General features: G+C 44.6%; 1 protein-coding gene across 16 annotated transcripts; it reads right to left on the bottom strand.

Annotated features, from left to right (window-relative positions):
• Nucleotides 1-14,473: 14,473 nt before the first annotated feature.
• Nucleotides 14,474-56,912, bottom strand: Sec16b (SEC16 homolog B, endoplasmic reticulum export factor). Of its 16 annotated transcripts, none has more exons than XM_076547771.1 (26): nt 56,495-56,912; nt 53,819-54,186; nt 52,646-52,758; nt 51,979-52,099; nt 51,139-51,238; nt 49,857-50,001; nt 49,064-49,215; nt 48,679-48,740; nt 46,786-46,921; nt 46,082-46,312; nt 41,406-41,503; nt 39,030-39,111; nt 33,852-33,969; nt 32,171-32,282; nt 30,441-30,546; nt 25,989-26,129; nt 24,718-24,831; nt 23,829-23,910; nt 22,382-22,684; nt 21,159-21,226; nt 18,478-18,630; nt 18,217-18,315; nt 17,490-17,601; nt 17,282-17,361; nt 16,274-16,378; nt 14,474-15,710 (listed from the first exon to the last, which is right to left on the bottom strand). In XM_076547771.1, exons 2-26 carry the CDS (start codon nt 54,124-54,126, stop codon nt 15,639-15,641), a joined length of 3,213 nt encoding a protein of 1,070 aa, XP_076403886.1. In that variant the 5' UTR covers nt 54,127-54,186; nt 56,495-56,912; the 3' UTR covers nt 14,474-15,638. The 16 variants fall into 16 exon arrangements, with proteins under 16 accessions (XP_076403886.1, XP_076403893.1, XP_076403894.1 ...); XM_076547778.1 differs by having other exon boundaries at nt 51,979-52,106; nt 56,526-56,912; XM_076547779.1 differs by having other exon boundaries at nt 51,979-52,106; nt 56,640-56,912.
• Between the last annotated feature and the right edge of the window lie 15,177 nt (nt 56,913-72,089).

Here is a 72,089-nt window from a genome sequence, read left to right as displayed (position 1 = left end):
GCTAAGCCCTGTATTCAAAATCTAAGAAGTAAGACATGAGCCATCTACTCTCCAGTGTTCCCCTAGATGGACTCACGGTTCGATTCAGTTATCCTCAAACATCTCACCATCAGAGAGACCAGTAGCTAGATGTAGACCTTAGAGAAAGGGGCCAAAGAAGCCAGATTTCAGTCTAGTCTTTGAGCATCTTCGGACATGAAGATACTGTGGCTCATGCATGGTAATGCCAACACCCTTGGACTATAGAGTACATGAAGAGGGAGTGTGCAGCTTCCTGTGGTAAGAAAAAGTATACTCTTGTATCGTCTTGCCCTCCTGTATTTCTGCTTCCAAACAAGGAGCATAAACTGTGGCTGACTGGGGGTCTAGTTTGTAGCATCCTGGTCATATCTATAGCCATCTTAGGGACATGAGGATCAATGAACTATCTGCCATCTCGGAGAAACAGACATGCATAGTAGTCAGGGAGAAGGCAGACTGTGCTCTGAAGACACAGAGGAGGAGCTCATGAGAGCTTTCAGCTGAAAGAAATCAGCAAAGATGGAGGGAGGGAAACTAATGAAAACAAAGAATAATATTTATATATGCATATATATAAATGAATGAAGCACATTACTTCATATACTAAAATAATTTTCTTAATCAGAAAAGGTTCGGCAAGCCTTGGAGAAGGAGCAGAACTCTGACAGCACAGGAAGGAAACACATCCCAGGTCAAAGGACAACGCAAGCAGAGACAGGAAAATGATGAGTGGCTAAAGTGTGGGGGGGAGGACTAGTGAGCGAGGCTGAAAGCACCATATAGAAAACCTTCCACATATCGAATGGCTTGTGCTCGTCTCTTAACAGCTAAGGGGGCACTCGGGTTACAAGCATCTACTTCTAAAGGCTCTTCCTTACCTCTCCCTTGAACTCCGGACTAGCAAACCCAACTGTATGGATTTGCCACATCTCTAGTTATAAACACACACACACACACACACACACACACACACACACACACACATACACACACACATGCACACACACATACACACACACACGCACACACACATACACACACACACACACACACACACACACACACACACACACACACACACCCCTCAAGCCTGATACATCCAAATCAAACCTGATATGCCTTGATTTTTCTTACCACCCCTGCCCCTCCCACCTTTTGCTGCTTGAGTCTATAACCTGTCAGTCAGGTTTGACTTCTTTCAAGCTCTCACATCTCACAACCGTAAGCAAATTCTAATCGCTGTAACATAAAAATACATCCAGAATCCAACCACTTGGCACCACCATTTCCATGGCTACCTCCATGATCTTTTATATGCTGGATTATTGAGAGGCCCTTGTCTCCACGTAGAGTCCACCCAAGAGTCAGAGTGACCTTGAAAACTGGAAGCTAAAACACTCAGCCACTCCTCTGCTGAAAGCCTCAAAATAGTTTTGCCGCTCACTGGGAATAAAGGCCAGATTCCTTCCCTTGACCGGAGCTTGAGTTCTCCTCCGGCTCCTGCTCCCCCACCCCACCCCCGCATCACCACCAGCATGCTGCCCCTTTACCGTCACTGTCACACCAAGCATGTTGTTCTAACTCCAGACACTTCACGCTTGCCGTTTTCTTGACCTGGTTTGTTTCTCTCCCCATGTCTACATGGCTTACCCATGTCACTCCAGTCACATGTCTACTCACTCACCTCCTGGTCACCAGCTCTATGCCTGGCCACCTTATGTTAGAGGAGGAGGAGGAGTTCTAAAAAATAGCAACCCCATGCTTCTTGTTTTATCTTTCTGATTTATTATGCTTTACCCCTTTGCTTGCTTACATATCAACTTCCTTCCACCAGACGATGCATTCCCTGGCAGTGGAGACTTAGTCTGTTTTATTCACAGATGACTCCTAATGGCTAGAGATGTAACAAGTATGAAGTACATGCCGTGCTTTTTTTAATGTCCAGCTCTAGAAGGTGAGTTTCTTGAGTCAGTAATCCTCACCAAAGACCACCAAAGAGATGTTTAGAATGGTCCAAGACACCACTGATAGAGTCCAGAGCCAGGTCAGATGCTGGACAAACACACTGTTGTGTCACAAGACGCTAGGAGTGACAGGTCACATTTCATAGCTTCAAATCACAGAAGCCCCAACTTAAGGGAACCAGAACTTTAAAGGGGCTCCTCATCTTCATAAGGAGCACAGACACAAAGGCTCTAGGGATGGTTAGTTCAGTAACCCAGCAATGACTTCAAGGGCCAAGTTTCTTTTCCATCTTCCCAGTTCACACATAAAGACAGGTTCACAGAGATCATAGAGCCGATTTCTCCTTATGTACCATCAGCAGAGCTGGATCCCATGCTCATGTCTAGCCAGTGCCTGGCAAGAGGGCTAGAACCAGAGCCTTGGATGTCGAAACAGAATCAGAATTGGGTTTTTGTTTTGGTTTGGTTTCGGTTTTTTATGTGAAAAGGGGGAGGGGTGCCGTTGCCTGTTATGAGCAGCTGAGTTCAAGTCCTGAAAGGTGGGGCTAGATAAATGGTCTCTGGGTTAAGAGTATGTACTACTCTTCCAGAAAACCAGAATCCACTTCCAAATATCCATGTCATGTAGTTCACAATCTCCTATAACTCCAACTCCACAGGGATTCACAGAGATCTGATGTCTTTTGCCTCTGTGGACAGATGTCTATATAAACAAATAAGCAAAAGTAATAAACTGAGCATGGCAGCACGTGCCTTTAATTCAGGAGGATCTCTGTGAGTTCAAGGCCAGCCTGATCTACTTAGCCAATTTCAGGCCAGCCAGAGCTACATAGTGAGACCCTGTCTCAAAAAAATAAAATAAAATCATAATAAAAACATAAAAAATTTTGTGCTTGCGTGTGTGTGTGTGTGTGTGTGTGTGTGTGTGTGTGTGTGTGTGTGATTTTTTGAGACAGGGTTTCTCTGTGTAGTTTTGTGCCTTTCCTGGTACTCACTCTGTAGACCAGGCTGACCTCGAACTCACAGAGATCTGCCTAGCTCTGCCTCCTGAGGGCTGGAGAGATGGCTCAGAGGCTAAGAGCACTGGCTGTTCTTCCAGAGGTCCTGAGTTCAATTCCCAGCAACCACATGGTGGCTCACAACCATCTGTAATGAGATCTGGTGCCCTCTTCTGGCCTGCAGGGATACATGCAAACAGAACACTGTATACATAATAAATAAATCTCTTTTTTTAATACCAGGAAGTGCTACTCTTAACTGCTGGAACCTACCAATGTGATCTTAAATGGCAAACAGGAATTCATAGATATTTTTTAATGAATGACAGTGGGCTTGGATGGAATTGGAGGAAAGCTCACCTGGAATGCACAAGGCCCTGGGTTCGAGCCTCAGTACCACATAAAACCTCACACAGTGGCACAGGCTTGGCAGGCTCCTGGGAGGTGGAAGCAGGAAAATCAGAAGCTCAAGGGAATCCTGAGCTTCATAGTGAGTTTGAGTCCAGACTGGGCTACATGAAACCCTGCCTTAAAAATAATGAACTAGTCAATTAATTAATATTGATTAAGTGAAATAAATTTAGAATTATGATGGGGAGATTATCTTGAATGGGCCAGATGAATCTGTGTAATAAGGGAGATTTGATAGAGAAGAAAGCGATACGGCGACAAAACAGGAACCAGAGTGACGGTGACTGATGGTGGATGAGGCGGGGAACACATTCTCTTCTGGGACCTCTAACAAGACGCTCCCCACTGATACCTTGATTTCAGCTCCCCAAGACCGGCTTCAGACAGCTAGCCTTCAGAACTTTAAGACAGCAAGTGCGTGCTTTGAAGTTACAAAGTTCATGGGCATTTGTTTCAGCAGCAATCAGAAACTAATACAGCTGCTGAGCCAGGGGTCCTTTTAAGATTCCAACAAGCAAATATGTGTTTTGTTTTTTAAAAATCAATATTTGCATGTATGAAATTATCAAATAATCCTTTTTTTAAAAAAAATCACTGCAGCCCCCCACCCCAACTAGAAACTTCCACGGCACAAGGTGATGAGGCCAGGGTGAACCACTCTATTCCGTGTGTCGTCTTTTGTAACAGCTGCTTTAGGAAATACTGTTTTCATATCTGACATAGGGAAATCATCTTATTTTTTTAAGAGCATTAACTTTCCTTTTTTTTTGTCCAATGGGAGGAGGAGAAAGAAAACTTCATGCCCTCGAGTCAAAATAATTACCTTCGGGACTTTAATACCGCATCCCTGCTGCTTACGCTGGTCTGATCAAAGCCAGTCATGAATTAGGAATAAACCGTAGCCCTCTATTCACTACTTCTTTAAATAATCTTTCTGCCTCTCTTCTTGATGGAAGAAAAATAACGTTAAAGCAAAGACTGGTATTAACCATAATGATAATGTTTCACATTTATATTCTCGAAGAGTGTTGGTATCATTAGACGGCTAATACATGTGCCACTCTCTCGCCGATGCAGGTCAATACTGTCATTCTCTCCTAGCAACAGGGATCCAGGTGCTGCAGGATGCAGCAGTCACTCATCAACTTGTCAACCGTCAGTTACAGAGCCAAAGCTGAAAACCCAGTGGACAGGCGGAATCGTAGTTCCTTCCAACATATGTAGAACCAGAATAGACCAATGTCCTGTGCAAAAAGAAAAGTGAAGTTTACTAACTAATGAGAGGATTCAGATGGAGTGTGCCCGTTCTTTATGGGGCATATGATCGTGACTGATAACCAGGGCACAGAAGACAATGTAAGAGCCGGGTGCTGGGCCATGCCACTGTGACAGCAAGTCCTGCAGGAATACGGGAAGAGGAGACATGTCTATATAGAGCCTTGTAGGGATTTGCGGGTGGGGTAGGGTTGTTTCTTTCCAGATTTCACACCAACTTGGGTTCTCATAGATCAGAGAAGCACTCTGGGGTACACAGTCGGAGCACATATGTGCTCTACCTAAAGACCGACAGCAACTACATGCTCAGCAGAGCAGAACACATTACGGAGAGGTAAGTCGGGCCTCTGGGCTCCTCTGGTACTGTGACTGACCCAAATTTAAGAGTGTTCTAGGCATCACTACAAACCTATGACCCAGCCTGGATCCCTGCTGCCCATAAACAACACAGACAAGCACTTGTTAGCCTTGAAGTATCGTATTTACTGAACCCAGTGAATCCATGTACGCAGTCCAGTGATTCAGTTTGGGCCAACCTGTGATTTCAGTGATATTTTTCAGAAAGGTGGACACAAGTTAATTCAGTGGTCCAGACTTTGGGATTCCAGAGGCCACTGAAAAGCCACTTGCCTCCTGAAACAGTGAAGTAGGTTTGGGAATCAACAGGATTCTAGGAATATATTCTTTTACTAAATGGAGGCACTTGAAAAAGGAAAAAGCAAGCTATTTATTGTCTTCTCAATACCTGGGACCAGTTCTTTAAAAGGAGGGCATTCAAATAAAGAGACCCAATCTCAGAATTCTCAGCTCTGCAAAAAAGTCCAATGTTTTCCTTACTTTTCTGTTATGGCAGAAAGTGAAAATGTCACTACATTCTGGCACCAACTGCAGGCCTACACTTGTGATCCCTGGGCCACAGGATTCTTACCATCTCTACCAGCAATTTGTGCACCAGATCCCGCCCTCCGTCTTACCTGCATACGCAGATGCAGGAAAGGCCATGCAACACACCTGCTCTGAGACCACACTGACTGTTTCTGAGGAACATTTCATCTGTCTCCCTCTTTACTCATTCATTCAGTCATTCATTCATTCAATATTTGAGAAGTAGTAAACACCAGAGAGCAACAAGGCATTTGCCAGCAAGCCCTACGACAGACCAAGCAGTAAACAAAGACCCAAGTTGCAGGAAGCCATGCATATTATAGCGACAGCAGCAGTGGACAGGGAATGAGCATGGGGGGGGGGGGCTGGGGGTACAGGAAGGGTGGAACTGTGTGCACAGGCTGCGCCCACCGAAACGCTCATCTTTCATTGCACATCCCCTGGTAGCGATGCTGACAGCCGGCACATCTCGGGATAAGGCAGACAATGATATATCCCACTGTTCTAATTCTGGAACTGCGATGCCACCTCATTAATATGGGGAAATGTGTTAAAAAGCTGCTGATAAACAGCTGCACAGAGGCAGAAATAGTGACTCCCATCACATTTGCGAGCTTTATTGGCTCTCCAACATGGCATAAGAGGCGAAGCTTTGCCTGCTTGTATAAACGGGGTAATTTGCTGTAATGCTCCGGTTTATTGGTAGACATTTTGCCATATCATGTCTCCCAAAGCACAGTTTAAGGACACTTCTGATTTACACAGTTCTGTAAACTGCCTCTTTCTTAGAACTGTCGTGCCGACTGGCACAATTATTCTAACATTCCAATCTCTTTATGAAACAGAAGACTAGACAGTCTTCCACCCATCCTACAAGCCCTAGTGAGTACATTTCTCCTCATTCAGAGGATATTTGATTAAGAAATTAGCTATGAGTTGTGTATAATCCACGGCAGGTTGGCTGAAGCAATGGGAAAGGACATTTTCCGCACAAGGGAAGTTAAATCTTACCCTAATCCAGCCAGGACCAGACCCGGAGTTACAAAAGAGGTTTGAACAAAACGCTGCAGCCAGGGCAGGTATTCAAACCTGGCGGGCACAAGTCCCCAGCAACAGAAGCCAAAGTCCCAATTTCCCTTCCCTGGGGATGGCTCTGCTCTGTGTTTCTCCAGCTACGTGAGGACGAGTCCCACAGAAGCTCAGTTCCAATTACCTCCCTTCTCCCCAGTCTCCCTCCTTCTGATGACAGATTGATGGCCTCCTCAGGTACCTCCTGAGTGCAATCCACGACAGGGGACAGCAACATTGAACTCACAGAATTGATTTCCACTGGGTCCCTGTTTAGGCCGGGCCTTTGGAGGCGATTTTCCTTACTGACCTCCTCTTGACCCCCTCCCCCTGAGGAGTTATAGCCCGTTGGGGAACCTTCTCTGCTAGATAAATATTAAACTGTTTTCAGTTTGGCACCAGGTGGCGGCTGCTCCCTTCCTTCTGGGCTGGGGATTATGTATTTGTGTAATTTTTTATATTATGTTTGTTTTCTTGGCAGATGGCTTATTATTGGGGTTGCATGGGAAGAGAAGAAGGCGTAACTCCAGGGGCACGTTCTGCTAAATTAGAGGCAGGTAGGGCAGAAAAGAGGGGATTTTTTTTTTAACAAATATAAGCCAAAACTGTGTAATTTAACTAAATGTGAAGAACCTTGGAGCCTACAATTATCCTAACAATGCTGTGAATGGGTGACTTAGAGACAAGATTTTCCTTGTAGGCACATTTAGGCAATTCTCCTCCTGATAGATACTTCTCCTTGGGCCTAATTTCCCGATTCTGACCTCACCCCATCTCCTAGAAGAAGGGCCAAACAAGCTCTAGGTCTGTGTCCTCATCTCCTGAAATGTGGCAGTTTCCTGGCAGCACCAGGGTATGGGGTCTTAGAACTGCCAATATAGCATCAAGTTAGAGCCCTGGGTATAAAATTTGACCTAATTAAGACACAACGGGCCAAGCATTCCAATAGCGATTACATAGGTTGTAAAGGGGTAAAGTACCTTTTAAAACCAAGAAATGCTTCTGCCAGAAATAAGTGCCCTAGAGGGTCAAATGAGGAGCTGTAAACGCAGGACATTACTTGCCTTGACCTTAAACAGGGCACTTCCATCACCTGCCATGAGAGCTGTCTGCTGGGGACTTCAAAGCCAGCACAGAGCTCCTGCATCCCAAGACGGCTCTCATCTCATGTTCCTCGGAAGCTGCAGCAATTGTTTAGTCTGTGGTCCTGGTCTCTCTTACAAAACCATTCATTCACTCATGCATTTTGTGGGAGACTTATGTCATCTTCCAAAGCTTCAGAGAAGAGTGAAAAAATGTAGTGACAAAAGGTTCCCACAAGATCATCTCTAGACTGGATATAAGTTGTAGTTATTCTCCTACAAGCATTCATAAGGTTCTAGTCTGGGGAAACCATTCATTCTTGACTGTTTTGAACACTGAGCTGGTATCAGATATAGCTGGTGTACGAGGTGCTGCATTTGTCGTATTGTCCCTACCTCTGAGAGTCACAAGAATGATGGAAAAATATGTGTCCTCATAAATACTTGAGATAATGGGCAGTGTCTCTCATCAGCCAAAGAGAAAGGGGGGTGCAGAGAATCACTCTGCCCAAGGCAGTGCAAAACTGGGGACAGAGGTCAAAGGTCCTGCTCAGATGTGCAGGACAGATAGAGACACCTACCTCAAAACAAGAGAGAAAGTATGGAGTCGGAGGGTAGGCTGCACAGGCTGACTCCCAAATCCTCCGCTTACTCTGTGACCTTGAAGAAGATACTGAAGCTTTCCATGCTCTGGTGCCTCGTCTGCAAACTGAGGCTCTAACACTGAATTGTCTTAAGGACCGAGGACAAGTATCTGCAGAGCCCCTGGCATGTGCCTGCTAGCTCCGTTGCTAGCCCTGAAATGCTGGGCAAGTTATCTGAACTATATGCCCTAGCTTCTTCAAAATGCTCACCTCGTTACATCCTTAAGAGAACTGAATGAATAAGATACATGTAAACTCCTCCAGTAATATCTAGTATAATATCTTAGTTATGATTATTGATATTTTATTACCACAAATCTACCCCCTGGGGTATAATGGAACAATCTTTGCATTTCAATTGATGCTCTCACATTCAAAGGAAAAAGTCATCAGTTAGGAAATCAAAAACTTTAATTAAGAAGATTTAGGAAAATTGATTAACCTCTCCAGGCCATGGGGCTTTTCATCAATAAAGTTACATCCTTCAGAACCTTCCTGATAAACTCCATCCCTGGCAGGTAGAGTCAGGAGTGACCATGACACATGGTCCCTGAAGCAACACACCTTGATTTGACCTTGGTCAGTGCGTCTCCAGTTTGGCTGTGAGTTCTGTGAAAACTAGGCGTGGCTCTCACCTATGTATCCACTAAGGTGTCCCACGTAAATGCCTGTTGAATAAGTAAAGTCCAAGTGTTTCCCTGAGATTCAGTTAATTCCCTGAATTTGGAAGTCATCTCATTCTTACTATACCCGCCTTAGGACTACAGAGTCAGCTTCTAGGAAGAATGAGCTTCTTTATTTTAGGGATTTAATGTCAATGACCTCCAAGTTGCAAGCTGTTGCAGTGCATTTGAAAATTAATTTGACTTGAATGACACAAGGAAACGTGTCTGCGTCCCAAATCAGGTTCTGCATTTCTGTATATTATAATGATAATTAATGCCATAATGGAGACTTGGGGGTGGGGTTTTTGTTCTTGTTCAAAAAGAGAATTTGGAAAATTACAGAAACAGATTAGGACCATAAGGCTCCAGTTGTTCTCAATTCATGGGCATTTATTCAAATACCTGAAAAGGTAGGAATGAAATCTTGATGCACAAAACTCAAATTATTTCCACTCCAGTATAGTGAGGTTTCCTTGTGATCCCAAGTCATGACTGTAGAATACAAAAGCAATACAGTATGTGATTATCTCTTAAATTCAAAAAAGGTTCCTAAAACTCAGACAGGTTTTAAAAGACAAAGCCCTTGATATCCAAGAAACCAGTTTCAGAAATATGAAAAAATTAGCTAAGATTTATTGGCCAGAATTAGAATCCTTGACACAGGACCTATTCTACCTTATTTTGGTGAGACTCTGTGAATGTTGCTTATGGAATAGATGTGGCTTGGGATATCCCCCAAGGGTTCATACATTAGAAGCTTAGTCTTCAGAATAGTGAGACAGGAAGTAATGGAGCCACTGAGAAAAAGAACCTGGTGGGGATTAATTACATCATTGTGGGTACTGCCTTTGAAAGGCATTAGGGTAGTTCTCATGAGACTTGGTTAGTTCCCACAGAAATAAGAGTTGTTATTTAATAGATAGATAGATAGATAGATAGATAGATAGATAGATAGATAGATAGATAGATAGATAGATAGATAGATAGATAGATGAATAGATAGATAGATAGATAGATAGATAGATAGATAGATAGATAGATAGATAGATAGATAGATAGATAGATAGATAGATAGATAGATAGATAACAGCTAGGAGTGGAGACAGGAAGATACTGAATTTGGATTGAGCCTGGACAATATAGCAAGTTCAAGAACAACTGAACTAAATAATTAGATCCTGTCTCAAGCATAAATAAATGGATAATGTTAAATAAATTTTACTAAGAATTCTTATGAAGGAGTAATGCTGGCCCCTCATCCAGCTGCCATGCAATTTTCACCATGTGATCTCTCATATTACATGCATTATAGCCCAAAGCCATCAGCCACACAGTGACCCAAACAAGGCCCTCACCAGAAGTTAATGGGGCCCTGACCCTTTTCTTTTCTTTGTATATTGTCCATCTTCAGTTAATTTATTACAGCAACAGAAAACAAACAAACGTAGGCATCTTCATGATAGCGTACACTTGGAAGATGCTCCAGGGAGAGGCTATCTTCTAGATGAATGTCTCTTAAAAATGAAACTTAATTATGAAGAGGGGAAATAAAGGAGGCTGGGGTGGAGGCTAGATAAAAAGAAATGCATCCTGAGAGTTGCCTCATGGGATGGCGTCCACAAATCTGTATAGACCCAAAAGTCACTGCTTGGTTTCACCCTGACAGAGGAACTCTACAGCAGAACTCATGGCCTTTCCCAGCCTCTAAATTCTGTGTAGGGCAGAGGGAAGCAAGAATAATGTCTATGGTGGCGATTCAGCAAGCCCACATCCGGTTCTCAAAGCTATCTCCATTGAGGAAAAAAGTGGAAGGCTTGACCTGCCATTGACCTAACCTCATCGACAACATCATTGAACTGGATGAATATGTGGGAAGTATCTCACATACCTCAGAGATAACATGACTAAAAGCCCAGATTCCCCACCAACCTGGATTCTAATTCTAGCTCCATCCTAACCAGCTCCATCAACTTGGACATAAGGCTTAACCTCTACCTCCGCTTTTGATTCTTCATATCTTGTATGATATCCTCAATAAATGTTATTATATTTATTATTGAAATGCAGAGTATCTGATCACTAAAGACTCCAAGAATGTAGTTGAATCCTCACTGCTGGTGAAGAAAATCCCATTTTGTAAGACACACTTTCACAAGTAGAAATGCAATCTATGGCTGTTTATGACTTAGTTCCAGCCCAGGTAAGCATCTGTTTCCTGTCTTCACTTGGGGATGTATTAATTACTTCTCTCATTATGACCAAAGATCTAACAGGGATCGACCTAACGGAAGAAGGGCTTATTTGGGCTTATAGTGTAAGAAAGGATACAGTCAGTCATGGGGAGGAAGGCATATCAGTGGGAGCATAAAGTGACTGGTCACATGGTGTCTGTAGTCAGGAAACAGAGAGTAGACAGGACATGGGGCCAAGCTATAAAACTTCACAGTTTCGCTGCAGTGGTCCACTTCCTCCAGCAAGGATCCACCTGTTAAAGGTCCTGCAACCTTGCAAAACAGCACCATCAGCTAGGAGCCACATGTTCAAGCACGTGAACCTATGGGGGACATTTCATATTCAAAGCACAGTGAAAGCTAAACAGAAGCTATGGGATTCCCCTTGTTTCTTTTTCAACTGAATAGGCACTCTCTACAATGGGCAGAGGCCAAGAAGCATCTCATGTGAAAGTAACAAGCAGTTTTCACAGGTCAGTAAAGCAGACTTAAACTGCTGTTGTCTTTATCCAAGGAAGTGCTATTACCTAGAGATGGGAATGTACAGAAAGGAAGAAAGTGTAGGAAGCAGATTCTGCCACTTAGTAAGATCGTGATGAAAACATTTGAACATGCTATTAATCTTCATTCAAAATAACTTTCAGTCTCATTAAGAAGCCATTTCTGACGGACCTGAATGAGTGATGGCCAGGTATAAGTAAATCGTGAGCATGGGCGAGCATTGAGGGCATGAGCTCAGCCAAGCACCTACATCCTACTGCTATTACTTCCAGAATCGAATCGTGCTGCTGCTTGGGCAGTTTCCAGCTGAAGACAAAAGGCAGACGACGTAGAAAAATGACTTCCACAACTCTCCTCAGGGTGGAAGGACTAGTAAAAATCCTAAGAATGGCAAGAACCAAATCGCATCTCCTTTTCAAGCAAAAAGAGTGTTTGCATTTTCCCGCTGGGTAGAAAACACTCTGATTTTTGGTAATGTCCTTTGCTCCTCTTTTTTGGTTGCTCAGAGGAGAAGCCCTCTCCCTCCAAAACGAAGCATCTTAGAGAAGTAAAATTCTAACAGAGGCTTTGATCCTGGACAGTCTGAAGCCTGCGTGGAGTTGGAAGGGGCGTGTCTGCAGGTGACAGAGGCATCAAGCTCAGTCACAGTTTCAGAGCCACGAAAGAGGACTTAGACAGAGGGTTGGAATGGTACTCCGTGATAAAGACACTTAAATGGGATTTAACGGTTTGTTCTCTTTCAAATTACTAAACATTAAGTTTAAATGTTTTCATATAAATATTAAATTATATGTATATAGCTGAATTGCAAAGCTGTACTCACCACTCAGTTTCACAAGGAAAATGAGGCTTTCTTTTCCTGCACTCATTTATCCCCCCTCCAAGGTTGCGCTCTACTGAGGAACAGGGAAAAGCAAACTTGCCAATTAATACTGTCTCAAGCTCTGCTTCTTAAACTGTGTCTTTTGGCCATTTATTCTGTTTAAAGATAGAATTCTACTTGTAGTTTCTCTCCGCAAATGGCGTGTGGTGATAGGAAAGAGGGTCTCTGACCCATGCATCTTCTCTGTGTTTTCCTCTGTTCCTGTCTAGACCTATGGTCTTCTGAACACCACTGGTCCCCTCTGGCCTTTCGGGAAACTGTAATTATTTCCTTCTAGATTATTCCCTTCTAGAGAGAGCTCTACCTCTCATTACAGACCTGGCCATCCCCAGGATCAAGCCACTATGGCCCCAACACATTGGCCACCCAAGTACCACGCCAGTCTAGCAGGCCCTCCTGGCTGCGGAGGAGGAAAGAGTCTCCACTACCATTGCTTCCCCATTCCCACCTTCCCCTCCCGGGGAAAAAATAATTTCCTGTCACAGCTGCACTCTTTTGTCTCACCACAACCGGTTTCTACCAGCTGAAGCTGTTAAATGACTGTGACCTTCGGCAACACAGCCACCGCTACACATCCAAAGCTGATAAACAATGAAGAACTTGGAGTGACCCCCGTTCGTCAGACCCTTCCTGAACCCAGCTCTCCTGATCAATGAGCAATGGACTTCTTTTAATCAAGCACATACAGACGGATGGACGCATTCTGGCTTTCCACAGTGAAAACTTTCCATCACGAATTAGCATAAGTATCATGAACCTCCCTCCTCCTTCTCTGGTGCATAAAGCATCCTGTCAGTCCCTCACGGGAAGATGTGTTCAGAGCTGTGTGTCCTGCTGTAGACTTAAGGAAGCTCAGCACACGCTTGCCTTGTTGAACACTGTAGTCATTGGTTTCCTGTGAATGCCTGAACAGAGGGGGGGGACTGGAGCATGGAGGACCCCGCCTTCTTCTTGGGTCTTCAGGGTCCTCCACTGACGTACTCTCTTTCATTGGGTAGGACATTCCCTGGGTTGTTGCTCCCAGGGGACCAATGCCTTTGGCCGAGCAAGGTGGCAGATTGGATACCGGGAAAATTGGCTTTGCAATTAAGACACATCTTGAGAAGTATTTTAAAATTATCATTCCCACCAGACACATACATCAAAAAACGACACAAAAAATCTGGCAGGCAAAAGTTGAAGTCCCGTATTTTGCTTATTAGCTATACACTAATAATTTGAAGCACAAAGTTCTTAGCATGAACCTTCCAGATTTCTAGGACTTTCATTTAATTCTAGCACTTTCCCTGTAAGGTATATATTATTATCATCACCATCATTTTATAAATGAGAAAACTGGAACACAGGACAAAGAAGCAACCTTGTCCATGGTTACAAGGTGAACTGTGCATGGGCAGGGTTCAAGTCTAGACAGTTTGGTGCCTGGGATACTCACACATGATTGCTAGGGTACTGGAGCTAGGTGTCAACATGCCCAACCTAGGAAACAGCACATAGTGAGGGTTTTCGGGGTACAAAATGGTTATGTAGATAGTTTCTAATTTCAACTAAGATGAAAAGAATAGGAAACAGAATATGCCACATTCATCTAGCAAAGTGACTAGTTGGTTAGGGGATCTTTTGTCCGTGTTCCTTAAATTGGAAAAAAAAAAAAAAAAAAAAAAACTGATAGCATTAGAGTAGACCTGAAAGTTAAGAGGACCAGTCTTTGATTCTCCATTAACAAAGGGCTCTTTCTAGCTATTCACACCTGATCACACAATGGAACCATTATTAGAAAGACTTCAGGGAAGACATCATCAGTGTATTTTTTTTCCCTCTGCAGAAACCAGCTAGAAACAAGCATTTGCTATAAAATTATCTGGATTTAATCGCTATCAACATCAGAACCATAGTACATTAAAGTACAAAACTTTTATGTACAATTACACATACAAAAAAAATGTTCTTTGTGAAGAGCAATTTTAAGCAAATCTGACAAACAGCAAGAATCATTCCTATTTGAGGTTTGAAAGGAAAAAATGGAAATTTCCAAGATTTCTCCCTCCTCCGTTAGGCCCCAGTGACCCTCAGAACATCAATTTGCAAAGGCCTGAGGTAGGAAGGCAGGTATTAACAATATGAGACACTCATTTCTCCCCTCTTATGGAAAGGATGACGTTTTTAGGAAACGTTTTCCATTATTTATTATACTGATGTTCCATCCATCTGCATCATTAGGTTCAGTAGTTACCATGACAATATGATGCCTACAGCAATCTAACTTGATAGCCAGATGTCAGAATGTGAAAAAATAGGACCAGCTAAGAAAGTGAGAGAAATATAATTAGTCTGAACCACACAGAAAATGTGCTCAAAACTAGGACCAGGAGGAAAATTGCTGAAATGTCATTGAAGAAGGAATCACTGAAGGGCAGCAATAATCAAATTCAATGTAAAAACTTTGCTAACAAGAGCCATAAACTGGTCTTTAAGCAAGTCTCAGTCAAAGCTATTCTGGGATGTTGCTCCAAGCCCCTGCTCCACAGCCCAGTGGTGTCCTTTAGGTTCTTGCCATGGGATTCTCAGAGCCCTCATCTTCCTGAGATTCTCAAGCTTCTGCCTCAAGTGCTGCTGCCATGACCCTCTACTGAGGACACTATCCCCTCCTCCTCCATCTGGTGAGATCATTCCCACCACTCTAAGGCTAAGCTGAAGACTAGATTAAGCTGTGTCTAGGGAGACCCTGCCCTTTATCTCCAGCTACCCCTTGCGCAGTGGTTCACAGCAAGTGCCTGAATACGACGAGGTGAGTGGGGTACTGAGAAGAAGGAAGCAAGAGAAAAGCTGTGCTCCTGGAGATGAACCCAGGATGGGCAGGTGGTCATTTTCATGCCCCCAGGATGGGCAGGTGGTCCTGAGCCTGGGATAGGTAGATGGTCTCTCTCATGAGACTTGGACAGACGGTCATTCTCATGAGCCCTGGATGAGTAGGTGGTCACTCTCATGAGCCTGGGACAGATGGTCACTCTCAGCATGGCTGGGTTGGATAGCGGCGCTGGGCTAGGCGGTTTGGCCGGTTCAGGCTAGTCGCTGTGGAAAGCTGGAAAAGAAGAGACACTTTCAAGCATGGCCCCACCAGGCAACTAGTATGTTGAGCAAGAGCACCCACTTCAGATGTAGGTAGCTTCCCAACACGGTATCCTAATGACCAGCCTTCACCTCTGAACAATGGTGACAGGAAGTTTGATTTCATAAAGAGCCGAGGCCAAAGAATGGATCTGCAGAGTCATCCTGGGTCACTGAGGAGCAGAGAGTATGGCTTCTCTCAAAGTTTTCAGGAATCCCCTCACCTCAAGACAGGAGAAGGCACACACACCAGAGCATCAGCACTGTGTCTCTCATATCTCAGGACCAATGACAGGTCAAGAATGATGTCCAGAGGTGTGACATTTCTTGAGCTTTTCTAGGTACTATATTACATACATATTATATCTGAGATAACTTCTGCTGGCTCCATTTTACTGATGTAGAAACAGAGACTTAGGAGAGTCTCAACAATTGCCCAGGAACTCACATTCAGTGGGTGGGAAACTGGAAGTGTATCCCACCCTCCTTACTCTATAACCTGGCCTCCTAACTCCTCCCCATAAGGATGGTCCTTACCTGAGGGACCTGAGATGGATTGTAGAGAGGAACAGCACCTTGCAAAGTGGGTGGAGGAGGCAGAGCACCTGGCTGGGAGTAGAACTCAGAAGAAACACCCTGTGGCTGCAAACAACAGAGAAGCTGATCTGTGGCTGCTTCCTGGTACGTTAAACCCTTCCACAGGAACCAATGTTGACCAACAGAAGGGTTTCCTACGAAACTCAAGTGGTCACAACCAATGCCAGGACCCGGGATGACCGTACAGAGACAGGCACTTTTAGACCCAAAAAGGATAGGAAGAAAAAGTCACAATAAATTATATCGGATCATTAAAATCACTATCAAAACTCTTCAGAAGGCCTCAGATACTACAAGAGTACTCCAACCAGGCTTCAAGAAATAGAAACATTTTCCTAGCAATAGTCATGAAATCCCTAGCTATATAGACAATTTGTGAAGAATTTATGATAGCTCTAGCCAAGTGCACATGAGTGAACTCCGCCTCTCAGGAAGGCAGGAGAAGAGGCCGGTCCCTGCACTCTGTGCGAGCTACACAGGCTGAAGTGTAACACTTCAAAACCACATACAATAGAGCCCCAGTGTCTCAGCATGAAAGAGAATCCTTAAAGAAGCTGCATAGGTTCCCCACCCACCCACCCAACATGTGCAGTGTCCTGACAAAAGGAGGAGAGTTAACACAACACATATAGAGGAAAGACCCAATGAAGACACAGGTGGAAAGCCTGCAAGACACAGAGAAAGCCCTAGAAGACATCAGAGCAGCCAGCAGCACCTTGGCCATGCACTTCTGTGCCCCAGACTTGTGAGAAACTATCCTGCCATTGTCTCGACCCTCCAGCTGAGGTACTACGTAGGCAGCTGGAGCAAAGTCAAACAGAAGTTGTCTCCATATCCTGTGAAGTCATCCTTTACCGGGGTGCTCCTCCAGGCTGCTGAAGACATTCAGTCCTCACCCATACACAGGTGTCATCTGGAGTCCTAGGCCCCAACCCATAGCCTGCTCACCTGTGGCCCAGAGAAGCCTCCACCCCCAATGCCTTCAGATGTTCCGCAGCTGTTTGAGGCTCCAAGCAGATTGCTCCCACCTAGGAAGCAAGGAGTCAAAGCTGTTTCACATACTCAGAACCAAGGGGTCCCCACACCCAAGAGAGTACCCTCCATCTAGGAGCACCAACAGCACCAGAGATGACCCAAAAGATGGGGCTGGCAGTACCTATGCCTCTGGAGGAGGAGCTGGCATCCGATACAGATGGAAATGTGAGTGGAGGTGTTGGTGAGAGGCCCAGGCCGCTATGGTGAGGAGGTGATGTGCCAGGAGACTCCTGCTTGGTGGAAAAGAGGCGGGAAAGATGGCATCACTGCTCAGTAAATCCATGCCAACCTACATGTGTTCTGGCATCCAGAGGGATGATCTCCACATGGGCAACTCCCCACAAACACCATTTCCTTCTGTGAAGCCTCCGCTAAGCATGTGGGTTGGCTTCCTGTTGCCGGGGCTCTGAAGTAAAAATTCTCCATCTTAATTTTCTAATGTTTCTGCTCACTTTCTCTCTCTCTCTCTCTCTCTCTCTCTCTCTCTCTCTCTCTCTCTCTCTCTCTCTCTCTCTCTCTCTCCAGTGTGCATGTGTATGTATGTATGTATGTATGTGTGTATGTGTTGCTTTTTTTTTAAATGGGGTCAAATTATATAGCCCAAGCTGGCCTACAACTCACAGCAGTCCTCCTGTCTCAGCATCCCAAATGCTGTGATTACAGGCACGAGACACCATGTCTGACTTCCAAGGCTTGTCTCACTCTGCCTTTTGCTTTTAAACACAGATTTGTTTCCTGTGGTCTCCTTTCTTTCAGCCCAAGGTAGAGTGTGATGCCAGGGCTGTGATGTGTTTGGCTTTCCTCTGGGGTCCACGGGAAGGGGCTGCCAGCCCATCTGCGGAGGTTACCTCTGAGTCTGAGCTGTCCGAGGAGTCTTCATCTCCAGAGGGGGACTCACTGTTGGCAGGCTTTGATCGAAACCAGCTGAACCAGCCAAATCCAGAGCTCTGAAGGGCAAGGGGAATTGTTAAGGCCAGTGGACTTGTTTCTCTCACCAACTGTGAGAGCTGCCAGCCGGGCATGAGATGAGTGTGAGGGGCCCCGGGGCTCTGATCCACTGTTTGAAACAGGGATGAAGGGGGAGATATAGAAAAGAACAAGTCCTCCACCTTTGTATTCTCTTTCCCATCCCCTGGCTTTCCTCTCTGCGAAGCATCTTGGTGAGATGGTTCGTCCGACCCATCCGAAGACCCGCCCTCGTCTTCCTTGGCTGAAACGGTGGAATCTTCAGAAAACCTTCGGGGCCCGGGAGCCAGTGGTGCCTGAGATAAAATAAAACAACAGCAGAGATTCACATGGGGCTTAACAGATTGCAGAGCACATTTCCATATGACTTCTCACTCCGAACCCAGGGCGAGGCTCGGGAGATGCTTCCTGCTGGGGAGAGAGCAGGCTTACCCATGGAAATGCCTCATCACAGGTGAGAGGACAAGCCAGGACCCACCTAGTCTTCAACTCCTCCCTAACACTGGGGGTTCTTAGTCTCCAGAACTGGAAGCTACTGCTGAAGATGAAAAGGTTCTGGCAGCACCTCTGAGAGACGCTCCAACTCCAAAGCCAGAGAACTTAGCAGCCAGTGCATCTAACCTTGGAGCTTATATCCTAACAGGCTCTCCCAAGAATAGCTGAACATATATACCAGAAGGGAGCCAAATACACCCACACCCCCTGCCTACTAACTTTCCCTTATCGTGGTAAAATATGCATAGCCCATACAGCTCACTTTAACCACTTCTAACACGGTGGCATTAAGTATATCCACAGTGCTGTCCATCCCCAGCATTTCTCATCGTCCCACCAGAGACACTACCTCCCTACTCCCCTTTCCCATACCCCGGTCACCTTTGCCCCGTTCTCTTCTGTCTCATTGAGTTTGCCTACACTGGGTACCTCGCTTGAGTGTAAGAATGCAACATATTGCTCTTGATACTGTGTGTTTTCATTTTGTACTCTCAATAGAACATAAGTAACAAAAGAAAAACTTTACAAAATACTACAGCAAAATAGAGGAAAGGCTTCATTTTTTAAATTGGGGGGGGGGGTATAAGTCTTCAGTATACCAGACACTGTTCTAAGTGCTTTCCATATCATGACCCACTGAATCCTCACAACGGTACGGTGAAAAATGCACTAATACGATCATCTAGTTTCAAATATGAGAAAGCCAGTGTGTGGCAAGGCCCCAAGACACACAGCTAGTAAAATGCAGGGAAGGAACTCTAACCTGGTTTTCTCCTCCTAAGAATCTCTTCTGATTCGGGAAGTCAAAACACAGGCAAGAGCCCATATTCTAGGGTGGCGACGATCTGTGTTATATAAAAGTGAAATAAAGGAGGCGGGGGACAGGAAAAGTACAGGAGAAAAGGAGGGGTTGGGAAGGGGAAGACAGAAAAGGAAGGATTTCCCCTCCCTTGTGCAAATCCAAGTGTGTCCGTGCAGGGCTTCCTCTACAGTGACACTTGTGCCCTAGTGCCTGGCTCATTTCCACTTTGCACCCTGATCTCTGCTCAAAAACTTCCTCAGAGGCACGGCCCTGAGCCATCTACGCTACCCATTGCATAGTGGTGTTCATCTCTAGTTACCCCCACCAGACGGCAGAGCATCAGGCTGGCTGCATCCGGCCACTGGTGCATGCCCAGCCCCACCACAGTGCCTGGCACACTTAAGAGTCTGGCAGACATTTGCAAAGGAATGGAATACTTTCACACAATGGATCTTGCCATACCCTTTCTGAGACTATACTTATGAATGATAGAAAAAAATCTTATACAGTGTTAAGAACAAGTAGGAAAAAAATACACCTGTTTTAACCATTAAAAAGCATGTGTGTATATATATTTATTAATATACATATATGTACATATATACACATACATGGGAAAATAATAGAAGAACCTAAACATTTACTGCAGAATTCTGAGTAGTATTTATTTGGTTCTTCATTTTAATTTTTCTATAACAGTAGTGTACTATTTTTTCTGCAAAAGACGAGTAAAGTATAATTTTTTAAAGATTCATAGCCCTGGGGCTAGAGAGATTGCTCAGTGGTTAAGAGCACTGGCTGGTCTTCCAAAAGTCCTGGGTTCAATTCCCAGTACCTACATGGCGGCTCACAATCATCTATAACTCCAGTTCCAGGATATCTGGCTCTTTCTTCTGGCTTCTGAGAGCAGGGCACACACATGGTACACAGACATACATGCAGGCAAAACACACATACACACACACACACACACACACACACACACAAATAAATACATCTAAATTTAAATAACAAAAGATCCGTAGTCCATTACTTCATAAGAAAACTACATAATGTCATCATTTAACCAATGCAAAGTGGCAAAACATCTCATTTGGCACCCGCATTGAGTACTGTGCAGTCTGTCAGCAACTAGGTAGAATGACTGGGCAGCTAGGAGAAAAGAGATAAGCAAGTGCTCTCACTACTACCATAGAAATCTGACACAAACCAAGGTGCATGTTAAAATAAACACCAATAGTGTTTCCTCAACACAGAAGAGGGGTGCAAAAAAACAGAGATCCACCCATCAGCCATCTCTACTGCTCTATCCCCCAGTGACCCTGGTTGGGGGACAGGTGGGACTAAGCATACACAAGAATAAGTCTCCTTTCCAACTCTCAGAAACAAGAAATGATTTGCACAGGGTAGAAGAAAGAGTTCCCAACGCCAGAGAGGAGCCTGTGTGCGGCTGAGGAACCAGGGGCCAGCAGCAAAAGGCAGATGCATCAGAGTAGTCAGCAGCAGCTCTGCTCCCTGTCTGCTCACCTGAGGACTGGAAACTACTTCTAGATCATCAGGAACTTGCAGGGGTTCTTGAGGCGCTGTGGTCTCTCCTGGAGCACCAAAGAAAAATGAAGACGAGGACCTCAATTTGTGCTCTCCCTGCCCATTTTGAAGAAAGGAAATGGGGACCCAGTGGCCTAAGTGCCAAAAGTTTATACCACAAGCCGGTCGCCGGAAATGCAAAATCTACTTGTTCAGTGCCACTCGATTCAAGACACTTCATGACACACTGCTCAACCCAACACCACCTGCTGAACACCAAGGTTGTTCCTTAGGTGTGGAAGGAATCACAGCAGCGTGGAGGTAGATCTCGGGGACTGTCCCCTACCTCCCTTCCATGTGGGTCTCTATCTTGACCAAAGCTTTATGTTGAAGAGCTGAGACCTGATCCTCCTCTGTGATCCCCAGAACCTCCCTTGCATCACTCAAATCCGTTCCCCCCACATGTAGCCTTCTTCTCCCCAAGGTCTGGTAGGCCCGAAGAAATGTGGAACCAGACTAGAAATATGGTCCTGTTAATAAGCTCTTGGGTAGAGAGTGACATCAGAAAGAAGCCCTTTGACCACTGTGCATGGGACACAGGTGGCATTTTGTCACTCTGCTCTGCAGCCTCTGCATTTCAAACTACATACTCCAAGGAAAAGACAGAGTAGTGATGTCTGTCCTGTAGTGGGTAGCCATTCCAGCTTGGATCTGGAAGTTCCAACCCCCATTGAGACTTTGGCAACTGTCACGCCTACGAGGCGGGGCGAGGGGAGGTGCTAGAAACCCGAGAGCTGGATGGGCGAGTGCTCTCTCTGGGCGCGCTCTCTGCGCCTGGACCCTGGATGGTGGAGATTGACTGTGCAGAGCTCCAGAGAACACCGCTGGATTGCGATACAGCTTCCCCAGACCCCCGCCACCTATCCATTCCTTCATTTGTAAGTCATCCACTAAATAAATCTTCCTTTTAACTACGTGGAGTGGCCTTTATAATTTTCTCCAATACTGTCCTATTCCGCTCTGCTTGTCCCAATAGAGAGGTATATGGACTAGAAGAGAACACGCTCCTTGGGGCTAACAAGAGCAGACCAAGAGTGTATCCCCATGTGCCTTTATCAGTTCCAAGCCCCCTTGCCCCAGGAGGTCCCTGTGCCTCCCTCACTTGCTTCTTTACCACCAAGACTCCACCCTCCAAGGTGCCCAGCCTGGCTGGCAGGTCTTACCAAGGGAAGGATGCATCCGCAGCATTTCCTCCCCAACTCTTCCTCCAGGAGCCCCTGGTACTGCCACACTGCCGCCGCCACTGGTCGCTGGCAAGTGGGTTGCAGGAACCGAGTAAAGAGGCACTGGGGTCCCCGTGTACCTTGAACCATCTCTCTCTGGGTAGGCATCTCGCTGCAGAGGGAAAGGCTGCTGTGGGATGGGCTGGGTCAGGCCTGTCTGCTCAGGTGTTGGCCATGGAGATGAGCGATACCCAGGGTCTCCTGAGTAGCTTTGATATCCCGAAAGATCCTGGTAGGGAATGTCTAAGGAAGAAGATGTAGGAGTTACAGACAAATCATTCTTAAGCATTCCTGCTCTTGTCTTCTCTAGAAAGCAATCACACGGACTGGGCTGCTCCGTGTGGCTTCCTAACGACAGCAAGCAAAGTGCTGATGAGCAGTAACACCTCTCCCTGCTGTCTTCAGAATGATGCCCTCAGTTCTTGGATGACCTCTGAGCCTTTCTCCTATGGGTCGAGAGGCCAGAAATAACATCCAATTGAACACTAACCCTTTTAATGTTTGGATGTTTACATGCTTTCCGGAAAGGGGGCCTCATTAGACTTTAAAGGCTAACAGTTAAAAAAAAAAAAATCAAATGACGCTCTAGAAATGATGGCTTTACTTGTAAAGATTCAGAGTCTGTTTGCCCTGGAAGGGGCCTTGCTGATATGATTGACTATGGTGTGGCTGTGAGAAGCACTTGATCCAAGAGCACAGGGATGCTGTGAGCTACCAGCCTTCATGCTCCAGGGCGGCAAGAACGTCATCATGTAGAGACACTCAGCCACGTTCTCACAAAGCCAAGAAACAGAAGCCAAAGCCTCCCTACATTCCACCCATCCAGGAAGGAAGTACAAAAGCCTGGAAGGCAAGAGACAAGGGCCCTTGTCTGAACTTGGCCACCAGGGGGATGACTTCAGGGAAATGTATGGAGTTAATTTGGAATATAACTTCTGCTGACCAGACACTTAGAGGCATTCTGAGGGAGGAATAAAGAGGCTGAGAAAACACTTTGAAACGTATATGGCCAAATGATAGCTCAAAATCGTCACACTTCCAATGTCTAGAACACTATTATAAAATATTAATAATGTATCCTCTCTGGCCTTAAGAAATGTATCTAGCGGGGAGCAAGATATTCACACAGGTGAAACAATTAGCTAGCAATAAAAAAAACATGAGATAGTCAAGTATTTGAAAACCTAGCCTGCAAAGCAGAAACTCTCATGCTACAGGAATTCAGATGTGTCCAGGTCTGTGAGGCCAGCAAGGGCCAATCAAAATGGGCAGTCTGGATCAATGGGCATCAATGGGTGCAATTTCCAGACAAAGAAGACACCAAGGAAGGGGAAGTGTGGGTGTGGCTGAAAGTGTTTTAATCACATTAGGGTAGTCAGGTCTTCACCTCGAGTACCTGTTGTTCCTCTGGTTCCATGAATATCTGGGTGGGTAGCATCGGGATCTCCAGGGTCTCCTGTTTTATTTTGCTGTTTAAAATGAAGTAAAAATCCTTTTAAACAGTATAAAGGAAAATAAGAGCCGAAGACAAGGCAATGGGGACATTTAGTCAATAAGAAATGTCCCGAGGCAATGACCAGCCAAGGGAACTCCACTGAACTGCCCAGCGCCCAGAGACCATGTTTCTCAGGTCTCCCTGCTCTGCTCAGGGCAGGCCAGGAGGGCCCCAGCCAGTGTCCCCAGCCCGCCCAGAGCACGGGGCCAAAGGAAAGAACTATGCTGTGGGCTTCAGAGTTTGCTACCCGGGGAAGGTGAAAAGGCAGTGTACATTTAAAAATCCACTTTGTCCTGTCTTCAGAGCAGAGTGGAAGAAAGAAAACGGGGGAAGGCCCTGCTCCAATTACTCTTCTGATTATGGCCAGCAGCTTTTGCAATTGTCAGAACAAAAAGGAAAGGCCCGGAAGTCTTTTAAGCAATTGCCCTACATTACATGAAAGTGACACGGGTCCACTGTGATCCATTGTCCCTAACAGAGATGGGGAAGCTTTGATGGTGGCGAAACGTTCCTCTGGGACCTCAGAGAAAGGGTGGCGAGAGTGGTTGGGAAGAGCGCCCCCCTGTGGCCCTAGGCAGGCACAGGAAAATGTTTGCATGTGGCCAAAGAGCTGTGAACAGAATGCTCTGAATGCCAGCATTGGGGACTCTGACCATGCCTCGGAAGTGATGGGAGAAGCCCAGGATGGGGGGGGGGGGGGGGGCGGGGCTGAGCACTTCTACGTCCACTCTACGTCTGAGAAACACGGGGTACCCAGTGCCCCTGGTACCACCGTACTCACCTCCAGTGCCTTGTGCTGCCTCCGCAGTTGCACTAGCCAATCTGGTTCCAGGTCCCTGTCCCCATGGCGTCTTTCTAAAACCAGAGGATCTGACAGCTTCAGTTTCTCTGCAAGCTGAGCCGAGTTTCCAGGCGGGTCAGGGGTAGACAGGGAGAGAGGACAAGAAGAGAGAGAAATGGGGCACGTGGAAAGACAGCAGGGAAAGAGGCGGTAAGACGGAGGGAGACGGAGTCGTAATTCACTCGCACACCACATTAAAAAGAAAAATCGAGAAATAACAAATTCAGCCCCATCTCCTCCCAAAATTGCAGCATAAATAAATAAGCAACCCATTTTGGCATTATTTCCCCCAAATATGAGGGGGAAAAATAGCTCTTCAGCTTTTGTGGCTCTGCAAAGCTGTCGTCTTCTCTGCAAGAAGCTTCTAGAATAGGCATGGGGGGGGGGGGGACACGACACCGGGACCTTGTTCACGCTAATTCTGATTCCTATCTGTGTGGGGGCTCAGATCTACATGGCTAACAACCTGATGCTGCTTTCTGATTCAAGGTGTCATTATGTTCTGTATCTGGAAACTTCTAATCACCCATCCTGGACCATCAACCCTCCAACAGAAATGTCAGAGTATTGGGGGGGGCAGTGGAGGGGGGGGTCTCTGCTGCACAGATTTTATTGGTTGTAGAATCCAAACACTTGGGCCTCGGGTAAGGCGACACACAAATTGAAGTTCACACTGTCTTTCGCTCTCTAGCTAATGGAGTTTTTTTCCTTGAGTTAATTGAAACAACTATTATTTGCTTGATTGTTGTTTTCTTCCCAAGGAACTACGGGTTGGTATGTTTTTGTTTTCTTTTTTAAATGTGTCCCACACGTGATAAAATATTCTATGCATTTAAAAGTATTTTAATAAGGATCATTTCCTGTTTTAATCACGAAAATCTATTTTCAAAGGCCCGCTTTTGTAATTAGAACAGCTCGCCACAGCTTGCTGTTGAACTGTACCAGGGAAGCAGACACATGGAACTTCTCAAGCAAAGCAACGCCCGCTTTCCAGCCCCCCAACCCCACTGCCCCCACCCAGCCAGTTGTTCTTTGTGGAGCCAGGCCTCCGCTTATCACATCGGGGCATGCAAACACCGTCAAAGACAGCTGTGCGCTCCAATTCTGCAGCGTGTTCAAAGAAGATGAAACGTGGAGTCTAAGCCCCTCTACAATGTCTTCTCTGAACACTGAAGATAAAACTCCTGCAGAGACCCCTTTGAGACACTCACCTTGATGAGCTCCGCTAATAGCACAGGGTGACTGCCCCCTCCCTGGCTCAGGACAGCCTCACCAATGGCTTCACAGTAATGCAAAGCCTGGGATGCCAGGCCATAATCTGCCAGCCGGGAAGCATAAAGGAGCTTATACACCTGTGAAGAGGAACGGGGCCAGTGATGAGTCCATCCAGGCAGGAGAGAGGGAGAGAAATGTAGATAAGACTTCTTGGAAGTCAGCTGACTGCCAGCTTCCGCTCACTCTGGCATCCAAATAGCAAGGGCCCTGTGCCATTTGGGGCAATTTATCTGTGCATGGGCACAACTCCAAATCCAGCCTACATACAGTTCCTGCATTATGGAAAAAAGGATGGGTGGGGGGGATCACATCAACTCATCTTCCCAGGCTCCATTGGAAAGGCAGCCCTTTTATCCAACAGACCATCATATCAGGGAGTCTGGGCACGTGAAGTGCAACCCCAGGCACAAGGGTCCACATGAAGATACAACCTAGACCCTTTGAAGTCCAGAGGGAAGCACAGACAAGCTCAGGGGTGGGAAGGGGCTTTCACAGAAAGAGCTATAGGATGAGATCAAGTGTGATGGCTCTGGTGTCAAACAAAACCAATCCAATCCAAGCTCACACTAGGTGTGGAACATTTAATCTAGTTCCTTCGCCTCTCTGTGCCTCGGTTTCCCCATTATAGCATGGATAATACTACCTATTCCATTGGAGGCTATAAAGATAAAATGAGATGATTCACACAGCGTACTTAGAATAAATGGTGGGCACAAATGAGCTGGTAACATATAACCAAACCCTCTGAGCCTCAGTTACTTTTTTTGCGAAAGGGGAACCCCATAGGATTAGAAGCAATATTCAAGAAGCATAGTAGTACAATGTTGAGTGTGTGAAACAGTCAATAAAAATAGCTATGCTATGACTATCAGCCCAGAACAGTGCCAACACAGCATGTGGGTGGGATGAATAAAGAAGGAGAAGAAAAGAAACCAAAGTGCCTATGCAGGAGCTATGGAGAAGAGCAGTTAGGCAAGGAAAAACTCTCAAAGACGAGAGATTAAATGGGTTATTTATAGTACAGTGATTCATTCCCAAGGTTGCATGTGTTTTGTGTTGTATGTGTTGTTTATGTTGCTATCATACCTGAGTGCATTCTCAACACCAGGCACTGAAGGACATCCAGACATTAGAAAAGGTCCCTAGTGTTGCAAGATATTTGATTACACTGTGTAAGGATGTGTCACTGTGCTTGATTTAATAAAGAGCTAAATGACCAGTAGTCAGGCAGGGAGTCTAGGTGGGACTTCCGGGCAAAAAGGAACTGGGGATGAATCTGGGCATTCAAAGGAGATGCCAGGAGACACAGAACAAGTCAGAGGTACAGAATGAAAGAAAGGTAAAAAGCTATATGGTAGAATATAGATTTTAAAATATGGGTTAATTTAAGATATACGACCTAGTTGGGAACAAGTCTAAGCTACAGGCCGAACTTTCAGAATTAATAAGATGTCTCCATGTCATTATGTGGGAGGTGGCTGACAGGACAGAAAGACTCGTTGCTTATGGTGCCCAACATGGGGTATGTATTTCCACTTGAGAAAGAAAAGCTCCAAACACACAAACACAGAATCAGACTCGGCTTCCTAGTCCCACAGTCTCTCAGGCAGGCCATGACATACAAAGATGCGGCTCCCAGCTGCTGCTTGCAGGCTGGAGCCAGTTGCCAGTGCCATGCGCTAAGCTGAGCCCATGCAGCGACTGACATGGCAGTTTAAGGTTTGTCTCGCATGGTCAGAGAACACTGCAGGCACTTAGTAAAGCCAGGTCCAGACACAGAAAACCTCTAGAAAGGTAAAGTATGTTTAAAAATGTGCTTAGATGTTAAAGAAAGAAATGAAAATGGGAATAGACAGTCATTAAAAATAAACAATTTAAAAATAATAAAAGAAAGAAGTCTTTAAAGAAAAATAAAGTAACATAAAAAGAACAAGCCACGTAAAGATGGGAAATACACAAGGTGTCTGGATCCTGTATGGTGCTTTGTTAACTTTGAATTTTTAACTGCTAATGAACAAAAAACAGTAGCTGCTTAGAGACATGAGTTATGGCAACTGCTAAATTAAACCAACCTATGTATTTTAAGAATGTCTTAACTTCAAAATGGAAATCAAAAACTATGTTGTGCTAAGGAAGAAGTTTTGCTTTTGTTTCCATAGTAAAAAAGAAAAAAAGTTATGGTTCTCTTCAAAATTAATGAAATCAGATTTGATTGGGGGAAACCTCCTGAAAATCTTGGCTACAGACATAAAAAAAGAAACCAAGAAAGATTATAGGACAGGTGATATATATGCTGATCTCTCTACTATGGGAACAGCTCTGAGACTGGATGAAACATGATAAATCTTGTTGGCTACAGAGACAGAGTCCTCATGACTTACTATTATATGCCATCCTTTCATATGGCATGGATAGAGGTTTGGTTATACAATCCAAACAAACTTATAAAGTTGACAGATGTCTTTTAACTGCTCAAACAAAAAAGAATATCATCTTCGGCTGGCTTGTATACAACACACAGCCCATACTTTTGTTAATGTAAATAAGTATGTCACCTTTGAAAGTTTGTGTGTTTTCAGAGCAAGGGGACCAGACACAGGTGAAAATGGGTGGCCCAGGTGATCCAGCCTCTCAGATGCCTCTGTTGCAGTTTTCTGCAGAATCCTCAGAATTCTGCATTCAAAACAACTTTAAGGCTGCTGGCTGAGATGGTCCAGCCTCACAGACTATTCCGACCAGGACTTCAGATAAAGCTTTGCACTTTCCCATTGCACAGAGACTAAACAAGAAATGTTATAACTACTTTTCTTAGGACTTGACCATTATCTTAATTTTCTCAGGGTCCCCTGGTGATTCTGCTGGCCCCGGAAAACAGGAGACAGTCTAGAAGACACAATGTCCACATTCCCAAGAGGTGAGGTGAGTTGTTTTAGGTCATTCAGTGGGTTATGGATGTTTGTCATTATTTAGGGGGGTTGGTTACAAGTTGTTATTGGTCATGGTCAGGAGAAAAGTTGAGCAAAGAAGATTATTAGATTCAGGGATCTGTTTCTGAAGGGAAAAAGGGGGCGGATATAGTATAGAAATGATGGGATAAAAGGGTGAATTGTTCTTATTGTTTATAGTTTTACTGTGTTAGAGTTAAAATCTTTTCTTTTTATTTAGACAAAATGGGGGAAATGTTGCAAGATATTTGATTACACTGTGTAAAGATGTGTCACTGTGATTGGTTTAATGAAAAGCTAAATGGTCAATAGCCAGGCAGGGAGACTAGGTGGGACTTCTGGGCAAAGAGAGGAACTGGAATTGAATTTAGGCACACAAAGGAAATTCCAGGAGATGCCAGGAGATGCAAAACAAGTCGGAGGTACAGAATGAAAGAAAGGTAAAAAGCCATGTGGTAGAAATCAGATTTTAAAATGTGGATTAATTTAAGATATAAGAGCTCGTTGGGAACCAGCCTAAGCTATGGGCCAAGCTTTCAGAATCAGTAAGAAGTCTCGGTGTCATTATGTGGGAGCTGGCTGGTAGGACAGAGAAAGAGTCATTACCCTGGGCTGAAGGGGATACTCAAGGCAGAGAAGAAAGGGATCTGCCCATAAAAGGGAAAGAAAATACAGAATAGTGTCAAGTCAATGTGAGCTGGGGGCCTTGGAGCCAGTGCTGTGCCTGAAAGAGTCGGTTCCGAGCACAGAGACAAACAGCCTCAGTTTTAGGCCGCTTTACAGCACGGGCTCCACCCAAGGTCACCCTCCACACCAGCAAGAGAGATGAGAAAAGGCCACTAGGTGCCGGGTCCCAAACCATGGGGGATTAGCCTGGGTACCGATGCAACGCCTGCATCAGTCACTACGGACATGAGGAAGCAATGAGCTGCCCGGCAGAGGCTAAGAAAGAGAGCAGAGCCTCGCAGTGTGCTGCCGCTTTCTCAGCTTAAGCCCTGAGAGGGAAGAGAGAGTGGACCGGCCTAGGACAGAGCAGGAGGGAGGCTCCCAGGAAAAGAGGCTTAGCTGCCGGTTGCACAGGATGGCTGTGAGAGCTGAGGAGATGAAGGGAACTGTGGGAGAGAAGAGCCCAAGGCAGCAGAAGCAACCGGAAGGCAGGGGCAAAACTGTAGCAAGATTTCCATGTGCCCGGAGTGAGGCAAGAGCCCCCAGCAGAGAGCTCCGAAGGGTTTTGTTTCCATATTGTAAAACTCCGACCTTCCAGGTTCTCGGAGGTGGGGGGTGAAGGGTAAGGTGGGGTGGGGGTGGGGGTCCTAAGCCTTCCCACACTAATGCGGGAAAAATGTGGGAGATGACTTGGCCCGAGGTATCAGGTACCAAACGGCAAAGCTGAAAACCTGACTGCCCACAACTAAGCTGACGGTCCCCTCCGGGTTCAGTTACCTGGAAAGAAGGGATGAAGGACTTGGGGCGGCCCAGCATCTGGCAGTACTCGAAGATTTCTGTCCTCTGGATCGCCTCGATTGTAGCAAACTTCAAAAACTCCTGACTAAAACCGGGGAATAACAGTAACAGAGGTGAGATGGGAACGCCTCTCGCAAGCAGCTCCAAGAGAGGAAAGAGACTGGGGGCCCAAGGTGGATACACTTCCTCCTCGGCCTCCTTCCTCTTGGGTTTGGGGAACATTTGGAATGAGGAGCCTGCCTGTGGGAAGGAGGTTCTGCGCCTTCCTTAATAGAAGGCAGAACACTGCGATTCTCCCACTTCGACATCCTGAAAGCTAGCTAGCCTTCAGCCCTAAGCCTGCCGCACCCCCAAAAAAGGCAGATCAGCCCGAGCGCACCAGTGCGAAAGAGAAAGCCACAGGGTCCAGGAGCACCACAGACGGCCTGGCAGAGAATGGGGAAGACCACTGAGCCAGAAAAAAAAAAAAAAATGGCAGGTCTTGCACAGGAAGTTCATGTCGGCCAGTGAGGGTGAGAACTAGGGTGAATGCCATCTGAGGGGAAACATACACACACCCTCCCAGACTCCCCTCCACAGCTTACTAGGTGCCCGACATCTCAGTCACCAGAAATATTTTCAGAAGCTAACATATGTCCAGAAGCTTCCTCAGGACTCACAGACATAGAAGAGGAGACATATTGACTCCGGTACCTTTATGGTTCTATTTGGCCCAGATAGGCTTCCTTGAGAAGCTGACTGTGCTTTCTGAGACTAGGCTCTCAAGAGAAGGGTCTATGAAGTAGGCACATTGCTACAGTGAGTGGCAGAGGGCTGGGGACATCAATCACAAGTCTGGCTCCCGTAGCCCGTCAAGTTCAACCTCCTGGTGCACCAGTGATGCTACCTTAGATGGGGCTTTCCATTCCTCTGTCCCTTGCTGCATTTACCTTTCTTTTATATAGGGTAAATCTGTAACAAAGGAAACAGCGCAGAGGAGCTGATGGTGCCAGACGTGTTTCCTTTTTCTCTGTTGAGATAGCCCTGGCTGGCTGGCTAGCCTAGAACTCCCTGTTAGCCCAGGCTAGCACTGATCTTGCTACAATCCTCCTATCTATATCTCTCAACTACTGGAATTCCAGGAGCATAATACCATGACTGCTCAGAAATCCTAACTATTGAGGAGAAGGGGGTAGAAAGATCCAGAACAGTGAGGGCCACCCAGGGCAAGCGTGTCTGTTTCAGCTCATGCCTTCTCTAGGCCTCTGGGATTCTCTCAGCATAAAATCCTGAGGTATGGCTCCCATAAAACAGGTGACCAATGGGACAGGCTCCAAGGAGCTTGTGCCCCCACATTAATGTATTGAAGTAGTATGGAGGCCCCCAAAGAAAAGGCTCTCAGAACAGGCCCAGGGCTGCCCAAAAGAGACTGCTTGTAAACTTCTTTTCATTTTTCTTCCTGTACAATCTCTGGTTGTGGAGCTAGGCTGCCGCCCAGTGGCCAGAAGGGTACAATACACACCAGAGGCACCCGTTCAGGCCCTCTGGTGGTGTGCTGTGGCACCCTCTGGTCACCTTGCCTAGACCCCTGCTGAAGATCTAGAGGAGGAGCCAGCAGTCGCTGAAATTTACACAAGAAAATGAATAGCGATGCCATGAAAGCCAGCGAGGGCTGAAACAGCCCATGGAAAACATCTTTGCCATTTCCTTTCCCTTCAGAAGTCACACACCTGTGGTTACTGCCCAGCAAGGCCAGATGGTCTGTCTTCGAGGTGTAGTGGCCAAAGGGCACGCGAGCCATGATATAGCAGAAGTGGGCCGCCTCGACAAGCCCCTTCCCAGCTGCAGGAAGAGAACAAGAGCCCCGTCATGAAACGCACCCTGTGGGGCCCACCACCTGAGCAGGACAGAGAGCGATAACGAGTGAACTCCAGGGGCACAGTGCAGAGACCTCAGGAGGACAAGCCGGGGCAGTTCTCACAGCATAAGTCACAGACACTTCCATCTCACTCCCTCCCACATCAGCTTTTCTGGACCAAAGATACTGCGTTTCAGGTCTCATCGGGTGCTATTTCACATTCCCCTGATGGGGTTTTTTTTTTTCTTTAGGAATTTTCTAAGAGTCATGGTCCTTCCTGAGGCTGAGAAGTGAGAAGAGATGCCTATACCTAAGTAACGTGGAACATTAGAAATGGGTTTAATGCATCCTCGTGGGGCGTGACTTCTTCCTCTGCTGAAGTCAGACAGTGGAAGGCTTTTCCTGTGCTCAGAAAAATCCCGTCAATCACCAAGCTGTTCCTGATCTTTTTAATGTTCTTTGTACATTTCCCACTGCCTTAAAATTGAATTAAGTGGGTGTGACTGTTAATCTTCGTTGTCAACTTGAATAGAATTGGAATAACTTAGGAGACCCACCCTCTGGGCGTGCCCTTGTGGGTGTTCCCTGAGAGGTTTAACTGAGTAGGGAAGGCCCATTGGGAGTGTGGGAGGAGCCATCCTCTGAGCTAGGATCCCAGGGCTGAATGAAAAGAGAGGGAAGGAGGGAGCAGGCTGAACCCTGTCACTCATCTCTGCTTCCTGACAGTGAGCACTAGGCCTCTAGCCACAGCACACTCTGGCCACGAGAGGCTGTCTTCCCTATGACTGTGAACCAAAGTCATCCCGTCTTTGCTAAAGGTTGGGTGGGCTGTTTTGTCACAGCAATTACACATAGATGTAACTAATGCCATGGGTAGAGTACCCAACTCAGAGTCTGATATCCAGGAGACATGGATTGCCTTTTAGTCAGGCAGCTGGGTGATGGCCATCACTTGTCACAACCTTAGACATGGCTGCTTCCAATTCAGCAAAGCAATTGTTCACAGTGTTCCTCAAAGAACAACCATGATTTCTAAAAGATCTGCCCAGACCAAATTTTCGAAGTAGTGATCTGGAATGTGCTACAGCCATTAAGTGCTTGTAAGGCCATGTTCACAGGCAGATAATAGAAATAAAGGCAGAGTCACCAAGGGAGTTTAGACATTTCCCATCCAATGGCCTTGGGCCACTGACGGTCATGAGGCCACGGGAAGTGGCATGCCCCTGTGTTAGTTCCAGGTAAAGGAGTCTCACCTGTGACTAGAACATGCAGAGGGGCTGTACAGCAAAAGACAAAAGAAAGCTGCCAGTGGGAATTCTGGGAAACAGATGTGGAAAAACAAACCAAGCTGGCAAAGGGAATTCTGGGGAACAGAATTACACATAGATTTTTTTTTAACCTGCAGTTTCTTAACCAGGAGAACAGAGGCTCCAACAGAGCCTGAGAAGGCCGAGCCATGGACTCTGGCTCCCACAGAGTTAAGACTCTAGTGTCGTTGTTGGAAGCTGGCCTGGAGACGCCCTAGAGAAGGGGTGATGCTGGCTTCGGCTTACCCAGGGTATCCCCCATGCTGACAATCGCTCGCTGGTACAGCTCTGTGTCCCCAGCCTGATTTGACAGGATCACGGCCAAGTGGGGCCGCCAGTCTCCCCACAGCTTGTCTCCACAACACTGAAAAATAATAGTGATTTACAGTCATTTAGCACAGCCCAGGATGTAGGTAAAGAAGACTGCTGTTTGTATTTTGGTATGGAGTTCAGAGAGTGTCTGTTACACTGTCTGTGATGCTATTACTCATTGATGAAGAGTTCACTCTGTGTGAAATGGCAGGTGTGTAGCCCAGAACAAGTCGGTGGCACACACCTACAACCCAGCACTCAGGAGACTGAGAGGACATCGTGACTTTGAGACGTGCCTGGGCCACAGTGTGAGACCCTGTCTCCAAATAAAAATTTAAAAAGGGAAAATCATATATGTGTGTGTGTGTGTGTGTATGCACATACACACTTACACACACATACAGAGACACATAAACATACAAACACAGACTCACCCACAGACACAGAGACACACACACGCATACACAAACACACACAAACAATACACACTCACACAGACACACATATTCACACAGAGACACACACACAGATATATACACATACCCATACACACATAGACACACATATACAAAAACACACAGACACACATACCCACATACACATGTACACACAGAGAGAGACAGATACAAACATACTCATACACACACACACACACACACACACACACACACACACATATATATCACACACACATATATGTATATATGTGTATGTGTGTGTGTGTGTGTGTGTGTGTGTGTGTGTGTGTGTGTGTGTATAATTTATAAGGCTCTTGGGTGATAAATAAAATGACATCTTAACTAACTTTCAAGTTTTTTTCACTGTGCCTTCACTTAAAATATCTAGAAACAAACTCCTCCCTCACCCCCCAAAAAAATTTTCTCTAGTGCTTCAATGAGAAAAGGAAAAGTGAAAGATTGATCGCCCTTGTCTCATGAATAGAGAAGGCTAACCTGGCACATAAGTCTTGGACTCTGGGTTGCTCACTGTCTTAAGTGGCTAGTATTGCTTGGTCTTACAAGGCCCTCACACATGGCAACTTTTACAACACTGCTGTGAAATGTACTTTCTATTACCACTCAAGGAAGGAGGGAATCAAGCAAGCTTTCAATGTCCATTTATTTCCTCATCACCCATTCCCTAGTGATAATGCGGTGGCTAGGGACTCCACCAGGGGGCAAGAGAGAGCCAGCAGACCCATAGAACTCTCAAGAAGCCCCGCCATACATGGTGCTTTCCTTGTGTTCAGATTTCTCAGTTATCTCTTTGGTCTATTTATGGAGTTAGTTTTTATGTAAGGTGATAGACACTGGTCTAATTTCATTCTTCTGCATGTGGATAAATCAGTTTTCCCGGCATCATTTGTTGAAGATGCTTTCTTTCTTCCAGCTTATGTTTTTGGCATTTGCACTGAATATTAAGTGACTCTAGTTACAGGTCCTCATGTTTGGGCCTTGGACTTTGCTCCTTTGGTCGACAGGTCTGTTTTAGTAGCACTGTCGTTTTCTTTTTATTACTGTGGCTCTGTAATATATCTTAAGATCTGGAATGATAATCCCTCCAACCTTGTCCTTTTTGCTCAGACAGTTTTGGCTATCCAGGGTCTTCTGTGGTTCCATATGAATCTTAGGATTCTATTTATTTATTATTTATTTATTTATTTATTTTCTATTTTTGCAAAGAATGAGGTAGGGATTTTGATGGGGATTGAATTAAATATGTAAATAGCTTTTGATTTCACAATATTCTGTTAATCCATGGAGTGTATTCTTGTTTTTAATGTCTTTTTCTATCTCTTTCTTTGGAGGTTTAAAGTTTTTATTATACAGGTCCTTCACCTCCTCTGCCAGAATTATTCCTAGATATTTTATTTTCTTTGAGGCGATTATGAATGGAAGTATGTGATCGCTTCCCTTGTATGCTTGTTGGTGGTGTGTGAAAAAGCTATTGATTCATGAAAGTTGATCCTGTATCCTGCCACATTGCTGAACTTGTCATTTCTAGAAGCTTTCTGGTAGAATCTTTGGGATCTCTTATGTATAATATCATGTCATCTGCAAATATGGATAGATTCTCTCCATATAGGATGATGTTGGCTGTGAGTTTCTCACATATATCTTTTATTATGTTGAGATATGTTCTCTCTAGTCCCACTCTCTGAGACTTTTATCATGAAGGCATAATGGAGTTTGTCAAAAGCTTTTTGTGCATCTATTGAGATGACCCTGTGATTTTTGTCTTTAAGCAGATTTATGCAGTTTATTACATTAATTGACTTGCATACACTGAACCTTACCCTAGTCCACCCTCCTTGGAAAAGAACTTCAGGGGAGAAAGAATCAATGAAGGATCAACATAATGTGATAAATTCTACACAGGCCCTGAATTCAACCCAAGTCCTGACTCACACAAGTGGTGTGAACTTGAGCCAGTCTTTAATTTTATTGAACCTTTGTTTTCCTCATCTCTAGAATGGGGAACATCATTTCTAACTAACAGTATTACTGATGACAATAAGAATAAGACAGTTATATAAAGCCTAGGACACAGTGCTTCACACTGGATTGGCACTTTATAAATTTCACAATAGGCATGAGCACACATATGCATATGTACACTTACAAACACACACACACACACACACACACACACACACACACACACACACACAAACTCGGTAGAGGAAAGAGGTAATTTACAAACCAGTCTAAATCAATCCTGCTCCATAGCTAGAGAGAGAAGAGAATTGACAGTAATTGCTAACACTCATAGTTCAAAACTATTGTAATTATTTAGTGTTTAAAATCATCATAAGGGATAGAGGATGCTTTATCCAACTCCATGTGATACTTGTTCCCTGTCTATTTCAACAGCACAGCACAAATGGACATCATAATGGTGATCATAAGAAGTCATCATAGTAATAAGCAGTATTTAATTTAAATACAACAATGGTTTAGACCATGAACCACACCCTGAGCTAAACATTTCTCCTGCCAACAATCGCATACCCCAGGGACATTGCTACTCTCACTTAAACATATAAGCCAGGCCTCCTCTTATAAGAAGGAAGAAAAACTCCTACAAAAAGAAAATAATCTTGGAAGCCATCCTCTGCCTCCTCCCTGGTTTGGAGCAAGGGAGGATAGTATAAATCAGAGAGAGAGACAGACACACAGACACACAGACACACAGACACACAGACACACAGAAAATGAGAATTCATTAACATTTCTTAATGGGATAGACATGCAAGCATGGTGGCTAACAGGTTCAGACATTCTTGTTCCTTTAACTTCACAATAATTCTGGTGGCTGACCATCAAAATCTCCACTAAAAGAAAAACAATGACATTAAATAGTAGCTAAGTCTGCCTAGTAGTAATGAGCAAAGTCAAGCTTAAACCTGGCATGAAACCCACATCTGTGTGTCCAATAGACACTCCTCTTCCATGACACCATCCATGTAGCAGAAAGGTATCTTTGTATTCAATGTGAGGGCTAGGAAGTTCTCACACTCTAAGATCAAATACTGCAATGGCACATCACCTGTGGAGCCTTGGCTCCCTTATCTAAAAGCAGGAAAATGAGCTAACACTTCTTCGTCACTGAGGCCCAATGGACCACAGGCTAATTATATCACTTTCTCCATTAGGCGCCTCGTGACATGGTGCAATTTTATTGCAGTGCTAAAGCTTCCATTCAACTGAGTTGTGAAGCATACCCCATATTCCAAAATAGCCCATTGGTTTAATGATGGGGGACAAAAAGCGTCATTTCTTTTTGCTTTACTTTGCTTAGAATTATCCACAGAAAGAAGAATGGGGAGAGAGAGAGAGAGAGAGAGAGAGAGAGAGAGAGAGGTAAAATTCATTTTCATTAAAACCCATTGCTAGCAAAAACTCAAGCTTCAAATATAAGATATGGCTGCCATAAGTAATGGAGACTGAATGGCAATGCACTGGGCAGGAACAGAGGTGATGAAATACTATTTCTATGCAGCAAGAACATAAAGCGAACATAAAGGAGCTCAGGAAGGAGTTGGTACCTCACGGGAAGAGCTCAGGCAAGGAATGGAGGAAATATTAAAGAAACAAAGACGAAAAGGTTAGAACAAACGAGCAAGAGACACTGAGAAAAACAGTGAAGGGCCAAGGGCAGAGGCAAGAAAAGAGAAGAAGGAAAGACAGGAGTAGACAAAGGAAAAACGGAGGAGGGAAAGAAAAAATAGTCTCAATTTAAGGAAAAAAGTAAAAGTCAGGTAGGTGGCACGTGTTTGGAATCCTAACACTTGGGAGATGGTGACAGGAACACCAGGAGTTCAAGATCATCCTTAGCTACATACTGAGTTTGAAGCCAGCACGGGTCTCAAAAAGGAGATAAACATATTTCTATAATTCACATGTTTACATATAGTTTATGCATGTGAAACAGACATGGAATTCCTAGAAATGAAGTCAAAATAAATATTGAAAAATATAATCCAAGAAAATGTTTCTGAATTCTAAGATATGAATGCGTACATTCAAAGGGCAGGCTATGCAGTACTGCCAGAAAAAAAAAAAAAAAAAAAAAAAAAAAAACAGACCCAGACAGTCAATGCCAAGATATGTGTAAAGCTATTGGATAAGAAAAGAACACATTGGCTCAAAAAGATCAACTCTCCTGTAGTGGAGATGCTCTTGAGCAGGCCTCCACCTTCTCCTCAGCCATGTTCAATTCCAAACCACAAAGCCCAACACGCCCAGCTCTGGAGGATCGATGAACAACAGCTCTTGTCCAGTCAGGGAGAGGGAAGGTCTTTAGAACCAGACAAACCTGAGCCAGTCAGGACCCCACTCCTCACTACCCCCATAACGGGGCCATTTTACACCTTTCTGCGCCTCTGTTTCTGTGTCCACAAAAGCGGGCATAAATAACTCCTATCTCCATGCATGAAATCAGCTACTATGTATCAAATCATATATGGGCCAAGCACGTTGTAGATAACTAATAAACTATAATTCATGCCTCATCTTGAAAGGTATTGCTACATTCCCAAGGAGCCCCCAACAGCCAACTCCCAACCCTTAGGACTCCGGGGTATAGAAGGAAGACTGTCACAGAGAGTACCGTGGCTGCTTGTGGAATCCTTCCCGACATGAGCTGGAAGAGGGTCTGCAGGGGGTCGTTGAGTGCCAGTGTACTGGTGAAGCTGTGAGAAGAAAGGAAAGTCAGTGGGGAATCGAGCCCAGAGGGAACCCCTCAGCAGCACGCAGGCCCGAACATTCCCCTTGACAGGAGCTGCTGTTTTGGGATGCTTCTCTCTGCTCCGCTGTGCCTTTGTGGCCTTTTAGGGAAGATCAACGGCATCTTCACCACATCACACTCCTCCCCCGAGGAGACTTCACTGTTCAAGGATATTTTTTGCATTTTCGCCCTAACGTCCTAATTCTTGAGTAGTCACTTCTAAATGCCTTCTATTGGTGAGCTGGCCTCCCACATCTCCAGTTCATCTGGGTAGCCCGGCAGTAAACCTGGAAGCTCTTCTTCATGGGCCTCTCCTCCCCAGCCACCCTCAGTTCCTCCTCCCCAAACCCATCCCACTAAGCATCATTTTTCCGGCTCATCTCAAGCCTGGGTCTGTAGAGCTTTGACTCACAAGCACTAAATAGCCATTTTCAATAACCAAAGAGGCGTGGAAGAGGGACCAGAAATGATCCTGCTGATGACAAACTGTGGGATATGCTTAACAAGGATATAATAAGCTCGACAGCTGATTTGAGATTTAAGCACACTCAGTAAGAGATATTTTTCACAATTCACTGGGCCCCATCAAAAATCAATGGCCCAAGGCAAAACTCTGTAGCAGAAATGTATGCTACAACGTGGGGATATGGGATGTTCATTTCCAAAACCCAAAGGGAAAATCGTCCCTCAGATCACCATCTTTTGCTTAATAGCACCCTTGCCACAGGAGCTCAGCACACTCAGCATTACAGACAGAAAAGAGTGCCCATCACTCCAGCCTGGGGCCATAATGGAGAGAGGGTGGCATTGCTTATGCCTGGGAAGATAGAGTTGAAGTAATAAAGAGTCTCACTGAGACCATCATGAAGAACAAACCACCAGGCAGTGTGGCAGCCAATAGGAACCCAGAACTTAAAGCCAAGTGTATGTCCCATCATCCAACTCTCTGTCCAACAGGATTTATGGCCAATCCAACCTAGGTTAAGCTAAGAGGGTTTGACTTCACAACCTCAGCCAGCCCTTGAAGATAAACATGCATGCCTGACATCTTTCTCACACTCTGACCCAAACCTGCTCCTACAGGAGGCCCCTCCCCCCCACTCCAGCCACCCACAGTGTGCACAGGAGTGTGGAGGACGCATAGGGAAATTCTTCCACAATGTCCACCTAGACCCAACACCACCTCTTCACACTGAGTCTCCACTGCTAGATTTCACCCCACCTACTCCAGGCGGTGTGCTTTGCTCCTGTCCGTACCTCATATTGACTTGGTCATTTTCCCTGGTCCATCATGGCCCTTGGTTCACTGTCAGCTGTGATCCTAAGTACACCTCTTCGCTCCACATTCCCAGTCCAATTAATGTCTATTCTACCATGGTTCATGGTTCTACCAGCTCATATTCCTACCAGCCCCTCAGAAGCCACAGCCTCAGGGCAACACCAGGCCCTGAACACTTTTTTAAATCAAAACCCCTTTACCTGCAGGCTCCACCAGCTACACTTTAATGATCCCTCCACACTTCCTTCCATAATGGAACTGTCTAAACCAACCCCTCCTAAAAAGGACAACTACAGTGTAGACTATTCTGAACTCTTGGAAACTCTGGCCCCTGGGGAGTTTTGTCAAAATGTTTCATTCCATTTCAATGGATTAAAAGAATGCTTCTTTGTCTAAGTTATAAGAATCCAGGGCCAGTGAGATTGCTTAGCCAGTAAAGCCTCCCGCTGCCAAGATTGATGACCTAAGTTTAGATGCCCTGGATCTACACGATAGAAGAAGAGAACTGACTCCCACAAATTGTTCTCTGGCTTCCACACATACTCCATGACACATGTGCACCCACATGTCAAGAGATATACATAATAAATAAATAAATGTTTAAAAATGAAGAATCTTGATAACTGAACATGAAGGTGGTATACTTATAATCCTAGTACTCGGGAGGTTGAGGACAAGGAGAATGAGAGGGGAGAGGAGGGGAGGGGAGGGAAGGGAAAGGGAGGGGAGGGAAGGGAAAGGGAGGGGAGGGAAGGGAAAGGGAGGGGAGGGGAGGGGAGGGGAGGGGAGGGGATGGAAGGGAAAGGGAGAGAAGACAAAGGGAGAGGACAGGAGAGGAAAGGAAAGGAGAAGAGAAGAGAGGAGAGGAGAGGAGAGAGGAGAGGAGAATCAGGAAATGAAAAATGCTACACACACACACACACACACCACCTTTGGAAGAGACGTTTTCTACTCTTCTGGTCTTTGTAAGCTAGACTTACCCACTCATGACCCAATTGTAGGTCCTTGGGTCCATCTTACTGGCTAGGAACAAAGCATGGCCCCACAAGTGGTTCTTCATAGCCCATTCCAAAGCCTCCTGAAAAGCAAAGCATGACATGCAATAGTACCTTGCCCGTCTTCCTCCAATAAAAACAACAAATGTCCATACATAAAGCATTTCTATACTCCAAGCAGCAGAAAATCCCAGGGAAACTTAGGAAAGGAAGAAGGGAGAGCAGGAAGGTGGGTGTCACTCAGCATGGCACTAGTCTCTAACTTGTCCACGCCCCCAGCCATCATCCACTAGGACATAGCATCAGCATCTTCTCAAACATGGTCACCAAGCAGTCTCATCTCTTTAGCTACAAAATACTTCTAAGAACCTAACTACCAAAAATAAGGGCAAGAGTTCACTCCAAAGACTGGATCTCAAAATATGAGTAGCAAAACTGTATTCCTGTGGCCCTACTGAAGAACAGTGGCCATTTTTTAGCAGCTGTGGCAAAGGTGACGTCTTCCTTCCTAGGCACAAAGGTGGACATTCCCCCACCTCACTGCCTCCTGAGTGTGGCTGAGCATGGCATGGCAATGACAGTGTCACTTCTAGGTTTGGCCCATAAAATCATCCACCTTCATTTCTAATATGCCTCATCCCATCAGGTAGCTGAATGAAGAAAAGGACTTCTCGGGAACCTTGGGAATTCTAAGCTGATGATGGTGAGGGCCGCAGCATCCTGAGTCTGACAACATGGAGGAGGGTTAACCTACTGGTATTCTGATGAGAAGTTATAATGGCTGCCGTGCTTACGCCTGTGTACCTGGGGGCTAGCCTGCAAAGACTAACTGCTTGTTAACTCTCAGATGCTTTCTCGGGATTTATTGGTATGGTAGCGACATTGAGCAAGATGGGCTAAAGCTGCAAACTTTAAAACCACACACACACACACACACACACACACACACACACACACACACACACACACACTTCCTTTTTTGATTCAGCTTATAGTTGACGTTTCCTTGGTAGGAAAAAAAACATGATTTCTGGCAGGAAGTCACTAAAGAAGTAATTCTACCTCCATGTAATAAGTATCATTATTATCCCAACATATCTCCATGTAATCTTATTACCTAGGGGAGACAAATTTAATAGTCACAATTGAGAACTTTAGCCTCAGGTCCAGAGCAAGTGAAAAAAAAAAATGGCATTAAGACAACGACATTTTTTTAGCATGCTTTAAATATTTCATAATTCTTTTTAATTTGTTTTTAAAAGAAGTGGCCAAATGATTGGTTGGGAATTACTGGTTGACTCAAAATTCTGCCCATCCCAAAAATATAACTTACGAATAAGTAAAGAAGTTGAGAACTTATATCAAGGTTGTCAAGATTATTAAATCCCAGAAATAATGCCTGAGTCAACTATGAATAAAGGTATCTTGCTAACCAGTCCTCATTCATCATTCTGCAGTGACGCTCACGGCTCCCTCCACCGCTCACCCACATCTATCGCTCAGTGTGGTGAGGTACCCAGAAGCCTGTGTTCAAGCTCACACTACCCAGATCCAAGCCCCACATCTAAATCTAACTGCCCAACCTGTAAATCTGTAAAAACAAAAATAGAACCTAGCACACAGGTTTCTATGGAGATAAATCAGATAAGGCATAGAAGATATAGAGCTAGTGCCTGACAGGAAAAAAATCATTATTTTAATCTCTGCTTTGTTATTGTTGTTATTATAGATATCATTCATCTTTCTTGAAGGAAAAGTTCAAGACTGATTTATCTCTGTATGCCTCACTGGGTGAGAAGCAGTACTGCAGATAGACTTTTTTTGTTTTGCTTTGTTTTAATAGAATAAATGGATCACTGGGAAAACCACAATTCCCTGGTATATAATGAATGTATATAAAATAGCTGTAATTTGATACCACTTGTTTTTATAAGTTATGTTAAATGCTCACATAAAAGAAAACATCATCTTTAAAAAACTCAAGAGGTAAAGTATTAAAATTTCAAAGTTGGGGCTGAAGAGATGGCTCAGCAGTTACGAGCACTTGTTGCTCTTACAGAGGACACAAGTTCAATTCCCAGCACTCACCTCATGGCTCACAACCACCTGTAACTCCAATTCTAGGGATCTGACACCCTCTTCTGGCCTTCCTAGGCACCAGGCATGCCCATGGTACACAACAATACATGCAGGCACTCACACATACATATACAATAAAAATAAACAATTTTTAATGTCAAAGTTACAAAAGTTACTCAATTTCATTTTTATAAATTAATTTGAAAGTGGGGAAAGCCAACTAAATATGACACACACCCCAAAAAGAAAGATTTGTGGTTTAGACCTGAACATCTTAAAGATCTAAAGAACACAAGCAGTTCAGCCTGCACAGATAAAAGGCTCACAGGAGAAGGTGGAAAAGCCTGTGACAAGAATCGTCACAGGTGAAAAGCTAATTTCATTCATAATAACAGAAGTGCCAATGTATACACTGAATTGTATTTTTTCACCTCTCAGATGGGCATAGATCACAAGTGTGAGGGCACTTTGATGAGGACGCAAAGTAATGGTTTCGCCCTTTGCTCATGGAGCTAATTGATACATCCTGAGAGGCAATTTTTAATATCTATCAAAATTATAAACTGCATACCCTTTGACCCAACACTTCTGCTGCTAGAAATCTATCTTACATATATTCTCTCATAGTGGACAAAATGACAGTGATGTCCTGATGTGAGTTTGAAGTGTTCCCCACAAAAATCCCATGTGTTGAAGGCTTGGTCTCCAGCTATTGGGAGGTAAATGGATGGATCATAAGGACTCTAATTTCACAAGATGGAAGGCATTGTATATGTTGTAATATAGTAAATATTATAAAGAGCAGGTACCGCAAAATATTCCTAAGGCCAAATCCAGAATACTGCCAGTTTGGGTATGGTCCACAAGTTCACAACACTTTGTACCTCCTTAGTAATTAGAAAAAATAAAAATAAAAATAATATTTTATTACATATACAGTTTTAATCCATGTACCCTGTCCATAAGAAAAGTTTGAAACACAGCCATACTCCTTCATCCTGCATTTCCTGTGACCGCCCTCTACATCAAGGGCAAAGTTGGCAAGACCTAAAACAGACTCCTACTTTTTTAGAGAAAAGTTTTGCCAACTCCAAAGTTTATCATCTAGGATATCTTGTTAAATTGAAAAATGTGAAGTCCAATAAGGATACATAGAATGGTACCATGAGAAAATAATTATACATCCAAAAAGTATCTCCAGATATTTTTTTAAAGATTTTATTTTTAACTGTGTGTGTATGCCTGTGTGAATGGATGCCATGTGTACGGGCACCTATGGAAGCCAGAGGCATCTAATCCCCCAGACATTGGGTTACAGCACTTATGGGCTGTCTAACATGTGTGCTGGGAATCGAACCCAGGTCCTTTGGAAGAACAATACACATTCTTAACCACTGAGCCATCTCTCCAACCCCTCCAGATATTATAAAGAGATTAATTTTTTAACTAAGTTAATTTGATTTTAATCATATTTTAAATATTCAGATTTACTGTATGACTTCTATAAAACATGAGCACAACTCCAAAATTAAATAAGGCAACTCTCTCCACGCATTACATGAAAGCATTCAGAGCTGGTAGGAATGCCTGAGATCCAGTGGCAGGGATAGTATTCATAAACAATCTCTCCATAAACTAAGTTGTTGTATATGTGAATAAACCTTTAGAAATGCATAGCCTTTAATCTACTAATTCCTAGTAAAATTTGCAGTTGCATAATTTGCAATAACAAAATTGTAAATTGTCTTAGTGTCCAAAATAGTGAATTTAATTTCATTATTTTTAAATTATGTGTATGGGAGGGGGGACATTCACATGAGTTGAGGTGCCCACCTCGGATGGAGGTATTGGATCCCCACGGAACTGGAGTTGTAGGTTATTGTGAGCTGCCCAACATGGGTGCTGGGAGCTGAATGCGGGTCCTCTAGGAGAACAGTAAACATGAGCCGTCTCTCCAGCCCCTAGAATGTTTGTTTGTAAAGTACTTGTTAAGAATGTACAAGGTTCCCAGGAAAGGCGCAAAGCTACACAGAGAAACCCTGTCTCGAAAAACCAAAAAAAAAAAAAAAAAAAAGAATGTACAAGGCATAGAGTTGAATTTTTGGCACTACAAAAATATTAAAACTGTTCTATTCGGACATATTTAATGTTATTTGGGTATTTTACTGTGTGATATTAAATGTAAAAAGAAATAAACAATTGTATATGGACTTTGGGGGGGTTGTTTATTTGTTTTAAGACAGGGTCTCCCTTTATGGTTCAGGCTGGCCTCCTACTCAGCCAAGTGAGTGCACCACCATGCCTGGCTCGTCTATGTGACTTAAATTGATTTTTAACATGGAAATGCTAGGAGTAAATATATAAAATGTGAGCAGATGTTGTCTTTTAACAGTAGGAAAACATGAACACTGCAGGTGTGAATGGCAAACGCCTATGTATTTTTTTTTTCTCCCTGTAACTTTCTGGACGTCTCGCGTGCTCTAAAAGAAATGTGTTCCAGCCTTAGCACTAGAGGAGGGAGAGATGGGGCCAGGGGTGGTGGTCGCTCATCTGAAGGAAGTCTGAGAGAAAGACTTTCTCACCTTCTTCCTTCCATAGTAGAGTAGCTTGGTGAATTTCTCCACGATCTGCGCAGGCGTCTCCACGCTGGGGGGAATCTCCCCAGTGAGCAGGTTGCGAGTCCCGGAGTTCACCACCGGCCAGTCCTCATCCGTCAGGTTGATGAGGTTGGCCACTGCGGGCTGCCTCTTGTACTTCTCCAGCTTCCTACAGTCCTGCATCAGCAGCTCAGCAATGTCAGACCCCACCATGGACTGCAAGGTAAAGAGAGTTATTCCGCCGGATGATTCTCCTGGTCCCCAGGCTGGGCGCCCAGGCTGAAGAAGGAAGTCAGCAGGGTCTCCTGCCTTCTTCCTGAGACAGCCATGCAAATATACCGTAGACCATTTGTGAATGAATTTCAAACATCAGCTTCACTACCGCGGTTACTTCCTGCCTGTGGGCAGCCGCAAAACCCATTGGAACCACTCACGATTCTACAAGTGTATTATCTGGCTGGGGCAATAATCCAGGAGCTGTACAACAAACCCAGGCAGCGGGAAGGTGCTCTCCAGGAAAGGTCAGCCTTGGCACACTGGCGCTGGCATCCCAGCAGCGCTTCCCCTCTGGGCAACGGTGCTGCTTAGAGACTGCCTTTTATGATTGTGCCAGCCACCAACTCCCATGAAGACTGAGACTTCAGTCCAGGCTCCCTCTGCCCCCTGTATCAACCAAAGCAGTGACTTACCCCGTTCTGTCGACAAAGGAGAACCAGCAGTTGCCAGAGGAGGGCTGAGTCCCGGCTCCCCGGTGTCTCAGATTTGAGACACTGAGCTGCTTTCTGCTGGCAGAACGTCATGATATCTACCTTGTGGATGTCCTCCCTGTGGGACGATTCAGAAAGCAAGGCTGAGCAGACCTCCCTGTTTAGGACCCCAGGCTCCCTGTACAGTAAGCTAGTTTATGAGGTAGAAGCCTGCCAGCGCAGGACTGGAAGTCTGGAACCACAACATTGGTTTTTCCCTACAGGACTGGAAGGAGTTTCAGGGATTCTCTTTGTGCATCCTTCCATCATCCAGATGAGGACCATGAAACCCAGAGACCTTCAGTGACTTCTCAGAATGGCGTATAAGAGTTCTGTTTAAAATCAGACAAGACTGGGTCCATGTCTGGCCTACCCCCGCTCAGTTTATACAAACATCTCTGAGCCTCAGTGTCTTCCCCTCCTTAAGACAGGACTAATAAAAGAAACTGCCTTCACACAAAAAGGAACAAGCAAACTGTGTGGCATCCATCACATAAATGCTCATTAAGTGGACATTATTATATGCTTCAGAACATTCAACAAATCAGGCCAAGTAGGGCCAGCAGCATACTATTTAATACACAACTCAGTTCTCTGCATTCCCGTGATTAAGACATGGAGATAAAGTGGTGGGGGGTGACATTTAACACTTAAGGAATGACCCTTGAGGTCGTCCTCGGGCCTCTACATTTGTGCACACATAAATGCACACACACACACACACACACACACACACATACACCATAACACTCATTTTTACTTGAAGGAGCCTTCAGTTGTACTATGGGACTTTCTTGAGGCCAAGCTTCAGGATAGGTTATGTATATATAGCAGTGGTGACATTTAATGAGTTTCCATAGGAATAGAGTCTCATGGCCACCACCTTTGGAGCAGGCAGAGTGAGTGCTGTATAATTTCTCAAGGGAAAAAACTTAGGGTGAGCTGATGAACCACCAGTCAGTAGGGTACCTGGGATGCTGGCCCTCTGACACCCACCCAGGACTCAGCACAACTAAAGGCCACCACCAAGTATCAGAAATGTGGCTGGCAATGCTAACGCAGTTCCAGTTCATTCCTGCAGAGGGCAGACGTTCACAATGTCAGGGAACTGGAAAGCAGGGTTACAGCTCAAAGGGGCAGTTTCAATCAATTACACAGGACACTAAAGCTTTTCCCACCAAGTAACCTCTACGAAATGAAACTGTTTTTAGGTGTTCACCTTATTAAGCTAACTTTTCTTTCTTCCCTCCAAATACGAAGCAGCTTATCAAAATTACCTAGCCATCTCCTTTTCTCTCTCCTGGCATAGAGAAATCTGTCCCAAATAAGATAAATAGTTTCTTGCACGGAAACCAAGCCCCAGGTTGGAAGATGCCACAGCTTTCAAAAGCCCTTACTTAAGAGTTGGGGAATATAGCTTAGTGGGTAAGAGCAGTAGCTGTGAAATCAGGAGGACATCAGTTTAAATCCCAAGCACCTACATAAAAGCCAGGTATGTGCCTGTAACGCCAAAGTGTGGGGCATAGAGTCAGGCACTTCCTGAGAGCTCACTGGCTGGACAGCCTAGCCAAAACAGCAAACTTCAGGTTCAGTGAGGGACCCTATCTCAAAAAAAGAGAGAGCAAGAGGAAGATGAGAGAGCAAAAGAGGAAAATAACAGACATCTTCCTCTGACTTCTGTGTACGTGTGCATGCATACATGCACTTACACATGTATGCATACACCTCTCTCTCTCTCTCTCTCTCTCTCTCTCTCTCTCTCTCTCTCTCTCTCCCTCCCTCCCTCCCTCCTTCCCATCCTCCCTCCTTCCCTTAGCAGCTCTTGCGGTACTTTACCTGATGAGCGGTCCTGGGAAACCTCTCATCTCCTCTTGATCCTCAGAATCATTAAGGATAACCTGGAGCAGAAAATAAATTAGGCCCCCAAGACTTGCACCCAGTACCCAGCAGTCAAGTCCAGCATCAGATCCAGGACTGAGGTCCTATGGTGTGGCTCAGTGCCTTGTGGAGACAGTTATCTTGATGAAGATGAGCCACTGGCCTCTCAGGGAACATGTAAGTCTAGTATCACTTCTTTCTAAGAAAAGCCTGCCCATTCCTGCCACAATTGTGGTTCAAGTCCCCCTCCTGGAGATACCCAGCCTCCAGCAAAGTGGAGACCTGAGGAGAGCAATGGCTTGAGCAGAGTACTTGCACCCCCAAGACCCAAGACCTGGATTACCTCCATGCTGTGCACTTCAACAAGGGCCGTTTGTCCATCAGCAGGAGAGTTGGGGGACACACACACTAGCTGGCCTCCTGGCCCAAAACTCACAGACACGTGGGGAACATAAAACTTCGTGGGTGCCTTGGGAACAATCGCCAAGGCATCATCTGGCCAACAGACACATGTGGACATTGTTAGGTTTACGTTCACTGCTCTCAAGTTAAGAAAGACATCACAAATACATTTCTGTTCAAATTCCACCTGGGCCAAGCTGAGACTCTGGGTGGGATCTTAGTTAGAAAAGGTCATGCTCTAGTCTGATTTAAACCCCTAAGAATATGTCAGATTAAAATGTGAGGATTTTGATCATTTGGTCCAATGATAATGTACTCATCTCAGCTTCTCGACGATGGTCAGAGGACAAGCGGCCTCTACTGCCAGTGTTTCTACACGTGTGGCAAGCCTCCAGACTAGCATTTATACTTTGTGGCCTCACTTCATTTCACTCAGTCCTCCCTGGTCTTTATTTTCCTCACTTGTTGCTTAAAAGCATCCCAGAGGGCCTCCTGGCCCAACATAATGATGACTAGGAGCAGTGTTCTCATCTAAGAGTCATCTCGGATGCAAGTTCCATTACTAGAGAAGATGAGGAAAAGGGATCCAAAGTTGGCTCCTCTGCCTAGGAGACCTGCATAATCCAGTAAGGTGAACAAAGACCCATTCCGAGAAGTACACAAGGGTAACTTTCCACATGACCCAACCTTCTCTTACAGGAATCAACCAGCTCCCATGGCCACTTGGTACCCACCAGCCTGAACAGGTCTCCAAGTTGCTGATACCATAGGTTCATACGGCTCGGGGACATCTGTCATGTACTGACTGAGTTCATAGCTGCTAGAGCTGAGGCCAGACTCATGCTGTTGGAGAAGGTTGGACCTGCCGACCAGTGATGGCTGGGGGGAGAAAAGAAAAACAGTGGAATTATCTAGAAAGGAGTTCCAGAGAGCTTGTCCTTCCACTTCTCACATTTCTTCCTTCAAAGAAACAAAACTCAAACTTTCCACGAAACACAGTGAATGGGGATTCATGGAAAGAAGACAGTGTCATTCCACTGAGTATGGCCCAGTGGGGTCAAGTGACTTAGAATTCAAATTCAGTTTCTGTTGCCATGTTGCTATGACCTTAAACAGGTGACCTGGGCTTTCCCAGCTCAATACCTTCATCTGCAATATAAATTTAGGAAATCTTCCTATACACATTACTAATACACCAGTCATTTGTGTCTGGATAATGTACATTCCCTGCAGACAAGTGTACAGGAATTTATACTCCAGGAGAGAATAATAAAACAGTAGATTCAAAGGCTCTTTGTACACTGTAAAGTGCTGTTCACATATTGGGGTTTTATATCAGTCACCTATGTGACTATCCTAGTAAGCACTAGGAACAGAAAAAATTTGTCTACAAAATAAAAAAAAAAATCACACAAATCTAATCAAGGAGTAAAAAACTAACCAGAGCCTGCCAAAAATTAAGAGCTTGTCTCTACAATAGTTTTGTAATTTGTCTATAAATCTAAAATTATCCTATAATAAAATATTTATCTCAATGCTATTAAGAGCTCTATTTTGTGACCTAGATGGCACATGTATTAAGATTTTAGAGAAAAGACATTAACAAGTCAGGAAAGATTTCAAGGTTGCTTTTCAAACCTAAACTAAAAGAGTCTAACAATTTCTCACTTCCTAAACCTCTAGTACCCTGGGGTGCCAAACACCCAACTTGCAAAGGTGCTCTCTCGCTCTATCTTGCTCTCTCTCTCTCTCTCTCTCTCTCTCTCTCTCTCTCTCTCTCTCTCTCTCTCTCTCTTTCCAAGCACCTCATGGTGAATTAAGTACTCCCCACTTGACAAAACAGGACTAGATCAAATCAGGCCCTTGGACTGATAGGACTGAAATGGGAAGGCTGGGAAATGTAGGGTGAGTGGGGACCCTCCTGGCAGTGGCAGACCCCCACCCCCACCTGCCATTGCCAACCAGGTGGCTTCATGCATGGCCACAGGCCTCTAGTCCCCTGTCACTTTACGTTACCTGCTGTTTCTGGGCCTCACTCTCTGGAAAGAACTCCCCAGGCGGCTCCTGTCCAGAGATAGAAGCAAGACTGTCTTCATACGGATTCTTGCTGGTAGATCTGCAGCAGAATGACAGCAGTGTTGAGACAGGTCCTGAGCAAGCCACCAAAGCTGGCATACTCTCTGCTGGAGGCTGGCCTGGTGCTGAGTGTGGGCAGGTGTCAGGCCAGTATCGGCGGTACAGTGAAAAGCATTTCCTGTCTTTCCACACCTCAATGTATTAGAAAGATGGAATGTTTGGGTTCCACATACAGTGATTAGAAGTGGCCCAGACCTTACAGAGAATGGCTAGTGGCTGCAGCCTGTCCTCCTGGAAGAGCTTAAGTCAGAGCCCTTGGATTGGGATAGGTGAATTCCAAGGCTAAAGGCACCAGGACAAATGCTTCAGTAAAGTATCTTCCCTGCTAGGCCATATGCCAGGAGGATGTTCCACACTTAGGACCAGGAAGAGGGAACAGAGAAGCACCCCAGGCCCAGTAAGGCCTCAGCCATAACAATTATTGCAAGACCACATTGTTTCTGGGGCCAGAATAGGATTTGGTCTTTAGAGGCGCCACAAGTAATCTTATAAGATGTAGACTAGTCCTGAATGGACAACAGCTCTTGGAGATAAAAATCTCTTCTCCCAGGATTATGCCAACAGTTGGCCTGGGCCACCTTGGATTATTATCCTCATGTCCCTGTGGCTGGAACAAAAGCAGACTGTCTTCCATGGGTCAGGGACCACTGCCAGATACCCTAAGATTGTCCTAACGGAGTCTAACTAAATCCTGTCAGAGTGACTCGTCCCTTCACTTACTGGAATTGGGTCTCACTACTTGTTCCAAGGGGACTATTGCACTTTTCACGATGACGCTCATTGAAGTACTTTTGATCTCCATAATCTTCATTCCAGATATAAGGGCTCCCTTGCCTTGCCGCTGCACCCTCAGAGAAAGCAAAACAAAGACAGGTCACTTGCTGCTTCTGAAAGTCCTTTGAGAAAGATACTGGGGAGCCATGAAGCTGAGGTATTGTGATACATACAGTAAATATGAAAACATATTTACCAAATTGAGTCAACTGATGAGTGAGAGCTCATAACACACTCCGAAACAGTTTGCATGGCTTTATGTAGTTGCACATAGTACAACACCCTATTATATAAGGTATGAAACTCCCATTGGTGTGCATCTGCTGTCCCCAGGATGAAGCGATTGTGGAACTCATATTACAGCTCAGCATACCAGGTGGGCTTAAGAGCTGATTTTACTGTTACTTCATCAGTAAATATAACCTTTGCTACAAGAAGGAATAAGAGAATAATGTGGATGAAGTACACACTATCCACAGAACTAGTAACCTAAGAGTAGTCTCAGTATTATTAAAGGGTAGGGTCTCCGAACATGGCACAGATGCTCTCTGGCCCTGGCAATAGGCCACCCGCGCATCTCTAGTCCCCAAAGGCTCTGGAGATTACTTCATACCTCTTTCTTCTTGCAGCAGCTGTGGATGTCCACGGTAGTAATAATTTCCATAAGCATACTCTTCCCTTGGTGTTGGAGTGTGGTATCTCTGATAGGGGTCCTCATAGCCTGACCTGAGACATCACAAAGATAGCCAGTCATCCATTAAGGGCAGTAAAGGGAGAAACCAAAACAAGACTGGATGGACCAGACAACTTCAGAAGACAGAATGATTGCCCAGTCCAGAATCTGCCTGATTCACATTAGGTCAGAAAATCCAGAGTCAGAACAAGGGAGGGCCTTTGCTTCACAAGAAGGCTGGAGTGTTTATAATAAAGCTCTTTTTTTACTTTAAAATGTTCTTACTAAAAGAAATTTACTTACAATTCTTTTTTTATTTTATAGCAATATTCTTACTCCTCAAATATACACATCCAAAAGCACAAAAGCTGTTATCTTGGAAACCCCAGCCCTGGCACTATCTGAGAAAAGCCTCTTCCTAAGGAGATTGTATAAGAACACAATGTCCCACTGGAATTCCCATGCATATTACAGACAGAAACGAGACTATCGCCAGCATGATTGCTGTTATTGTCTCTGTCCTTGACATACTCAATTGCTCTTGAGAACTTAACAGCCCAAAAGGATTGGGGAAAGGAACATTATGCTGTTAGTGTTTCCGTCTATTAATAATAACCACAGAGGCAAAATCCTTTACAATAAATTCTGTAACTTCAGCCTTCATCTGTAAAACAGGTAGATATAATCCCAACCAGAAGAGATAGAGGAAAGTGTGGTGGCTTCCAATATTCTGTGAAATATTTAGTTCAATGCTATGGGCTTGGTCGAGCAGGAGCTCCAGGAACTCCGGGTTCTCCAACACAGAATTACCTCTGTGGTTGCTGTCTCCTTACTTTACAGCCTGAAAAAAATCTGCATTTGCCTTCTCTCAGGTGAGTTTTTCTTAAAGTTCTTATGTATTAAGTACTGATCTTTGTTTGCCTGTCACCCTCCAGGTATAGTTCGGACACTGGGGCTTTTGGTTGTTGGTATAGGGCTGTTCTATGTGGCAAGTCCCAGGGAATGGAGACGAGGTGGGGAGGCAGAAGGAAGTAAACAGGAAACAGGAATGATTAATAATCTATTCATGGGTCCTTAGGAGGGACAGGTCCACTGCAGCCCTCGAAGTCATACCTTGAGTACAACTGATTAGGATAAGATCCTTCCAGGTAGTCCGCTCCAGACGCAGGCTGAGACCATTCCCCAGGCCTGGGTACATAGTGGGACTGTTGGTAGGCAACCCTGGGGTCCTGCGCCCTGGAGTCCTGCTGCGGCTTTGAGCTCCTGTGGGCATCTTGCCATTGGTGGTACTTTTCTCCACTGTACTGAGGGTGAGGATGGGGTCTGTAATGTCCACTCCGAAGCCCTCGGTTTGCATCCTTTGATGGTGCCATGGGCCTCCCTTGTGGCTGAGATGACCACTGGGGAACCCAAGGTTCCATCTCTGGCTCTTTGATTTTTGTTCTTGGGTCTTGAGGATGCTAGGTAGTTAGTTTAATTTCCTGCACACAAAAAGAAAACAAATCATCATTCTGGAAAACTGGGGACATAGCTCAGTCAGTAAAAGGTTTGCCTTTCAAGCACCAATGCGTAAGTTTAATCCTGATCAGTTATGTAAAATGCCAGACAGACAAGGTAGTGCACACTTGTAATCCCAGTGCTGGGCAGGTAGAAAGAGGAAGACCCCAGGGGTCACTGGACAGCCAATCGAGCCTACCAGTGAACCGTAGCTCCCAATGAAAGGCCTTGTCTCAAAAAATAAGGTGCATGGCTCCTGAGGAATGATACTCAAGGTCAACCTCTGGCCTATAAACACACACACATACACACACACACACACACACACACACACACACACACACACTCACAAACACACATGCACACACAGGCACACAGCATTTTAAACCTTTATCCAAACACCATAGTCGATTAGATTCAGTAAAATGAGCAGCTCTGGTTCTCAAAACTGTCTAAAACTATCCATATGAGCACCAACATAGAGGAATACAAAAGAAATCTCAAACAGATACATTAAATAAATAACAGGCTAGACAATTCGATTGATGCTGACTAAAAAATTAAGGAAGTCCATACGGAACAACAGATGTAGGTGGCATGGGAGGCAGATAACAGTACTTGATGCAGCTACAAAATGCTATCAAGGAATTCCAATTAATGTTTCCTCATTTATCCCAACAGCAAATATTTATACAACACTTGAAACGGATTCCTGAGCTATCAGAAATAGAGTAAGCCTTGTGGGGAGCCAGTCAGGGTTCAAATCTTGACTCTATCTCTTGTCAGCTGGATTATTTTCTTAAGCTTCAGTTTCCTTACGCACGGAGACACTAGCTGACACTACAGACTAGCCTTGCAGAGTTAGTGTCCAAGTTAGACATGACATAGGGAAAGTGCCTAGAACTGCCTAGTGCATAGTAATTATTCAATACATCATAGTAAGTGTCTTCAGGAACCAAGGTTAGGGCAGTGTGACTAAAGACTGTGTAGGTCTAGGGAGATGTGTCACTGACATAACTGTTGGTTGCATAAACATGAGAACCTGAGTTTGAATCACACACACACACACACACACACACACACACACACACACACACGGAAAGCCAAACTTGGTGTTCCTGTGAGACAGTGAGCTTCAGATTCAGAGAGAGACCCTGTTTCAAAAAATACCATGGAGTGCAAGACAGGAAAACACTCAATATGGACCTCTGTCTAATCTATGCACACAAAAACAGATACACACACACACACACACCCCTGTTTAAACTGATCCCATGAAAGACTTACCCTTCCTCTGAGAACCAACAGACACAAGTTTGGGGCTGCTGATACTGGAAAATGGAGAGCCAGGTCTCCCAATTCTTTCTGACTGGAGACATTTAGACCTAGAAGTTTCTCTCACATCAGACTAGTTTCCCTACTCATTCCTCCAGCTGAGAACTAGCTCCATGGACTGGTGTCCTTTCCCAATGCCTCTGCTTGCATAGCAGAGGGACGTGTGGCTGAGGGAAGGCCCAGCCAAGCCCTGCTCCTGTTCCAGAGCCTGCTGGGTCACCAGCACACACAGGCAAGGACAGCCCCCGTTCCCTTCCCCGTGGGAATGTTGATGGCAACATGATTCTGAATGAACCTGTTAGCTGCCCTCAGTCTGAAAGCTCCCACATTCATCTGAAAACACTTATCAGAGGAAAAGGTCAAAGGGTCATGTGGTGAAACCAAGATGACCCAGTTTGAATATGACAGAGCCAGGGTCCAGGGCAGTGAGCCAGGAGCTATGAACCAGCAGGATGTGCAGGAAGAGGAGGCCAGAGAGGGCCCTTCTGCTTCCAGGTCAGTCATAACACAGGACCTCGGGCCTTCCTCTCGCTTCCTCGAAAACCTCAGTTGTAATGATAACTTTGCCAGCACATTCCAGGAAGGGCCCAATACAAGGATCCTTTGCTAAGAACCCATAAACACAATGGCATTTGGACACAAGGAAGAAGAACTTGAAAAGTAATTTATTCACTTGTCCCAGACTTTGCACTAAGCATCCTGGCCCCAGCTACAAAGGCACAATACCCAATCTTTTCTTTGATAGTACATCATTCTGTCACCAAGAGTCACCAACTCCAGTAGGTTAGATCTCAGGTTATAATTCAGGGCACTTACTTTCAAACCTCCAAGAGTCTTAAAATGAAGGAATTCTGTCTATCATAACAACCACAGCTTTGTATCCACAGACGTGACCCCTTGGCTCAACAAGGACAATAGCGCCCTTTTGACTCAGACAGCCCAGCAAGTCCAACTCACGGGAGAGGAGGGTGCCAGTGCCCCCACGCACCTGCTCTGCCGGCCTCCCACCTTCCTTCCGAGCGGCTCCAGGGACCTGGTGAAGAGAGCCTTCCCCTCTCGTCAAGACTGACAAAGTCCAGATGCCACATCTACCAAGACTCACCTGCCTTTCAAATCTACAGCCGATTAGTTACCTCTGCAACTGCCCGGCCTCCATGGAGCTGATTCATTAGGGCAAAGTACAGGGTCGCTCCCGCAGGCTGGGACAGTCCTGACTTGGCGAATTTGCTCAGAACCTGGTAGGGGCTGGTGCTTCTGTTTGCCTGGTCATGGACTGAACCAGCTGCACTCCAATGAGAAGACATCCAAACCCCCGACACACAGGAAATACGGAAGAGGGTCGGACGCTAGGAAAAGGGAGCTCAGAACGGCCTGAGGCAGCCTGGTCTGAGAGGCAGAGCACCACCTTCTGGGTGTGGACTTGTGGCCGGCTCTGCCAGGGGCTGGCTCTGTCCCTCAACCTCTCTGAGTCTCAGTTTCTTTTTCTAATGCTTAGCTGATGAGGATCATCAAGACGGGCCGGTGTAGCACAAATCATGAGCTACAAGCAAGTACACACTAAGAGTGAGCACAGTCTTTCCAGGTAGGAGCTGAGTGCCCGCCCTGAGACAGGTGGAGGTAAATACCTGGATCCCCCAGCCTGGATTTCCCTCACCCACACTTTTCCCCAGGGAGTTTTTTGTGTGCTGTCAACTCTGTTTTCTAGCTGAAGGGACAATTTAAGTCCCAGTATTGAACGGAAGGCACTGAAAAGTTTTCCATCACAAGAAAGGAATTTCTCGCATTTGAAAAGCATATTTCTTCATGCTACTAAAGTAAGCATAGAGTACGTCATATCTCCTTTGGAATGTACATTTAAAATTTTCAGTCTTGCTACATATCGAGAGGCCCAATTTTTATTCTTTCAACAAACTTGTTTGTTTTGTCATATTACATATTAAATTGAGCACTCACACATGCTAAAAGAGAGCCCTACCACCGAGCTACATCCTCAGCCCTGTTTTTGAGAAGAAAGTCCCACTAAGTTGCCCAGGCTGGCCTTGAACTCACTCCACAAACAAGGTAGACCTTGAAGTTTCTATTCCCTATCTCACCTTCCTGAGGAACTAGGATTAGAGGCCTTCACCACCAGGCCCAAATCAAAAAAAAAAAAAAAAATTCTTAACCGAGTTCCTGTTATTTGCCAGCATTTGCCATATATAAATATAAAAAGACACTGTCCTTGTTTTCAAGCTGCTTAGATCAAATTAGCTTTTCATGTACTTGCTGGTCTGGGGAAAAACACTATTGTCAGGTCAGGTAGGTAATGTATCTAAGCCATAAGACTTTTTTTCACCACTAACCTGAATCCTAGCATCTAACAAGAGAGCCCAAACCCCTCAGAGTGTAGACAGTGGTTCCTTACCATGCTAGGCCATGAGGTCCAGCTCCCCAGTGGCTGCATCGATACTTTTGATCTCTCTGGGAAGAGGCACTGGAGAAGGACACACACAGTGACAGCAGGAATCAGAACCCTGTTAATTATCAAACAGGCTCTGTATCAAATTATGTTTTTATATATCACCACGCCAGTCATAAAACTCTGACATAATTCTTTTTGCTTTCGAGATGGCATGAGATTTCACCCTATAACACCAGCTACATTCCCGGGGTGCTGGCACCCAAAAGAATCTGAGAGATCATTTGAGCAACTTCACTTTTTGACAAAAAGAAATGATAAAACTAAAAACTACAGAAGAGTGATCTACCCAAGATTTTACGAAGCTGAATAGAAGACCGGTGAGAAGTGTGTTGGTATGCTGGAGCTAGCTGCCTTACACAGGGCTTCCCAGAGCTGATTATGAAATATTGAAGAGTTATGTGAACTGGTCATTAAATCAGAGGTAATTCAAGATTCACTATGCTGTGGCTGTTCACACCACAGAAACTGGTGAATGCTGTGCTAAAAGATGGTTTGTCTGTCTGTCTGTCTGTTTGTTTTTCAGTGAGCCAGTTTACCAGCATACCGAGTTCAAGCCCAGACTCTTAGTTCCTAATTCCCTGTTCCTTGGGTTACTGAACTGTCGTGTGGTTGCTAGCCTTAGCTGCATTTTCTAGTTTAAACATCTAGCTCTGTTACTCTAAACGCTCCTTTTGTGGCATCCCAAAGCATCTCTAATTATCTCAAGAGTTATTATGAAACTCTTCAAACACTCACCAACCAAAATTAATTTTAATTAGCTTTAATTATTTTGTATAGACATATGGCATACAACAGTTAAATGGGTCACAGAAGGAAATAGATTGTGGTGGGATCTCACCACTCCAGAGCATTTGGGATTTCTCAATCCCCGATTTCTCCAGCCCCAAATAGTACAGTTACCAAGTCTTTCTTTCTACCTGGCAGCTAAATTCTTCCTGGCTTCCAGACAAAATTTATCCAGCTTGACAATGTTTTAAGAGTTCAGTCTCTTAGTAGGAGGAGATTTAAATTAGTCCTGACACTCTAGTCTCTGGTTGCAATGCCCCTGCATGAACCCGCAGATTCCCTCACGCCCAGACAGCTACTGTCTTTACACTCCCCTTACCCTGATGTCCTGCCCTTGTACCTGATCCTTGTCCTGCACCCCAATTATTCACCAAGGGGCACCTTAGGAGATTGCTACTCTGTGTAAATTTCACAGAGTCTCTGGCTTCCTTTCCACATGCCAGGCTACTCTGTAGGGTCTTGATTCAAAGAGCTACCCAGTATATAGGCTGAATGTGATTTTCTACAAATATTTGCAAGCTGAACCCCTAAATCCTAGTGTGATAGGATTGGGAAGTGAGGACTTCAGAAGATAAGCAATTGTATTAGTGGAGCCCTTGTGAATGGGGTTAGCGCCCTTAGGCAAAGGCCCAAGGGAGCTTTCCTCCTCTCTGCTATCATGGAAAGACACAACTAGAAAACAGTTATCAGCAAACCCAAAAGCAGGTCCTCATCAGACAGCAGATCTGCCCACACATCAATCTTGGACTTCCTGGGCTCTAGACGTGTGGGAAATAAAGTTCTGTCATTGAAGCCATCAAGTCTGTAGGATTCTGTGGCAGCAGCTCAAGCTGATGAAGAGCTGTCCTGGTGTGAACCACGTCTGACAAAGAGGCCATCATGGCTAACAGTGCCACTGAATCTCTGGCCATCAGATAGAGCTGGCAGATGTGAACACCCACCCAGCTCCAGGCCAGGTTTGCCATGAGTCCCTCAGTCCTGTGACCTCAGGACTGTTAGCATTACAAAGAACAGCCCAGCAGATGAGAATGTCCCCCAGCCTTGGCCTTTTTTTATTACCGAAATTTAAAATGTAGAGAGCAAATTAAGAGGTTCTGTGTCAACACGTTATCAGTATTTATTATCTACTTCCAGGTAACAGACTTTTATATGATTTTATTTTCTTCTTCTTGCTTATTCACAGTATCTAACTTTTCTGTGATAGATAGATAGATAGATAGATAGATAGATAGATAGATAGATAGATAGATAGATAGATGATAGATAGATATCATTTAAAATGATAAAAAAATAAAATTGCTTTTAATATTATATCCAAATGTGTTGTCACAGTAGTAACGAATTGGGTACCCACTAAGTAGGGCAATCATACCCCAAGATTGATTAACTGTGGTGAGTCTGCTATTGTGAGGATAATTTGAACCATTCATTTATAAAGCAAGTATTTGTGGACTAACTATTGTATACCCAACCGTATCATGTGCATTTGAAGCACATAGAAAAACAGCATATGGTCCTTGGTCTAAAGATGCTTTGAATTCAGTGAAGTATCAGACAGTGTACACAAGAATTATTCTAACACTGATTTTTCTGGGGAAAGGACACCCAGAGGAAAGTATGGGACAAAATGAGAGTGGGGGGGTGCGTTACTTAAGGCTATTTGAGAAGGAGCAAGTAGAACATATACATGCATTTATATATTTATATGTACATTATACAAGAAGAAAGAATATATATGAATGGAAGGCAAATACCACGTGTTTTATAGAGTAGAGTCAACATTAGTTGGTGCTCTGTTAGCCAGAAAAGATTGGGAAAGAAGTCAAGGACATTTTCCAGAGCTGAGAGCATGTATTTTTTTTTTAATATACAGTAATCTTGGGAGAGGATTCCATTGGTTAGGAAAGATGATGGAGTCAGTTTAAGACATGCTAGGTGTGAGGGACCTCAAGGACCTCTATATATACCAGGCCCAAGAAGGAAAACTCACTGGAGTAGACTGGCCAGGTCTACTGGCTGCCTCTAGGGTGAGCATTTGGAAGGGGGCTTGAGAGACATCATAGGGTATAAAATGACCAGTGTGGAAAACGGGAGGGAGCTACAACTGGAGTCATGCCCTCAAGTAGAAATTGGACTGGAAATGCCCAGATAATGATCAGAGAGTCTGGCTTTACCCTCCAGAAGGGCATGGACTTCCTGTGCTTGGTCCCATGCCCTGTGCCTGGTATGTGGTAACAGCTCAGTTGAGTTTTATTTATTAAGGTCTCAAATGTAGAGCAGTCACAACTTCATAGTGATTTCTATACAATTGCTTTCACAACAAATACCGAATTACATTTTTAAAAAGAGAGTCCAAGCAAGTAAAGGAGACTGTTGAGGCTGTGAATGAAGGGATTTGGCCAACGAGTGAATAAACTGTATCCTATGGACACAAATAAGCAAAGACAGACACATGTTGTGTGTATGTCTTATTCAACTGAGATCACTAGCTATAACTGAAAGGCACATTCCAACACATAAGTGAAAGAAAACCATTAAATTTCAATGCAATTTTTTAAAACTGAGTCCAGGTGCAGAAGACTGTATAGTTTCTATGCGTGTCTGGGGACATTCATTTTCAGCAGTGTCTGGGGACATTGTGGCTCTTTCTTTTCAGTGAGTGAACATCTCACAGTCTCTTACTCCAAGAATGAATCAAAGGGTCCAGGATTCATGGCGAGTAGCCTCCTGAAGTCCAGCAAGGCCACCCCTGAAGCCAATCTTACAAATAAGTATCTTGTAGCCTTAGCCACTTACTGGCCACCAAAGTTTTCATCCTTCCTTTAGGTGAAACTGGTGACAAGAAAGACACAGAAGGATGCTCTGGTCAAGAATTCCAATTATGGAAAGGTAGAGTGCCAACAAAAAATGGTGCCTGTGCCAGAGTCAATTAGCCTGGCATAGACACTGTGAGTCACCAGTGCCAGTCCTGGGACTTACTGAAGGCTTAGAAACAAAGCTTGGCACAGTCTATACTTCCATTAGCCCAAAGAACCCTGCAGATGAACCCTGACAATGGATTCCTTTTATTGTCACTTATCTGGCCTCCCACAAACCTGTTCTTCCTGCATCCAGCTCTGCCACCGAGAGCTAGAGAAACAGCCCATCATCATCCAAGAAGGACTCCAAGCTTCCTTGGCAGCCCTGCGCTGGCAGAGGGGTCCTACTTCTCGTCCATTTACCCTCCCATTTTATTGGTATCCTCTGGGTCAGTACCAGTGCACTGGCAGAGGGATGTTACTGTGACTCCAGGCCCTGTGTCAAGTGCCAAGGAGCAGAGAAGACTCACACAGCAGCTAAGTGAGACAAAAGTCTGTAATACTCTCAGAGTGTTCTCCCTGCTGAGGATCAATAGCTGTGAAATCCTCAGAAGAGGAGCACAACTCAGCCCTGGAATAAGAATGTCTAACGTGAATTCCTGTTCTACCATGTGCTGGCCACATAAACCTGTTAGTCATAACTATAGCTCCTTTTCTTCATCTGTAGAGATGATCACAGAACCCTACCTTGCAGAATTATAATAAGGATAAAATCAGATCTAAAACCTGCAAATAATTTATATATAGTAAACATTCAAAAGGTGTTAATAATTGCTGCTTCCCTAGATGTGCTAGAAAATGCACTTCAAAGTATTCTCCTCACATTACCAGTAAGAGACCTGAATATCTATTACTACTGTGAAATCAACAAATCCTCCTTGACACTTAATGCAGTGCCTGCATTGATCCAGGACTTAGAGGAAATAGAGAAACAGTGTCATTTGACTACACAGGAAAAAAAAAGTGAATGAATTAAGGTAAGAATGTCAGCATTAGCAACTTTAAGGAAGTGTGGTCCAATGCTTCCTGCACAGGAGGTTGATTTGCTACAGGAACAGGGAAGGATGCCATAGGATGAAGCATGAACTTGCTTTTTATAAGCTATTTTAAATAGAATTTTAATTTAGCATCAACAAAAACATTCTGGAGGGAAGTTTAAATTTGCATTCATTTTTAAGACAAGCATGAATGTCAAAAAAATTCCACATTGGCTATGAGACAGATAAACAGACACACATCCTACACCCCCAGAAGTCATTCCTTGCCACTTAGTGGAGAAGTTTGAGAGACATATTCTGAACAAGAGCAGACATTCAGACACACAGAGCCAATGAGCTGGAAAGAGCCTCTGGAAGAAATCCATCCCTGCAGGTGAAGCCATGACTATGCCGGCGAGGCTCAAGCCAAGGCCCCTGCTGATGTGCCCTCCTTTCATGTACAGACCTAAGGCACTCTGTACTGATGGGTAAAATCCTGTATTACATAAGACCTTGAGTGTTCAACCACTGCACCGCACCAACTCACTGTTTATAGAGTCCTAAAAGTCTAGTACTGCCTTGGTTTTCCTGGGACACATGGTGTTTCTTCCCTGGGGAAAGTAGGTCCTTGGGGTCCTCATAGAAATACATCATAATATTTAAAGCTCACATGCCCTTCCTGATGATGGATGGATGACACACAGATGTGTGTCTCAGAATCCCAGCTCAATCGTTTGAAGACTGGGAATACCCGTCATGCAGCTCAGCCGTCTTTTCCTCTCCAGGTTACACAGCCCCAACCTCATTCATCAAGTCTCCATCTTAATCTTTCTAAGGAATACCAAAGTTCCAAATGACTGGGGACTGATGGGACTAGAGAGATGGTCCAGTGGCTCAGGCCACTTGCTGCTTGCAGAAGACTGGGATTTCGTTGTCAGCACCCATGTTGAGCAGCTCACAATCACCTCTAACTCCAGGATATCCAACATCCTCTTCCAGACTCCCCAGGCACCTGTACCCATGGGTGCATGCATGCATGCACACACAGAGACAAACACATATGCTTGCACGCACATAAAATAAATCTTTTTTTAAAAAAAAATGGGAATTGAAACTGAGCTTTAATTTTTTTACTCAGTTATTTCCCAGCCATGTACATTGAAAAAAAAAATCACTCAATTGTTATACTGTTCCAGATTCTTCATCTTTAAAATGAAATCTTAAAAGTGTTTTTTTTTTAAGGGCTGTGATGTGGATGAAATGAAATAACACATGGAAAAGGCCACAAAGAAAGTGCCTGTTAAATAGGGGGGTGGGTTTGCCTTTCAACCAGATTCCTTCCATACTGTATGACAACCTAAGCTACACATGCAGGTGATGATTGATCGATTGATTGGATGCAGTAATGGAGAGCCCTTTGCACTTGAAATTAGATTTTCATTCCAACACCTCCATTGATTAGCTGTGTAGTAAAGAAGTTACTTAACATCTCAGGCAAAGTATCCTCCACGGTTAAAGGAGTGCATGATAATAGATGCCTTTGTAAGACAATGGTAGAATAAGTGAGGTTAAGTACTGTTTGTAGCATATACCCAATGTTTTAATTATTATTTTAAGAATAAACAAATACATGGGCTAACAGGTGTGGCCAAGCTGTTGGCCACAGGCCACATGAGTCCAAGAGTGGTGATTAATGTCGGCCAAAACATTTGGAGATCACATTGTGTAGCAATGTTAAAAAGTTAGACAACCCTTGCTAGACACACTTAGAAAAGTACCTATATATTGATAGTGTTCAACAAAGGTTGCTATTAAAAGAGCAAGCACAGCAGCCAACCGTTGACATATGAGACTTCATGAAGTTAAAAAGCTTCTGCACAAGTGAGACATGGCTGAGTGAGTTAGGGTGCATACTGTAAAGCATAATCTGAGTTCAATCCTCAGCCCCACAAGAAAGGAAAGAACTGACCCCCCACAAGTTGTCCTCTGGCCTCCATATAACCACTGTGGTGTATACATACATACATACACAAACTAAAAAAATGTAACTTCTAAAGGCTTAAAACTTCTGTACAGCAAAAGAAACCATAAGCAAGTGAAGAGGCAGCCTCACAAAGTGGGAGAACATCCTGGCCAGCTGGACCTCCAATGGCCGACTGAGGTCCAGAATAAGAGAAGAACTTAAAAAAACTAAACAACAGGAAGACAAACAACATCATTGAAAAACGGACCAGAGTTGTAAACAGAGAATTTTTAAAAAAGAAATGCAGCTGGCTAGAAAGACTTTAATAAGTCATTAGCCACAAGGGGAAAAATATAAAAATGAGGAAATTCCATCTCATCCCAGTCACAATGGCTGTCATGCTGAAATCAAACGACAACAAATGCTGGAAAGCACGTGGAGAAACAGAAACCATCTTCCACTGTTGGTGGGAGTGTACACTGGCACAGCAACTGTGCCAATCAGTCTGGAGGGTCCTCAAAAAGGCAGAAACAGAACAACATGACCCAGCTATACCAGTTAGAGTCCTCTACATCCTACTACAGAAATACTCATTCAAACGTGGTTGTTGCTTATCTACTCAGAACAGCCAGGAAATGGAGTCAGCCTAGATACCTGTCAACAGATGAATGGATAATGCAAATGTGATACATTTACACAGTGGAATTTTATTAGCTGTAAATAAAAAATGAAATTGCAAGTAAATGGATGGTACTGGAAAATAATTATACTGTGTAAGGTAACCCAGGACCCAGAAAACTCTACATGTTCTCCCTTATATGTGGATCCTATCTTTAGGGTCTGTGTGCTTAACTTGGAGTAGTTAAAGAGGCCAAGAAACCAGAAAAGAGTCATTGGGTCAGGGGTTACCTCAATGATGGTGAGCAGCAGAACATAGGGAACAGGCAAACAAAGAGAGGGGATAATGGAGGGGTTGCTAAAGCAGAGATGGAGCAGAAGAAGAGGAAGGGAGAGGAAGAAGGAAGGGAGGATTGACCAAACTGAAGAGTATATGGAAAAGCCACATGGTTTATAATTTGTAAACCAATTTTAATATATATATATTTTGGTTTTTCGATACAGGGTTTCTCTGTGTAGCTTTGCGCCTTTCCCGGGACTCACTTGGTAGCCCAGGCTGGCCTCGAACTCACAGAGATCCACCTGGCTCTGCCTCCCGAGTGCTGGGATTAAAGGCGTGCGCCACCACCGCCCGGCTTAATATATATTTTTTAAACATACTTGGAAAGCAGTTAGCCTGAAAGCTAGATACTGCCCCTCATAGCTATAGTTATTCAACGAAATCCTAATGCCTGATGTACCTCCTTATGAGTTCCCCCAAAACAACACAAGCCCTTGCCATTCCTCTTGGTTGCCCACCAGAACTAACGGAGAAGACTCTATTGCTGAAGACACCATACATCTCGGTTGTAATATGTAAAGATCCGAGCTAGAACTAGTCTGGAAGCTTCCTCCATGCTGGTTAGTTTTCATCGCACAGGAAGTTACTATGCAGGCTGAAAGGGTTGGGGCAAGAAGAGGAAACAGTGGCCTTACCCAGCTGAGACCTCGGTGAACTACAATACCAGTAGGCCAGGCAAGATGAGTCTACGTGCACAGTGGGGAACACAACTGTTATGGGGGTCACCATCCACTCAACTTGTTTTTGAGGGCCACTCTGAAGAGGGAATTCATGCCTCCTACTCTAAACCTGGTTTAAAAATCCGTGGCTGGGGAGGTCTTGGACACTGGGGAGAGGGACTTTGCCACTGTTGTTTAGCGAAATTGACATGGTGCCTCACTGCTTTCTAAATATTTATGTTCATGCTCATAGACAAGTGCTATTTTCAGCCTTAATCAGAGAAGCTGCTCTTCGTAATCAATGGGTGGTAAATACAGAAACTCACGGCCACTCAAGGTGCTGAGAATACATGATGGTCGAGTGCTCAGCTCTAAAGAGGACGTTTACACCACCCACCCCCTCTAAGGCTCAGAGAACAATGAAGAGGGATGGAAAAACTAAAAGAGCCAAAAGATAGGGGGAAGAGCAGAGTAATGTTTTCTTCTGGGCATAACCTAGCCAATGCAATCTGGATCTCACCGTATCCACAGCTACCTGTAAAGGTCCTGCGTAAGACTGGTCCTGTCAACAGTCAATCATGGATCTGGATCTGGGAGGGGCCCTTAAGGTTCTGTGCCTCCCTGCTAAACAATTGCCTGTAGTGGGTAGCCATTCCAGCTTGGATCTGGAAGTTCCAACCCCCATTGAGACTCTGGCAACTGTCACGCCTACGAGGCGGGGTGAGGGGAGGCGCCTGGGGACCCGAGAGCTGGATGGGCCAGCGCTCTCTCTGTGCCGGGACGCTGAACGGTGAAAGGTGGACTGTGCAGAGCTCCGGAGAACACCGCTGGATTGCAATACACCTTCCCCAGACCCTGCGACCTACCCATTACTTAATTTGTGAGTTACGCCATTAAATAAATATCCTTTTAACTACATGGAGTGGCCAAAATAATTTCCCCAATAATTAATTGCCCACTGATGGATTCTGAAGGAAGGGCAATGTAGCATGAATCTTAAAAGGTCTTACTAATAAAAACAAACCTGGAGCCAGGTACTGGGGTCAACACTGGAAGATCAGAGAAGCAGAACAAGCCACAGCTACCTCACCTTGCCAATTCCTCAGCTGATCCTGTTTCCTCAGACTGGAAGCTTCTGAGTCCTCGTCCAGAATGAATCTCAGCTGAACTGCTGCTCAGAAGCCTAAAAGCTTAACCAGCTAAAAGCTTCTAGTTTCTGGTCTTCACACCTTATATACCTTTTTGCTTTCTGCCATTACTTCCTGGGATTAAAGGTTCTTGTTACCATGCCTAGCTGTTTCCAGTGTGGCATTGAACTCACAGAGATCTGGATGGATCTCTGCCTCTGGAATGCTAGGATTAAAGGCATGTGTGCCACCATTTTCTGGCCTCTGTATCTAGTGGCTGTTCTGTCCTCTGGCCCTAGGTAAGTTTATTAGGGTGCACAATATTTTGGGGCACACAATATCACCACAGGGCAATCATGGTCTTCAGTTATGTACCTAGTAATAATGATCCCATCAGACTCCAGTCAATAATTCCAAACATGTAGTCATACATATGGCCCTGGCTAACCTCACTGGATAAGAAAACAAAACAAAAAGACAAGAATGTGGGAAGGAAACTTGTAGAGGGGAGGGGAGCATTGGAGAAGGAAGAGAGACAGAAGAAAAAGTGGGGGTGGCAGGAATTAGAATTGTGTGTGGATACACACATATATATGAAACTGTCAAAGAGCAAATTCAATAAAAGATTTTTTTAAAATTAGTTTATCATTCAGCACCAGTGGAAGAATGACTTGTGAGCTGGCAGTATGACACTCAAATCTCATTTTTTAAAAAAATGAGTGCACTTTTAAAGTTCAAGTCTTACTCAGTGATGTCTTAGGATAAATAATGATCTTCAAGGTTTTCCTGAATACAAATTCTTACTATTACTTTATACACACACACACACACACACACACACACACACACACACACACACACATGCAAAATAAGTAAGTAAATAAATACAAGAGTTGCTTTTCAACTGTTCAGGGTATGTTGTTTTAGTAGCTTTCACCCTTCATTCACAATGAACTTTTCACTTCATTATACTTTATTATTCCTTTGTAATCTAACTGGAGTTGCTATTTCTAATATTCTGCCCTTTCTCTCTTCCTAATGACCCACTGCTACTATATCCCGTCTTCCCCAGAAGTGCTTGTCCATGCCTTTTTATTGTGATATGTAGTGAAATGAGTGGGATTCATTTTAGAAACAATAAGGAAGCCCAAAAAGGGTCAGAGATCTTGCCAGCTCACCCAGGGCATCTGTATTAGTCACCAAATGAAGGGCTTTACAGGAAATCAATCAAAGAACTTCTAGCCCAATGCTTTTGTTAAAAAAGAAAGAAAAAAGAAAAAGCACAGTGCTTAGCAATAGGCATGGAATATATTTAACACAAAAATGCAATTATGTAAAAATCCATTTCACGTGAATACAATGATTACAACCTTCAAAGTCATCAGCCTGTATAAATAGATTCATTCAGCCTAATGATAGATTGGTAGGTAGGTAGACAACTATTTAATGATAAAAATAAGAGCTCAAAGATTCATTTCTGTATTTTCTCCTCATCTCGTTTGTCAGCCAACAAAGTTTCATTCCACTTTCTGCTGTTCTACTCCTCTGCCCACTGTTCAAGTACAGAAATAGTTGGTGTGTGTGCAGTGTGAATACACGTGTCTTAATGGCACTTGCATCCCTTGTTCGCTCGGTCTGGAATTAGTGCCTGCAGATAGAGCCACTCCCCAGGAGTGCTGTTCTGCTGCTGAATTTAGCACATCAGGGCAGTTTCTGTAGGAGCCACGGATGAAGCCAGAAGACGAAGTTCAAGCTCCAGTTCTGGAGGACACTGAAGGGCATGACAAGATGATGGAGAAGTTTCTTTTCTGAGCGTGCCTGTCTGCAGTCATCACAGCACAGTTGCCAAAGTCTGCTGTTTTCTGGGGACAACCTATAAATGACGGCTGCAGATTCTCTGTGCGCCGAGCAAGCACTGCCCTTCCTGACATTGCTCCTGGGGTGCAGTTTCTCTACAAGTTGCTACCACTGTTTTCTTTAACACTAAGGAGACACTTCATATTCCTCGTGGCACTAATGACCTCATGTCCTTGTGCTGATCCAGATGTCATTCATCAAGTAAGTCATGTCATTAACTAGCTCCAACTGGAGTATAAGCTCATCTATAGAGGATGAAAAATAAGCAGTTCTTTCATTCAATGCATAGCATTTTGGCAAATATTAATTCATTTGTTAATTGAAATAAAATTATTTTTCTCCCACCGAAGCTGGTTCTCCTCAGTTCCTATAGTAAAGAAGATAAGTCCCAAAACCAAATGGAAAAAATACACAGAGTTCGTGTTCTTAGTTAATAACTAGGGAGTAAGGGCCTATTAATGTGCCAAGCAATGTTTTAGGAGTTAAGTCACAAAAGCGAACAAGGTGAACTTACTCCTTGTATTCTTGGAGTTTACTGCTGTCTTAGGGTTCCTATTGCTATGATGAAACACCACGACCAAAAGCAAGCTGGGGAGAGAAGGGTTTATTTGGCTTCTATTTCCACCTCATAGTCCATCCATGAAGGAAGTCAGGACAGGAACTCAAACAGGGCAGGAACCTGGAAGCAGGAACTGAAACAGAGGCTATGGAGGAGTGCTGCTTACTGACTTGTTCCTCATGGCTTGCTCAGCTTGCTTTCTTATAGAACCCAGGACCACCACCCTGGGTATAGCACCACCCACAACGGGCTGGGCCCTCCCCCATCAATCACTAATTTTAAAAATGTCTTACAGCTAGATCTTATGGAGGCATTTCCTCAGTTGAGACTCTCTCCTTCCAGATGACTCTAGCTTGGGTCAAGTTGATATAAAATGAGCCAGGACAGCTGCCGATTGGGGACATAGACAAGCTAATTACAATGACCTGTGCCAGGAGGGGATGAGAGTATGAAGCAAATGAAATCCATTGTGAAGGTGCCGTACCCAGTCAGAGAAGGTTTCCCAAAAGAAAGAAAAGCAGCCTCAGCTGAGACCTGCAAGCTAAGAGTGCATACTCCTGGAAGTAGGTGAAGGAGAGCAGTGTACTCTAGGCAGGAGGATGTACTCCAGAAAAAGATTCACGGGCAAAGGAAGGCCTAGAACACAGAGCAATCACGGTCAGGGGAGTGGTCTTAGGCTTGGTAGTTTGAACCTAGGACACAAAGAGCAGTGTTGACAGTTAAGACTGCAAAACCACTGTGGTGATATTCTATCTGTGTCCCCCAATAAAATTTATCTGAGGATCAGAGGAAAAACCCAGCCACTATAGTAAACATAGAAGTCAGGCAATGGTAGCACATGCCTTTAATCCTATCACTCAGGAGGCAGGGATCTGTCTGGATCTCTGTAAGTTCAAGGCCAAAATGGGAACAGAGCCAGGCATGGTGGCACACACCTTAACTTCCAACACTAGCACTGTCTGTCTGGAGGTCTGTACAGGCAGACAGGAAGTGACAGAGATGAGCAGGAAGAGGAAGTGATGTAGCTGGATGGAGAGAGCAAATGATATAGGAGAACAGAAAGGCATATAGGTGTGGGTATACAGATAGTAGGTCTTTTTAGAAGCTGAGGAGTCAGTAAGGTGAGGTTAGCTGTGCTTTTCCTATTCCTCTGATCTCTCAGGCTTTAACCCCAATTTCTGGCTCCATGTTTTTTTATTTTATAAGACCTTTTAAGATTCGTGTTACGAGTCACTTCACTCAGTCCTGGAGAAAGACCTGGGTTTTTACACTACTTAAAAAGCATATCTGTAATTTCTGCCTGCTCAACAGCCTCTAGTAATAATTCACCAGTTTTCCCTTTCAAAAACTTCCCTGTCTGTTCTTAACTTAGACATCACATATGAGACATGTCCTATCTTTTGATCTAAGAATGGGCACAAACTTCAGGCATAAACATAAGAGTTTTATGTCTCCCTAACTACAGGGACTAAGTCAACATCCAGCACATATCCAGGGACATATCTCTCTGAACTGGAGCCTGAAGATGGTGATGACTCCGACACCCAGAACTTATCCTGAAACCACTAGAGAAGAAAAAATGCCTCCCACTGGGTTAACTAGACAGTACAATGCCAATATGGGTGGTGTGGATGGCCATTTGTTCCACCATCCCCTCACTCAAAAATAGTCTATTAAGTAACTGCTGTGGGCCTTGTGCTGTTGATAGCATCAGAAATATAAAATAAAACCTAATTCTGTCTCATAGGTTTTTAACATCAGGTGGTAAGGCAAATAAAGTAATATTGGCATTTTAGAAAAATCGTGCAGGTGCCCCTGAAGAGAATGGCTCCAGAATCCCAGACCTCAGGTAAGGTGAGACTTCTAAGTCAATCAGTAATGTGCTCCTTAAACCACTCCAGGCCAAATTCAGGGACTTGTGCAAGGGAAGACTGGCCTAGGGGTGGGGGTCGAATTCAAGAGACAGTGCGGAGGCAAAATACGCAGGAGGTCATTTGGATTTACACAGTCCTGAATTGGTGACTGTGGGTGCTGATGTCCCTGATCATGGATTTTACTGGGAGAAGTGTGTTGGGCCGTGGTGGATTGAGCTGCCTTTGGGAAAGCTTGCTGGGAGAGTCTGCGGTGGTACCTCGGAATCAGGAGCTCCCAAGAGAAGTCAGAGGAGACATGCATTTGTGCTGATGTTCATCTGTTTATGCGATGCTTCTTTCCTGAAGACTCGGTGTGCTTTAATTTAGGCAGCATCAACACCCAAGTCATAATTAAAATCAAGGCTATGGATGAGACCGTCGAAGACGAACACCGACTTCAAAACAGCAGTGTGGGTGAGACACGGAGAAAGAAG

This window comes from Peromyscus maniculatus, chromosome 11 (assembly GCF_049852395.1).
Source record: "Peromyscus maniculatus bairdii isolate BWxNUB_F1_BW_parent chromosome 11, HU_Pman_BW_mat_3.1, whole genome shotgun sequence".
NCBI classification, from domain to species: Eukaryota; Metazoa; Chordata; class Mammalia; order Rodentia; family Cricetidae; genus Peromyscus; species Peromyscus maniculatus.
This window is presented reverse-complemented; position numbering and strand designations above follow the sequence as displayed.

Excerpts from the sequence above, each read along its gene's own strand:
- Sec16b (XM_076547771.1), bottom strand. The coding sequence starts at position 54,126 with ATGGAACCTTGGGTTCCCCAGTGGTCATCTCAGCCACAAGGGAGGCCC. Across the intron at positions 46,922-48,678 it reads TTCCCAGGACCGCTCATCAG|GGAGGACATCCACAAGGTAG; the intron begins GTAAAGTACCGC and ends ATCGTCCCACAG. Across the intron at positions 15,711-16,273 it reads ATCCATCTCAGGTCCCTCAG|CTTTCCACAGCGACTAGCCT; the intron begins GTAAGGACCATC and ends CTTCTTTTCCAG.